Source organism: Pholis gunnellus (genome assembly GCF_910591455.1).
Source record: "Pholis gunnellus genome assembly, chromosome: 10".
Lineage (NCBI taxonomy): Eukaryota > Metazoa > Chordata > Actinopteri > Perciformes > Pholidae > Pholis > Pholis gunnellus.
In genome coordinates, this window is record NC_136537.1 from 19,556,786 (window position 1) to 19,628,874 (window position 72,089).

At 37.8% G+C, this 72,089-nt stretch overlaps 3 protein-coding genes across 3 annotated transcripts; all 3 read right to left on the reverse strand.

The window, feature by feature from the left end:
• Positions 1 to 5,583: 5,583 nt before the first annotated feature.
• LOC306702056 (uncharacterized protein) lies at positions 5,584 to 7,959 on the reverse strand (the record flags this gene model as incomplete). Its single annotated transcript, XM_079167549.1, has 5 exons — positions 5,584 to 5,987; positions 6,069 to 6,112; positions 6,273 to 6,407; positions 6,926 to 7,282; positions 7,917 to 7,959. The coding sequence occupies 5 exons, from the start codon at positions 7,957 to 7,959 to the stop codon at positions 5,853 to 5,855; spliced, it is 714 nt and encodes a 237-aa protein (XP_079023675.1). The 3' UTR covers positions 5,584 to 5,852.
• Positions 7,960 to 12,124: 4,165 nt separating this feature from the next.
• Positions 12,125 to 13,672, reverse strand: LOC306702057 (uncharacterized protein; the record flags this gene model as incomplete). Its single annotated transcript, XM_079167550.1, has 5 exons — positions 12,125 to 12,564; positions 12,643 to 12,686; positions 12,821 to 12,955; positions 13,472 to 13,613; positions 13,658 to 13,672. The coding sequence occupies 5 exons, from the start codon at positions 13,670 to 13,672 to the stop codon at positions 12,430 to 12,432; spliced, it is 471 nt and encodes a 156-aa protein (XP_079023676.1). The 3' UTR covers positions 12,125 to 12,429.
• An 8,798-nt stretch (positions 13,673 to 22,470) lies between these two features.
• On the reverse strand, positions 22,471 to 24,801 carry LOC306702058 (uncharacterized protein; the record flags this gene model as incomplete). Its single annotated transcript, XM_079167551.1, has 5 exons — positions 22,471 to 22,831; positions 22,913 to 22,956; positions 23,117 to 23,251; positions 23,770 to 24,126; positions 24,759 to 24,801. The coding sequence occupies 5 exons, from the start codon at positions 24,799 to 24,801 to the stop codon at positions 22,697 to 22,699; spliced, it is 714 nt and encodes a 237-aa protein (XP_079023677.1). The 3' UTR covers positions 22,471 to 22,696.
• Positions 24,802 to 72,089: the final 47,288 nt, after the last annotated feature.

The following is a 72,089-nucleotide window of genomic DNA, read 5'->3' on the forward strand; positions in this document are numbered from 1 at the left end:
CAGTTTTCCTCTTGGTGAAGGTTGGTGCAGAATAAACCAACATGCCCTCATTTCTCTGAATAAATATGAAAAGATATTATAAAACAGCATATTTTAATTTCTATATATGTAGAAAGGGAAATAAACTTTTCCATTGTGATCTTTTCTTGATAAATCTTACCTGCTGACCTTGGCGGTCACCGCTGGCTTTTGCAGCATTTGTTTGCCGAGCTGTATTATAAAATAAAAACAGAGATTTAGGATGAAAGACCCTGAAGGTTAACTTACACATATCAGTTGTGTTAATTCTGGAAAGTTAGCTTTTACAAGATACTGTTAGAAACTTATATTACCGTTGCAACGATCACACGTTTTCATCTTGATGGTATAAATCAGGAAGGCAATAACAATCAGACTCAGAGCCAGAGCTGCTAATAGCAGAATCAGAACTGTGTTGTTCTGCAAATCCAACATGTTGAGTGCTGAAAGTATATGAAAATGAGCAAATAATTGAAATTAACAACTATTTTGACAAGATGATATAAGGCATATGGTAGAATTGCTTTGTGATACATGATCTAAATTAATCTTTATTAATGATTTTATTGGAAATGTTCTGCCGTTACCTTCAATTTCCAGTTTTGATCCGTTTCCAAATAATATCTCTCCACATGTGGCCACAGCGCAGTAATACGTCCCGGCATCAGAGGAGCTGACGTTCTTAGAGAAGCTGTAGACACATTTCTGTGGAGAGTGAGCCTCAGGACTCTTCTCACATCCAGCACTGTTGTTTCTTTGTGCATAAATGACACTAGGATAAGACTCATCTGATCCGGCTCTGAACCAGAACACACTCTGTTCTTCTGGACATGTTTTCTTCTCAGAGTCAGAGAGGACTGAACACTGCAGAGTCACCGAGTCTCCTGGACGGACTGGATCAGATGAACGCTCTTGTATGACGGCAGTGATATCAGGTTCTGGTCCTGAGAAATACAAACATGATAATAATGCTTTAGTGAGCATTGACTGAAAATCTTTTTTTATATATAATGCACACACTTTCCTATTAATTATGGAAACGTGTACTATCTTTAAACATACATGTAGAATAATTAAATTATGTAAACTGCTTCTTATAAATGTTTACCTCCAATTCTCAGAAATGTTCCTTTCAAAAGTATCATATCAAGTGTGTTCACTCCTAAACAGTAGTAAACTCCAGTATCGCTGAGCTCTGCTTGATGAATATGCAGGAGAAATGTTTCAGGTCCTTGTTTTGTTGTAATGTGAGACTTCGTGTTAATACCCTCATAATCAAAAATGAATGTTCCTTTAAAGAATTCAGGTAAGTTTCCAGAAACAAGCCTGATCCAAAACAAGGTTGCTGTTTTCAGAGATGTATTGCGATCACAAGTCAAAATCACATCGTGTCCAACACTCTTTGTCTCAATGCTCAGATCATCTGTGCATCCTGAAAATATGAAGAGAAACATGGTTCAGTGATTATTGACAGAGAAAGAATCAGGTATGTCCTGCTAAACTACTGTAAGAACATGACAATGATATAAATATACATCTGAAGTAAATCTGACATTGCTACATGTACTTACGCCCCACTCTGAGAATCAGCAGTAAATAAAAGATGATCATCATTTTCTTGTTAATCCACTTGAGACTGCAGTTAAATTAGATCAAATTAGAAGATGATGTGTCTTAATGTAATCACATCAAGTGGGAGGGATCAGTTTCAGAGCAATCTGATTGGCCTGTCGTTATTTTCCAACCTAAAAATATGAAAAACCACCAACAGCGCACTTTTGTTTCATGGTGGGTTTCTACAACTGACACTGACTAAATATGACATGATTTGTGAACCACATTTATCCAGAAACAATCTGGTTAAAAAAATAATTTCTACCATATTTATGAGGGGTGTAGCCTGGTTTCCAGAAACCCTAAACTAGATTGCTGGTGCATTTCTTTTGTGATTTATGGGGTCAGATAATATCCCTGTCCACAATAAACTAAGCCATTTCCTCCCTGAAAGATTAAAGTGTGGTTAAAGGCAACAATAAAGACTTTAAGGTTAAGATCATTGAAATGGCAAATTAACAAGATTCAAGGGGAAATCCAGCAATTAAGTATTACACTTAATGCTAACAATTTGTCAGGATGCTGTCTAAGGAAGAGTGCCAATCTCTAAATGCTTTACAATCCAGCTTAACTGCCAATTTAAGCCTTTGTTTGTGTAATCTTCACACAAATGACTGCTTGTATTTGTGCATATATTCAGCATATTACATGTCCTCTCTTTTCTGCAGTAAGTGGCTCCTCTGTGTTAGACTGTTCCAGCTCCTCCCCTCTGGTAGGCGCTACAGAGCACTGTACCCAAAACCACCAGACACAGGAACAGCTTCTTTCCACTGGCCGTCACTCTCATGAACAATTAATCAGCCATACTGCACTATTACCTGCACTAATATCCCAAATCTATTGTCCATTGTCATTGTTGTTGTTCTTCATGTTCATAAATATTCTTGGATATATATTTATATTTATATTGTACATAGTAGTTAAATGTTAAAGCTTAGTTTCTCTGTTCTACTTTGTTGTCTTAATGTCCTTGTTTTTATATTCTTCTTGTTTATTTGTATATTCTATGTATGTACGTTGAGAGCAATGTGAAATCCGGAGTCAAATTCCATGTATTCGTACGCAAATTCTACATCATTGTCTGCAGCACTCAGTTAATCAGGAATGTATTGATCAGTTTGATTTGTGTGCAGAAAAGAAGCATTCATCCATTTGCCATCACGATACACAGAGATAGAGACATGTTAAATGTTATGTATGCTAGCCAATTCAGATGCTCCACATCATCAATGATGACCCGCCCACTCCTGCCTGTCAGTCATATCAGCAGGAAGAGCACAGCGTACAGAGGAGGGCGGTTAAACCATCCATCCTCTATACTCACATCACTTCTCTTCAGGGGGCTGGTGAGAGGCAGCAGCAGAGCGCCACTCTCACAGTATCACATTCACCTGGAGGCGATTTAAAGTTTCTGACCCGTATATATTTATCTGTCCAGTGTGAACCTGGGACAAAACCCCAAATAAAACAATATAATCAATAACAAGGTGATTATCAATAAACAATCCTGGGTCACTTCATTTACAGTGGTTGACATCCTCACACTAACATTAAAATGCAGCCCAGTAAACTCCACAAACTCCAGCGTTATAATAATTATCAAAACAGCGTTAAGGTTTCCTGACAACTTGAAGGTTGTATAGAGACAGTCATTAGAAAGACAACCTATCTATCTACAGTTTAGGACCGAAACTTCCGTCACATTTGTTAGACCAGCTCGTTGTGGTTTGTGGCCTTCATCAGGTTCAACGAGCCAAAACACGCTTTGTGCTTTCACACACAAACGGACAGAAATAGACACACATTCACAGTCACCACTGACAAACAAACGATGCATGGAAACTTAAGCTTTGCTGTAGCTGGGCCTCAAACTAAGGTGTCAATACAAACCAACCTTTCTCTATTTTAGCCTCAGGAAGCACGGCTTGAACGATGATTTACCTTTTAATAACACACTTGTTTTGATGGTTGTTATTAATATCACATCAACTTACAGGAGTAGGTTAAGGGTTCAGGAGGGTCAGACAAACGCACCCAGTCACGCTATGTCCTGACCATTTGTCATCACACTCCTCTGCAGTTTTGTGCTGTTTATTTGTAGTTGCTGTCAGAGGGGGAGGTGCTCATCCTTCACTGGACCCACTCTGGTCTATTTGTCTATGCAACATTTTTAACCTTTATTTAGTTAAGTTTGCCTGATTATCTGCAAATAGGTGAGCCAGCCTTGCTTAAGTCTGTGGTACAGTGATCGACTCAGGTGGTGAATAAATCTGCAGATTAAAACAAAACACACAAATATGCATCTGTGATATTTTAAGATTGCACGTGCATATGGTCGTAGATGGTTGCATGTTAAAAACATGAAGGATAGACAGCATCTATACTTTAAATGAGCACAGCAACAAGTAAATATAAAACTATAAGTTTGCCTGCTGAAGCTTATTGTAGCTCTTCCATCACTACACATCCTGTTGAATAGTCTGTTGTGAGTAAACAGCCTTGAAGGTTGGTCAAAGTGTGCAGAAATGGCCCACCACAGCTTCAGTCTGTCAGTGTAGCTGTTGCATGTGGCATTGCTTGCTCCTCTCGCTACATGCAGAAGAGATTTACAAAGTGCTGTGAGACCAGACAGATTGACGGGTTTATTCAATTGAGTAGTTGTCCCCTCACATTTTTTACATTGTATATGTTTTATAAAAAAGGAATTGATTTGTGTCTACAACATATAATGCTCAGTATGTGTGTGTAACTGCTACACAGCAGTTCGCTGGTGAAAACCACTGACAGTCTATTTGATCTCACTTTGTGTCTTAATGTGCGTGTGCATTTCAAAGCAGACATCTAGACTTGTGAAACACACAAGTGTAACATCGTTAAGGGCCTGTCCTTAATGTTATTGGTTTTACTCGTGCTTTTTGTGCTAAAACAAATCAAAGTATCTGTTATTAAAAAAGAGGAAATGATAAACAAACAAAACTATTGACGAGTGTTTGCAAGACCATCAAGATTTAGATCAAGATCAAAACTGCAATACTTTATCATAATGTTAAATTGTAGATTCACATGAGCCCTCTTTCTCCCACTTTAACCAGCGACATTTTCTTTGTGGCTTTGGCCACATTTTGTCTTCCCCACAACTGTCATTAAAACCTGCAGTTTATGCTGTAGCTAATGCTATTTCAAAAGTCCTCCTTTTCACCTCTTTGTGTTGATTGGACGTCCAAATTTAGACAATTATCAAAACATTTGGATCCAGCTCCAGGAGGAGTTTAGCCTAGCTTAGCACAAACACGGGAAGCAAAACATCTAGCCTACACTGAAAGAGGGAAATGCTGTCTCATTTACATGTCGGATGTCATTAGCAAACAAGCTAGCCAACAATACTTCCAAAAAATCATATATGATTAAGTTAGTTACAAAAGTGCGTGAAGCCGGCAGGATCACTGTAAAACTGGACTTCAGCCGTTGGGCCGAGCAGTTGTTGGTCAGTAAATGGCTCCAGTGTGTAAAAACTGCTCATTAAGCCACTGATTTTTTCAAGAATCCACCTTGTCAGGCTTCAAGTTATGCGTTGGCGTCCAAACCATTGTGGTTCGGACCAATCAGCATCCTGAGAGGAGCTAGTGGCAGCAACAGGTATGTTTTAGGTGTGTGTGACGCAGTGGTGGGCCGTCAGGGCCAGCAAAGCCTTCTCTGCTGGCCTCGACAGAATCACAAAGTTATAGCTATTTCATAATTCAATTATTTTTCACAAATACACTACATGTATTCTAAATATTTTTCCCCATTCGTTTTTGGGAAAATGACAGTTAGTGAGCAATTTCACAACTCATAGTTCACAGCAACAAAACAGGGACCACTCAGTGTTTGTGCCATGTTTTAATGTCATAGAAATTATTTACATTATGACTCCTTTTCATTTCTTTTTAACTGAATCATGCAGATCGTAATCAGTAGAAATCTTTCTTTGTGAAACAAAGTCTATGCTCATGTTTTATCACGGTAAAGACGACAGAGTAAAGGACTAGAAGTATCCCATTTGACAAAGTGTGTGTGACAGTAAAGTATCTGTGGGACGGTCTAAAACAAAACATTTAATCCAGATGTACATGAAATGCTACATATTGCATAATAGCCACATCGAACAGTCTTTAACTTTAAAAAGAATAGCATCAGCACACATACGGTACCAACTGATCTCATACAGTCCACTTAACATGCTAATTCAACCCAAAAGCCTTGACAGCAGCATAGATCTTCTCTCTCTCCGTTGTTTTTGCGTTCCTCGTTCCACCGCTGCCAGATTTCATCACGGTAAAGACGACAGTAGAATACATCCATGTGTCTTCATTTCTCTGAGGAAATACATTGCACATTATGTAAGATGACAAATACCAATAAAGATGCATCGTAAGTGTTTTTGGATAAGTTCTTACCTTTAAATTCCTTTTTGCAACATTTTCAAGCAGGGAAACAGCAGCTACAATATGAAATAAACAAGAAGAATATAAAGAGATTCAAATGGAAACGGATGCACGAGTTTGTTACAACACGAATGATAAAATAAAACTACATTTATTCATGTGTGTGTGTGTTTGTGTGTGTGTGTGTGAGAGATATAGAGAGGTAACTTTTATTACCTTCATTATTGCAATAATCACACTTGTTTTTCTTGGTGGCGTAAATGAGGACGGCTGCAACATTCACACTTATAGTAAAGACAGCACACAGCAGGACCAGAAATATAGCGTCAGCAAAGGACCACGGGCCGGTTTCTGAAACATGAAAACAAACAATGACTTTTAGTCAAACTAAATGAAAATGTTATTCCTCCAAAGAGGATTTTACTTGTCACAAGTTTTTCCCTACAATCAATCTGTATGGATTTTTATTTGACTTCTGATCAAGATTTATTAACACATAAATATGCAAATTTCCATATTAAACTAATTTACCACACAGACTTGCCAGTGGGTTGCTAATTAATAACTTATGATCTTTACAGCTAAATATTGTTAAAACCTACAGAGCCTTATTTTCTTTCATCTAGTCATTAAGATGTGAAGACACCAAAAATGACAGGATGAATTGCGAGAAACATGTTTCAAATGATGCCGAATAAATTAAGAATATCTCCATTTGATGGAATGGTGCAGCCATAAAAACACACTATTACAGAATATACAGTATATAGTGCTGTAAAACAGTGTGTAGAAAGATGATTTTCCAACAATAAAAGCAGGTAAGGTGACAATAAAAGGGGGAAAACAAGTTTAACAGAAGTTATAGTTACCTTCAAATTCCAGTTCCATTCCATTTCCAAATAATATCTCTCCACATGTGGCCACAGCGCAGTAATACGTCCCGGCATCAGAGGAGCCGACGTTCTTAGAGAAGCTGTAGACACATTTCTGTGGAGAGTGAGGCTCAGGACTCTTCTCACATCCAGCACTGTTGTTTCTTTGTGCATAAATGACACTAGGATAAGATTCATCTGATCCGGCTCTGAACCAGAACACACTCTGTTCTTCTGGACACGTTTTCTTCTCAGAGTCAGAGAGGACTGAACACTGCAGAGTCACTGAGTCTCCTGGACGGACTGGATCAGATGAACGCTCTTGTATGACGGCAGTGATATCAGGTTCTGGTCCTGAGAAATACAAACATGATAATAATGCTTTAGTGAGCATTAAAGTACTTAAAACAAGTTTTTATATATAATGGCACAAACTTTCCTATACATTATGGAAACATGTACTATCTTTATACATACATGTAGAATAATTAAATGATGTAAACTACTTTTTATAAATGTTTACCTCCAATTCTCAGAAATGTTCCTTTCAAAAGTATCACATCAAGTTGGTTCACTCTTAAACAGTAGTAAACTCCAGTATCGCTGAGCTCTGCTTGATGAATATGCAGGAGAAATTTTCCAGGTTCTTGTTTTGTAGTAATGCGAGGAGTCGTATTAACACCCTCATAATCAAAAGTGAATGTTCCTTTAAATAATTCAGGTAAGTTTCCAGAAACGAGCCTGATCCAAAACAAGCTTGCTGTTTTCAGAGATGTATTGCGAGGACAAGTCAAAGTCACATCTTGTCCAACACTCTTTGTCTCAATGATCAGATCATCTGTGCATCCTGAAAATATGAAGAGAAACATGGTTCAGTGATTATTGACAGAGAAAGAATCAGGTATGTCCTGCTAAACTACTGTAAGAACATGACAATGATATAAATATATATATCTGAAGTAAATCTGACATTGCTACATGTACTTACGCCCCACTCTGAGAATCAGCAGTAAATAAAAGATGATCATCATTTTCTTGTTAATCCACTTGAGACTGCAGTTAAATTAGATCAAATTAGAAGATGATGCGCCTTAATGTAATCACATCAAGTGGGAGGGATCAGTTTCAGAGCAATCTGATTGGCCTGTCGTCATTTTCCAATCTAAAAATATGAAACAACACCAACAGCGCACTTTTGTTTCATGGTGGGTTTCTACAACTGACACTGAGACTAAATATGACATGATTTGATTTGATACTAATGTGAACCACAGTTATACAAAAACAATCTGGTTAAATAAAAAAGTATTTTTTATTCACTCTTTTACTACCATACTTATGAAGGGTGCCTGGTCTCCAGAAACCCTGAACTAGATTGCTGGTGCATTCTTTTGTGATTCATGGGATCAGATATTATCCATGTCCAGGATAAACTAAGCTATTTCCTCCCTGAAAGATTAAGGTGCGGTTAAAGTTAGTCAACAATAAAGATTCAAGGGGGAATCCAGCAATTAAGTATTACACTGACAAGAGACGGATACAATTCTTAACAAAGAGTGACTTGACTCAAAGTTCATTGAGTCAAGCTCCAAAAACACTGGATACTTTAGTGCAACTCAAAAGATTCACTGACTAGTATAAGCCTCTTAAACTTAAACGCTCCCGTTTGTAGTGCAGCATTTCAGTTATACTTTTCTCTCCAAACCCACTGATGGATGTAAATGACAAATTGTAAACAAGTCCAAGATGAATGTATCTACAAAAGAGAACCAGACTGAATTACTGCCACTCATTATGTTTGTGTGTTAGCTTACACATCTAAGGATTGTAGCATTTATGCATCAGAGTGCCAAGCTCTAAATGCTTTACAATCCAGCGTCCCTGCCAATTTAAGCCTTTCTTTGTGTAATCTTCACACAATTGAGTGCTTGTATTTGTGCACATATTCAGTATATCACATGTCCTCTCTTTTCTGCAGTAAGTGGCTCCTCTGTGTTAGACTGTTCCAGCTCCTCCCCTCTGGTAGGCGCTACAGAGCACTGTACCCAAAACCACCAGACACAGGAACAGCTTCTTTCCACTGGCCGTCACTCTCATGAACAATTAATCAGACATACTGCACTATTATCTGCACTAATACACCAAATCCATTGTCAATTGTGATTGTTGTTGTTCCTTATGTTCATAAATATTCTTATATATATTTATATTGTACATAGTAGTTAAATGTTAAAGCTTAGTTTCTCTGTTCTACTTTGTTGTTTGAATGTCCTTGTTTTTATATTTTTCTTGTTTATTTGTATATTCTATGTATGTACGTTGAGAGCAATGTGATTCCATGTATTCGTACGCAAATTCTACACCATTGTCTGCAGCACTCAGTTAATCAGGAATGTATTGATCAGTTTGATTTGTGTGCAGAAAAGAAGCATTCATCCATTTGCCATCACGATACACAGAGACAGAGACATGTTACATGTTATGTATGCTAGCCAATTCAGATGCTCCACATCATCAATGATGACCCGCCCACTCCTGCCTGTCAGTCATATCAGCAGGAAGAGCAGAGCGTACAGAGGAGGGCGGTTAAACCATCCATCCTCTATACTCACATCACTTCTCTTCAGGGGGCTGGTGAGAGGCAGCAGCAGAGCGCCACTCTCACAGCATCACATTCACCTGGAGGCGATTTAAAGTTTCTGACCCGTATATATTTATCTGTCCAGTGTGAACCTGGGACAACACCCCAAATAAAACAATATAATCAATAACAAGGTGATTATCAATAAACAATCCTGGGTCACTTCATTTACAGTGGTTGACATCCTCACATTAACATTAAAATGCAGCCCAGTAAACTCCACAAACTCCAGCGTTATAATAATTATCAAAACAGCGTTAAGGTTTCCTGACAACTTGAAGGTTGTATAGAGACATTCATTAGAAAGACAACCTATCTATCTACAGTTTAGGACCGAAACTTCCGTCACATTTGTTAGACCAGCTCGTTGTGGTTTGTGGTCATCAGGTTCAACGAGCCAAAACACGCTTTGTGCTTTCACACACAAACGGACAGAAATAGACACACAGTCACCACTGACAAACAAACGATGCATGGAAACTTAAGCTTTGCTGTAGCCGGGCCTCAAACTAAGGTGTCAATACAAACCGACCTTTCTCCGTTTTAGCCTCAGGAAGCTCGGCTTGAACGATGTTTTACCTTTTAATAACACACTTGTTTTGATGATTGGTATTAATATCACATCAACTTACAGGAGTAGGTTAAGGGTTCAGGAGGGACAGACAAACACACCCAGTCACGCTATGTCCTGACCATTTGTCATCACACTCCTCTGCAGTTTTGTGCTGTTCATTTGTAGTTGCTGTCAGAGGGGGAGGTGCTCATCCTTCACTGGACCCACTCTGGTCTATTTGTCTATGCAGAATTTTTAACCTTGATCTTAAGGTAAGTTTGCCTGATTATCTGCAAATAGGTGAGCCAGCCTTGCTTAAGTCTGTCGTACAGTGATCGACTCAGGTGGTGAATAAATCTGCAGATTAAACCAAAACACACAAATATGCATCTGTGATATTTTAAGATTGCACATGCATATGGTCGTAGATGGTTGCATGTTAAAAACATGAAGGATAGACAGCATCTATACTTTAAATGAGCACAGTAACAAGTAAATATAAAACTATAAGTTTGCTTGCTGAAGCTTATTGTAGCTCTTCCATCACTACACATCCTGTTGAATAGTCTGTTGTGAGTAAACAGCCTTGAAGGTTGGTCAAAGGGTGCAGAAGTGGCCCACCACAGCTTCAGTCTGTCAGTGTAGCTGTTGCATGTGGCATTGCTTGCTCCTCTCACTACATGCAGAAGAGATTTACAAAGTGCTGTGAGACCAGACAGATTGACGGGTTCATTCAATTGAGTAGTTGTCCCCTCACATTTTTTACATTGAATATGTTTTATAAAAAAGGAATTGATTTGTGTCTACAACATATTATGCTCAGTATGTGTGTGTAACTGCTACACAGCAGTTCACTGGTGAAAACCACTGACAGTCTATTTGATCTCACTTTGTGTCTTAATGTGCGTGTGCATTTCAAAGCAGACATCTAGACTTGTGAAACACACAAGTGTAACATCATTAAGGGCCTGTCCTTAATGTTATTGGTTTTACTAGTGCTTTTTGTGCTAAAACAAATCAAAGTATCTGTTATTAAAAAAGAGGAAATGATAAACAAACAAAACTATTGACGAGTGTTTGCAAGACCATCAAGATTTAGATCAAGATCAAAACTGCAATGCTTTATAATAATGTAAAATTGTAGATTCACATGAGCCCTCTTTCTCCCACTTTAACCAGCGACATTTTCTTTGTGGCTTTGGCCACATTTTGTCTTCCCCACAACTGTCATTAAAACCTGCAGGCTATGCTGTAGCTAATGCTATTTCAAAAGTCCTCCTTTTCACCTCTTTGTGTTGATTGGACGTCCAAATTTAGACAATTATCAAAACATTTGGATCCAGCTCCAGGAGGAGTTTAGCCTAGCTTAGCACAAACACGGGAAGCAAAACATCTAGCCTACACTGAAAGAGGAAAATGCTGTCTCATTTACATGTCGGATGTCATTAGCAAACAAGATAGCCAACAATACTTCCAAAAAATCATATATGATTAAGTTAGTTACAAAAGTGCGTGAAGCCGGCAGGATCACTGTAAAACTGGACTTCAGCCGTTGGGCCGAGCAGTTGTTGGTCACTAAATGGCTCTAGTGTGTAAAAACTGCTCATTAAGCCACTGATTTTTTCAAGAATCCACCTTGTCAGGCTTCAAGTTATGCGTTGGTGTCCAAACCATTGTGGTTCGGACCAATCAGCATCCTGAGAGGATCTAGTGGCAGCAACAGGTATGTTTTAGGTGTGTGTGACGCAGTGGTGGGCCGTCAGGGCCAGCAAAGCCTTCTCTGCTGGCCTCGACAGAATCACAAAGTTATAGCTATTTCATAATTCAATTATTTTTCACAAATACACTACATGTATTCTAAATATTTTTCCCCATTCGTTTTTGGGAAAATGACAGTTAGTGAGCAATTTAACAACTCATAGTTCACAGCAACAAAAGAGGGACCACTCAGTGTTTGTGCCATGTTTTAATGTCATAGAAATTATTTACATTATGACTCCTTTTCATTTCTTTTTAACTGAATCATGCAGATCGTAATCAGTAGAAATCTTTCTTTGTGAAACAAAGTCTATGCTCATGTTTTATCACGGTAAAGACGACAGAGTAAAGGACTAGAAGTATCCCATTTGACAAAGTGTGTGTCACAGTAAAGTATCTGTGGGACGGTCTAAAACAAAACATTTAATCCAGATATACATGAAATGCTAAATAATACATAATAGCCACATAGAACAGTCTTTAACTTTAAAAAGAATAGCATCAGCACACATACGGTACCAACTGATCTCAAACATTCCACTTAACATGCTAATTCAACCCAAAAGCCTTAACAGCAGCATAGATCTTCTCTCTCTCCGTTGTTTTTGCGTTCCTCGTTCCACCGCTGCCAGATTTCATCACGGTAAAGACGACAGTAGAATACATCCATGTGTCTTCATTTCTCTGAGGAAATACATTGCACATTATGTAACATGACAAATACCAATAAAATACCAATCGTGTTTTTGGATAAGTTCTTACCTTTAAATTCCTTTTTGCAACATTTTCAAGCAGGGAAACAGCAGCTACAATATGAAATAAACAAGAAGAATATAAAAAGATTAAAACAGATACGGATGCACTAGTTTGTTACAACACTAATGATAAACTATAAATACACATATGCATGTGTGTGAGATAGAGAGGTAACTTTTATTACCTTCATTATTGCAATAATCACACTTGTTTTTCTTGATGGCGTAAATGAGGACGGCTGCAACATTCACACTTATAGTAAAGACAGCACACAGCAGGACCAGAAATATACCGTCACTAAAGGACCACGGGCCGGTTTCTGAAACATGAAAACAAACAATGACTTTTAGTCAAACTAAATGAAAATGTAATTCCTCCAAAGAGGATTTTACTTGTTTCAAGTATTTCCCTACAATCAATCTGTATGGATTTTTATTTGACTTCTGATCAAGACTTATTAACACTTAAATATGCAAATTTCCATATTAAACTAATTTACCACACAGACTTGCCAGTGGGTTGGTAATTATTAACTTATGATCTCGCGCTAAATATTGCTAAAAACTACAGAGCCTTATTTTCTTTCATCCAGTCATTAAGATGTGAAGATACCAAAAATGACAGGATGAATTGCGAGAAACATGTTTCAAATGATGCCGAATAAATTAAGAATATCTCCATTTGATGGAATGGTGCAGCCATAAAAACACACAATTACAGAATATACAGTCTAAAGTGCTGTAAAAAAGTGTGTAGAAAGATGATTTTCCAACAATCAAAGCATGTAAGGTGACAATAAAAGGGGGAAAACAAGTTTAACAGAAGTGATAGTTACCTTCAATTTCCAGTTCTGTTCCGTTTCCAAATAATATCTCTCCACATGTGGCCACAGCGCAGTAATACGTCCCGGCATCAGAGGAGCCGACGTTCTTAGAGAAGCTGTAGACACATTTCTGTGGAGAGTGAGGCTCAGGACTCTTCTCACATCCAGCACTGTTGTTTCTTTGTGCATAAATGACACTAGGATAAGATTCATCTGATCCGGCTCTGAACCAGAACACACTCTGTTCTTCTGGACACGTTTTCTTCTCAGAGTTAGAGAGGACTGAACACTGCAGAGTCACTGAGTCTCCTGGACGGACTGGATCAGATGAACGCTCTTGTATGACGGCAGTGATATCAGGTTCTGGTCCTGAGAAATACAAACATGATAATAATGCTTTAGTGAGCATTGAAGTACTTAAAACATGTTTTTATATATAATGGCACAAACATTCCTATAAATTATGGAAACATGTATTATCTTTATACATACATGTAGAATAATTAAATTATGTAAACTGCTTCTTTTAAATGTTTACCTCCAATTCTCAGAAATGTTGCTTTCAAAAGTATCACATCAAGTTGGTTCACTCTTAAACAGTAGTAAACTCCAGTATCGCTGAGCTCTGCTTGATGAATATGCAGGAGAAATGTTCCAGGTCCTTGTTTTGTTGTAATGCGAGACTTCGTGTTAATACCCTCATAATCAAAAATGTATGCTCCTTTTAAGAATTCAGGTAAGTTTCCAGAAACAAGCCTGATCCAAAACAAGGTTGTTTTTGCCAGAGATGTATTGCGAGCACAAGTCAAAGTCACATTTTGTCCAACACTCTTTGTCTCAATGATCAGATCATCTGTGCATCCTGAAAATATGAAGAGAAACACGGTTCAGTGATTATTGACAGAGAAAGAATCAGGTATGTCCTGCTAAACTACTGTAAGAACATGACAATGACATAAATATATATCTGAAGTAAATCTGACATTGCTACATGTACTTACGCCCCACTCTGAGAATCAGCAGTAAATAAAAGATGATCATCATTTTCTTGTTAATCCACTTGAGACTGCAGTTAAATTAGATCAAATTAGAAGATGAAGTGCCTTAATGTAATCATATCAAGTGGGAGGGATCAGTTTCAGAGCAATCTGATTGGCCTGTCGTTATTTTCCAACCTAAAAATATGAAAAAACACCAACAGCGCACTTTTTTTTCATGGTGGGTTTCTACAACTGACACTGACTAAATATAACATGATTTGATACTAATGTGAACCACAGTTATACAAAAACAATCTGGTTAAAAAAAAAAAGCATTCTTCTTTCACTCTTGTACCATATTTATGAGGGGTGTACCCTGGTTTCCAGAAACCCTAAACTAGATTGCATTCTATTGTGATTCATGGGATGAGATATTATCCCTGTCCAGGATGCACTTCTCCATTTCCTCCCGGAAAGATTAAGGTGCGGTTAAAGTTAGGCAACAATAAAGACTTTAAGGTTATGATCATTGAAATGGCAAATTAAAAAGATTCAAGGGGGAATCCAGCAATTAAGTATTACACTCCCAAAAACACTGGATCCTACGTTTCCCTTAGTGCAACTCAAAAGCGTCTTTCATTAGAGATTCACTGACTAGTATAAGTGTCTTCAACTTAAACGCTCCAGTTTGTAGTGCAGAATTTTAGTGATACATTTCTCTCCAAACCCACTGATGGATGTAAATGACAAATTGCAAACAAGTCCAAGATGAATGTATCTACAAAAGAGAACCAGACTGAATTACTGCCACTCATTATGTTTGTGTGTTAGCTTACACATTTAAGGATTGTAGCATTTATGCATAAAAACTGAGATCCAGTTGCTTTGTGGCTAACTCATGGCTCTAACATTTCCAGCTTTAGGATTCGATTCGTTTCCAAGTGTGTAAAACATGCAAAACACTTTAATTCAGAATACTAACAGTTTGTCGGGATGCTGTCTAAGGAAGAGTGCCAAGCTCTAAATGCTTTACAATCCAGCGTCCCTGCCAATCTAAGCCTTTGTTTAGTGCCCCACCCGTCGCATGTCGATGTGTCCTTGAGCAACACACTTAACTCCAACAATTGCTCCCATAGCTGTGCCTATGGTGATAGAATCTGAATTGTAAGTCGCTTTGGATAAAAGCGTCTGCTAAATGACTGTAATGTAATGTAATCTTCACACAATTGAGTGCTTGTATTTGTGCACGTAATATACAGTAATATAGCTCAATGTAACTTTTTCACAACAACCCTCAAGGTTAATAAATACCACCTGAACTTATAGGTACAATCCAAAAATCATTTTTATAGGAATGACAACACATTACTTATTCAATTACTGTCTTTATTTGCAAATAGATTTAGACATAGTTTAGTCTTGTTGAGAGACTTGATAGTGTGGAATGTAATTGTTTTTTCTTTTGCCCTGATTATTCAAAACACTTTTAATATTTAGATCTCAAGTTAATTTAGGGTTAGTGCTTTTCACTTGCAGGAATTATGAAAAATGTATGCAATCCTTATTTAATTTTTTTCATTATACGAGATGAACCCTGTGGATTTTATTCATGCAAATTCTATTTTCAAAGTAATCTGTACTTTGTTTTTTTCCAGGACTAAATGTGAGCACATTTCTCTGAGAAGTCTTCAAAACAATGACAATTGTGAAAATCAATGGATTTTAAGAGTGGTAGGAGATCAGCATGAGCTAAACAAGAAACATGAAGCAACAAAAAAGGATTCTGCTGTTTGAGCGTCCTGGGTTATTTCTGCAAACATTTAATCAGAACATCAATCAATCTCCCTGTCTTCTACAAGATCAACCAACTAAAGTTATTTAAAAAATAAACAAATTATGACTAAACACTTATTAATGAAATGATGCCATTATAAAATAAAAGAGAAAACTTTTGAAAAGACTGAAAACGGTAGACCTTAGCATTGATACATAGAGGAGAAGTTTACAGCCTTAAAACTGCACATCAGACGAGAGACACAGATGGAAACCTTCCTCAACCCTCTCAGTCTCTTAAGGTCGGTAGTAGAATATGGTCAAATGTTTGAAGAAACTTCGTCAAAGATGTAATAAAAAATCCATACAATTAAATAAGAATTAAGAGATATGAGATGCTGTAGAATATCAACAAAAGCCATTAAAACATGTCAAAATTAAACGTAAAACATTTTTCAAGGTTATCAAAGTAAAAGACTGTAACCGATATCAGATGTGAAGCAGCAGATTAACAACAGTTTGCCAGACAAAATGTATATTAGCTTTAATTAGCAAATCCAGTAGATTGTTAATCTTTCACTAAAGTCCTGACACCAGTGTAGACGGTCTCTTCCTCTGCTGTTTTTACATTCTTTCTCTCTGCTCTGCCAGTTTTCCTCTTGGTGAAGGTTGGTGCAGAATAAACCAACATGCCCTCATTTCTCTGAATAAATATGAAAAGATATTATAAAACAGCATATTTTAATTTCTATATATGTAGAAAGGGAAACAAACTTTTCCATTGTGATCTTTTCTTTATAAATCTTACCTGCTGACCTTGGCGGTCACCGCTGGTTGTTGCAGCATTTGTTTGCCGAGCTGTATTATAAAATATAAACAGAGATTTAGGATGAAAGACCCTGAAGGTTAATTTACACACATCAGTTGTGTTAATTCTGGAAAGTTAGCTTTTGCAAGATACTGTTAGAAACTTATATTACCGTTGCAACGATCACACGTTTTCATCTTGATGGTATAAATCAGGAAGGCAATAACAATCAGACTCAGAGCCAGAGCTGCTAATAGCAGAATCAGAACTGTGTTGTTCTGCAAATCCAACATGTTGAGTGCTGAAAGTATATGAAAATGAGCAAATAATTGAAATTAACAACTATTTTGACAAGATGATATAAGGCATATGGTAGAATTGCTTTGTGATACATGATCTAAATTAATCTTTATTAATGATTTCATTGGAAATGTTCTGCCGTTACCTTCAAATTCCAGTTTTGTTCCGTTTCCAAATAATATCTCTCCACATGTGGCCACAGCGCAGTAATACGTCCCGGCATCAGAGGAGCCGACGTTCTTAGAGAAGCTGTAGACACATTTCTGTGGAGAGTGAGCCTCAGGACTCTTCTCACATCCAGCACTGTTGTTTCTTTGTGCATAAATGACACTAGGATAAGATTCATCTGATCCGGCTCTGAACCAGAACACACTCTGTTCTTCTGGACACGTTTTCTTCTCAGAGTCAGAGAGGACTGAACACTGCAGAGTCACTGAGTCTCCTGGACGGACTGGATCAGATGAACGCTCTTGTATGACGGCAGTGATATCAGGTTCTGGTCCTGAGAAATACAAACATGATAATAATGCTTTAGTGAGCATTGACTGAAAATCTTTTTTTATATATAATGCACACACTTTCCTATTAATTATGGAAACATGTACTATCTTTAAACATACATGTAGAATAATTAAATTATGTAAACTGCTTCTTATAAATGTTTACCTCCAATTCTCAGAAATGTTCCTTTCAAAAGTATCACCTCAAGTGTGTCCACTCCTAAACAGTAGTAAACTCCAGTATCGCTGAGCTCTGCTTGATGAATATGCAGGAGAAATGTTTCAGGTCCTTGTTTTGTTGTAATGTGAGGAGTCGTATTAACACCCTCATAATCAAAAATGAATGTTCCTTTAAAGAATTCAGGTAAGTTTCCAGAAACAAGCCTGATCCAAAACAAGCTTGCTATGTCCAGAGTTTTAATGCGAGGACAAGTCAAAGTCACATTTTGTCCAACACTCTTTGTCTCAATGCTCAGATCATCTGTGCATCCTGAAAATATGAAGAGAAACATGGTTCAGTGATTATTGACAGAGAAAGAATCAGGTATGTCCTGCTAAACTACTGTAAGAACATGACAATGATATAAATATACATCTGAAGTAAATCTGACATTGCTACATGTACTTACGCCCCACTCTGAGAATCAGCAGTAAATAAAAGATGATCATCATTTTCTTGTTAATCCACTTGAGACTGCAGTTAAATTAGATCAAATTAGAAGATGATGTGTCTTAATGTAATCACATCAAGTGGGAGGGATCAGTTTCAGAGCAATCTGATTGGCCTGTCGTTATTTTCCAACCTAAAAATATGAAAAACCACCAACAGCGCACTTTTGTTTCATGGTGGGTTTCTACAACTGACACTGACTAAATATGACATGATTTGTGAACCACATTTATCCAGAAACAATCTGGTTAAAAAAATAATTTCTACCATATTTATGAGGGGTGTAGCCTGGTTTCCAGAAACCCTAAACTAGATTGCTGGTGCATTTCTTTTGTGATTCATGGGGTCAGATAATATCCCTGTCCAGAATAAACTAAGCCATTTCCTCCCTGAAAGATTAAAGTGTGGTTAAAGGCAACAATAAAGACTTTAAGGTTAAGATCATTGAAATGGCAAATTAACAAGATTCAAGGGGAAATCCAGCAATTAAGTATTACACTTAATGCTAACAGTTTGTCAGGATGCTGTCTAAGAAAGAGTGCCAATCTCTAAATGCTTTACAATCCAGCTTAACTGCCAATTTAAGCTTTTCTTTGTGTAACCTTCACACAATTGAGTGCTTGTATTTGTGCATATATTCAGCATATCACATGTCCTCTCTTTTCTGCAGTAAGTGGCTCCTCTGTGTTAGACTGTTCCAGCTCCTCCCCTCTGGTAGGCGCTACAGAGCACTGTACCCAAAACCACCAGACACAGGAACAGCTTCTTTCCACTGGCCGTCACTCTCATGAACAATTAATCAGACATACTGCACTATTATCTGCACTAATATCCCAAATCTATTGTTCATTGTCATTGTTGTTGTTCTTTATGTTCATATATATTCTTGGATATATATATATATTTATATTGTACATATTAGTTCAATGTTAAAGCTTAGTTTCTCTGATCTACTTTAATGTCCTTGTTTTTATATTCTTCTTGTTTATTTGTATATTCTATGTATGTACGTTGAGAGCAATGTGAAAACCGGTATCAAATTCCATGTATTCGTACGCAAATTCTACAACATTGTCTGCAGCACTCAGTTAATCAGGAATGTATTGATCAGTTTGATTTGTGTGCAGAAAAGAAGCATTCATCCATTTGCCATCACGATACACAGAGATAGAGACATGTTAAATGTTATGCACGCTAGCCAATTCAGATGCTCCACATCATCAATGATGACCCGCCCACTCCTGCCTGTCAGTCATATCAGCAGGAAGAGCAGAGCGTACAGAGGAGGGCGGTTAAACCATCCATCCTCTATACTCACATCACTTCTCTTCAGGGGGCTGGTGAGAGGCAGCAGCAGAGCGCCACTCTCACAGCATCACATTCACCTGGAGGCGATTTAAAGTTTCTGACCCGTATATATTTATCTGTCCAGTGTGAACCTGGGACAAAGCCCCAAATAAAACAATATAATCAATAACAAGGTGATTTCAATAAACAATCCTGGGTCACTTCATTTACAGTGGTTGACATCCTCACATTAACATTAAATGCAGCCCAGTAAACTCCACAAACTCCAGCGTTATAATAATTATCAAAACAGCGTTAAGGTTTCCTGACAACTTGAAGGTTGTATAGAGACAGTCATTAGAAAGACAACCTATCTATCTACAGTTTAGGACCGAAACTTCCCTCACATTTGTTAGACCAGCTCGTTGTGGTTTGTGGCCTTCATCAGGTTCAACGAGCCAAAACACGCTTTGTGCTTTCACACACAAACGGACAGAAATAGACACACAGTCACCACTGACAAACAAACGATGCATGGAAACTTAAGCTTTGCTGTAGCTGGGCCTCAAACTAAGGTGTCAATACAAACCAACCTTTCTCTATTTTAGCCTCAGGAAGCACGGCTTGAACGATGTTTTACCTTTTAATAACACACTTGTTTTGATGGTTGTTATTAATATCACATCAACTTACAGGAGGAGGTTAAGGGTTCAGGAGGGTCAGACAAACGCACCCAGTCACGCTATGTCCTGACCATTTGTCATCACACTCCTCTGCAGTTTTGTGCTGTTCATTTGTAGTTGCTGTCAGAGGGGGAGGTGCTCATCCTTCACTGGACCCACTCTGGTCTATTTGTCTATGCAACATTTTTAACCTTTATTTAGTTAAGTTTGCCTGATTATCTGCAAATAGGTGAGCCAGCCTTGCTTAAGTCTGTGGTACAGTGATCGACTCAGGTGGTGAATAAATCTGCAGATTAAAACAAAACACACAAATATGCATCTGTGATATTTTAAGATTGCACATGCATATGGTCGTAGATGGTTGCATCTTAAAAACATGAAGGATAGACAGCATCTATACTTTAAATGAGCACAGCAACAAGTAAATATAAAACTATAAGTTTGCCTGCTGAAGCTTATTGTAGCTCTTCCATCACTACACATCCTGTTGAATAGTCTGTTGTGAGTAAACAGCCTTGAAGGTTGGTCAAAGGGTGCAGAAATGGCCCACCACAGCTTCAGTGTGTCAGTGTAGCTGTTGCATGTGGCATTGCTTGCTCCTCTCACTACATGCAGAAGAGATTTACAAAGTGCTGTGAGACCAGACAGATTGACGGGTTTATTCAATAGAGTAGTTGTCCCCTCACATTTTTTACATTGTATATGTTTTATAAAAAAGGAATTGATTTGTGTCTACAACATATAATGCTCAGTATGTGTGTGTAACTGCTACACAGCAGTTCACTGGTGAAAACCACTGACAGTCTATTTGATCTCACTTTGTGTCTTAATGTGCGTGTGCATTTCAAAGCAGACATCTAGACTTGTGAAACACACAAGTGTAACATCATTAAGGGCCTGTCCTTAATGTTATTGGTTTTACTCGTGCTTTTTGTGCTAAAACAAATCAAAGTATCTGTTATTAAAAAAGAGGAAATGATAAACAAACAAAACTATTGACGAGTGTTTGCAAGACCATCAAGATTTAGATCAAGATCAAAACTGCAATACTTTATCATAATGTCAAATTGTAGATTCACATGAGCCCTCTTTCTCCCACTTCAACCAGCGACATTTTCTTTGTGGCTTTGGCCACATTTTGTCTTCCCCACAACTGTCATTAAAACCTGCAGTTTATGCTGTAGCTAATGCTATTTCAAAAGTCCTCCTTTTCACCTCTTTGTGTTGATTGGACGTCCAAATTTAGACAATTATCAAAACATTTGGATCCAGCTCCAGGAGGAGTTTAGCCTAGCTTAGCACAAACACGGGAAGCAAAACATCTAGCCTACACTGAAAGAGGAAAATGCTGTCTCATTTACATGTCGGATGTCATTAGCAAACAAGATAGCCAACAATACTTCCAAAAAATCATATATGATTAAGTTAGTTACAAAAGTGCATGAAGCCGGCAGGATCACTGTAAAACTGGACTTCAGCCGTTGGGCCGAGCAGTTGTTGGTCACTAAATGGCTCTAGTGCGTAAAAACTGCTCATTAAGCCACTGATTTTTTCAAGAATCCACCTTGTCAGGCTTCAAGTTATGCGTTGGTGTCCAAACCATTGTGGTTCGGACCAATCAGCATCCTGAGAGGATCTAGTGGCAGCAACAGGTATGTTTTAGGTGTGTGTGACGCAGTGGTGGGCCGTCAGGGCCAGCAAAGCCTTCTCTGCTGGCCTCGACAGAATCACAAAGTTATAGCTATTTCATAATTCAATTATTTTTCACAAATACACTACATGTATTCTAAATATTTTTCCCCATTCGTTTTTGGGAAAATGACAGTTAGTGAGCAATTTCACAACTCATAGTTCACAGCAACAAAACAGGGACCACTCAGTGTTTGTGCCATGTTTTAATGTCATAGAAATTATTTACATTATGACTCCTTTTCATTTCTTTTTAACTGAATCATGCAGATCGTAATCAGTAGAAATCTTTCTTTGTGAAACAAAGTCTATGCTCATGTTTTATCACGGTAAAGACGACAGAGTAAAGGACTAGAAGTATCCCATTTGACAAAGTGTGTGTGACAGTAAAGTATCTGTGGGACGGTCTAAAACAAAACATTTAATCCAGATGTACATGAAATGCTACATATTGCATAATAGCCACATCGAACAGTCTTTAACTTTAAAAATAATAGCATCAGCACACATACGGTACCAACTGATCTCAAACATTCCACTTAACATGCTAATCCAACCCAAAAGCCTTAACAGCAGCATAGATCTTCTCTCTCTCCGTTGTTTTTGCGTTCCTCGTTCCACCGCTGCCAGATTTCATCACGGTAAAGACGACAGTAGAATACATCCATGTGTCTTCATTTCTCTGAAGAAATACATTACACATTATGTAAGATGACAAATACCAATAAAGATGCATCGTAAGTGTTTTTGGATAAGTTCTTACCTTTAAATTCCTTTTTGCAACATTTTCAAGCAGGGAAACAGCAGCTACAATATGAAATAAACAAGAAGAATATAAAGAGATTCAAATGGAAACGGATGCACGAGTTTGTTACAACACGAATGATAAAATAAAACTACATTTATTCATGTGTGTGTGTGTTTGTGTGTGTGTGTGTGAGAGATATAGAGAGGTAACTTTTATTACCTTCATTATTGCAATAATCACACTTGTTTTTCTTGGTGGCGTAAATGAGGACGGCTGCAACATTCACACTTATAGTAAAGACAGCACACAGCAGGACCAGAAATATAGCGTCAGCAAAGGACCACGGGCCGGTTTCTGAAACATGAAAACAAACAATGACTTTTAGTCAAACTAAATGAAAATGTTATTCCTCCAAAGAGGATTTTACTTGTCACAAGTTTTTCCCTACAATCAATCTGTATGGATTTTTATTTGACTTCTGATCAAGATTTATTAACACATAAATATGCAAATTTCCATATTAAACTAATTTACCACACAGACTTGCCAGTGGGTTGCTAATTAATAACTTATGATCTTTACAGCTAAATATTGTTAAAACCTACAGAGCCTTATTTTCTTTCATCCAGTCATTAAGATGTGAAGACACCAAAAATGACAGGATGAATTGCGAGAAACATGTTTCAAATGATGCCGAATAAATTAAGAATATCTCCATTTGATGGAATGGTGCAGCCATAAAAACACACTATTACAGAATATACAGTATATAGTGCTGTAAAACAGTGTGGAGAAAGATGATTTTCCAACAGTAAAAGCATGTAAGGTGGCAATAAAAGGGGGAAAACAAGTTTAACAGAAGTTATAGTTACCTTCAAATTCCAGTTCCATTCCATTTCCAAATAATATCTCTCCACATGTGGCCACAGCGCAGTAATACGTCCCGGCATCAGAGGAGCCGACGTTCTTAGAGAAGCTGTAGACACATTTCTGTGGAGAGTGAGCCTCAGGACTCTTCTCACATCCAGCACTGTTGTTTCTTTGTGCATAAATGACACTAGGATAAGATTCATCTGATCCGGCTCTGAACCAGAACACACTCTGTTCTTCTGGACACGTTTTCTTCTCCGAGTCAGAGAGGACTGAACACTGCAGAGTCACTGAGTCTCCTGGACGGACTGGATCAGATGAACGCTCTTGTATGACGGCAGTGATATCAGGTTCTGGTCCTGAGAAATACAAACATGAAAATAATGCTTTAGTGAGCATTGAAGTACTAAAAACATGTTTTTATATATAATGGCACACACTTTCCTATTAATTATGGAAATATGTACTATCTTTATACATACATGAAGAATAATTTAATTATGTAAACTGCTTCTTATAAATGTTTACCTCCAATTCTCAGAAATGTTGCTTTCAAAAGTATCACATCAAGTTGGTTCACTCTTAAACAGTAGTAAACTCCAGTATCGCTGAGCTCTGCTTGATGAATATGCAGGAGAAATGTTCCAGGTCCTTGTTTTGTTGTAACGTGAGGAGTCGTATTAACCCTATCATCACCAAAACTATGTGTTCCTTTAAAGAATTCAGGTAAGTTTCCAGAAACGAGCCTGATCCAAAACAAGGTTGCTATGTCCAGAGTTTTAATGCGAGGACAAGTCAAAGTCACATCTTGTCCAACACTCTTTGTCTCAATGACCAGATCATCTGTGCATCCTGAAAATATGAAGAGAAACACGGTTCAGTGATTATTGACAGAGAAAGAATCAGGTATGTCCTGCTAAACTACTGTAAGATCATGACAATGATATAAATATATATCTGAAGTAAATCTGACATTGCTACATGTACTTACGCCCCACTCTGAGAATCAGCAGTAAATAAAAGATGATCATCATTTTCTTGTTCATCAACTTGAGACTGCAGTTAAATTAGATCAAATTAGAAGATGAAGTGCCTTAATGTAATCATATCAAGTGGGAGGGATCAGTTTCAGAGCAATCTGATTGGCCTGTCGTTATTTTCCAACCTACAAATATGAAAAAACACCAACAGCGCACTTTTTTTTCATGGTGGGTTTCTACAACTGACACTGACTAAATATAACATGATTTGATACTAATGTGAACCACAGTTATACAAAAACAATCTGGTTAAAAAAAAAAAGCATTCTTCTTTCACTCTTGTACCATATTTATGAGGGGTGTACCCTGGTTTCCAGAAACCCTAAACTAGATTGCATTCTATTGTGATTCATGGGATGAGATATTATCCCTGTCCAGGATGCACTTCTCCATTTCCTCCCGGAAAGATTAAGGTGCGGTTAAAGTTAGGCAACAATAAAGACTTTAAGGTTATGATCATTGAAATGGCAAATTAAAAAGATTCAAGGGGGAATCCAGCAATTAAGTATTACACTCCCAAAAACACTGGATCCTACGTTTCCCTTAGTGCAACTCAAAAGCGTCTTTCATTAGAGATTCACTGACTAGTATAAGTGTCTTCAACTTAAACGCTCCAGTTTGTAGTGCAGAATTTTAGTGATACATTTCTCTCCAAACCCACTGATGGATGTAAATGACAAATTGCAAACAAGTCCAAGATGAATGTATCTACAAAAGAGAACCAGACTGAATTACTGCCACTCATTATGTTTGTGTGTTAGCTTACACATTTAAGGATTGTAGCATTTATGCATAAAAACTGAGATCCAGTTGCTTTGTGGCTAACTCATGGCTCTAACATTTCCAGCTTTAGGATTCGATTCGTTTCCAAGTGTGTAAAACATGCAAAACACTTTAATTCAGAATACTAACAGTTTGTCGGGATGCTGTCTAAGGAAGAGTGCCAAGCTCTAAATGCTTTACAATCCAGCGTCCCTGCCAATCTAAGCCTTTGTTTAGTGCCCCACTCGTCGCATGTCGATGTGTCCTTGAGCAACACACTTAACTCCAACAATTGCTCCCATAGCTGTGCCTATGGTGATAGAATCTGAATTGTAAGTCGCTTTGGATAAAAGCGTCTGCTAAATGACTGTAATGTAATGTAATCTTCACACAATTGAGTGCTTGTATTTGTGCACGTAATATACAGTAATATAGCTCAATGTAACTTTTTCACAACAACCCTCAAGGTTATGATATACCACCTGAACTTATAGGTACAATCCAAAAATCATTTTTATAGGAATGACAACACATTACTTATTCAATTACTGTCTTTATTTGCAAATAGATTTAGACATAGTTTAGTCTTGTTGAGAGACTTGATAGTGTGGAATGTAATTGTTTTTTCTTTTGCCCTGATTATTCAAAACACTTTTAATATTTAGATCTCAAGTTAATTTAGGGTTAGTGCTTTTCACTTGCAGGAATTATGAAAAATGTATGCAATCCTTATTTAATTATTTTCATTATACGAGATGAACCCTGTGGATTTTATTCATGCAAATTCTATTTTCAAAGTAATCTGTACTTTGTTTTTTTCCAGGACTAAATGTGAGCACATTTCTCTGAGAAGTCTTCAAAACAATGACAATTGTGAAAATCAATGGATTTTAAGAGTGGTAGGAGATCAGCATGAGCAAAACAAGAAACATGAAGCAACAAAAAAGGATTCTGCTGTTTGAGCGTCCTGGGTTATTTCTGCAAACATTTAATCAGAACATCAATCAATCTCCCTGTCTTCTACAAGATCAACCAACTAAAGTTATTTAAAAAATAAACAAATTATGACTAAACACTTATTAATGAAATGATGCCATTATAAAATAAAAGAGAAAACTTTTGAAAAGACTGAAAACGGTAGACCTTAGCATTGATACATAGAGGAGAAGTTTACAGCCTTAAAACTGCACATCAGACGAGAGACACAGATGGAAACCTTCCTCAACCCTCTCAGTCTCTTAAGGTCGGTAGTAGAATATGGTCAAATGTTTGAAGAAACTTCGTCAAAGATGTAATAAACAATCCATACAATTAAATAAGAATTAAGAGATATGAGATGCTGTAGAATATCAACAAAAGCCATTAAAACATGTCAAAATTAAACGTAAAACATTTTTCAAGGTTATCAAAGTAAAAGACTGTAACCGATATCAGATGTGAAGCAGCAGATTAACAACAGTTTGCCAGACAAAATGTATATTAGCTTTAATTAGCAAATCCAGTAGATTGTTAATCTTTCACTAAAGTCCTGACACCAGTGTAGACGGTCTCTTCCTCTGCTGTTTTTACATTCTTTCTCTCTGCTCTGCCAGTTTTCCTCTTGGTGAAGGTTGGTGCAGAATAAACCAACATGCCCTCATTTCTCTGAATAAATATGAAAAGATATTATAAAACAGCATATTTTAATTTCTATATATGTAGAAAGGGAAACAAACTTTTCCATTGTGATCTTTTCTTTATAAATCTTACCTGCTGACCTTGGCGGTCACCGCTGGTTGTTGCAGCATTTGTTTGCCGAGCTGTATTATAAAATATAAACAGAGATTTAGGATGAAAGACCCTGAAGGTTAATTTACACACATCAGTTGTGTTAATTCTGGAAAGTTAGCTTTTGCAAGATACTGTTAGAAACTTATATTACCGTTGCAACGATCACACGTTTTCATCTTGATGGTATAAATCAGGAAGGCAATAACAATCAGACTCAGAGCCAGAGCTGCTAATAGCAGAATCAGAACTGTGTTGTTCTGCAAATCCAACATGTTGAGTGCTGAAAGTATATGAAAATGAGCAAATAATTGAAATTAACAACTATTTTGACAAGATGATATAAGGCATATGGTAGAATTGCTTTGTGATACATGATCTAAATTAATCTTTATTAATGATTTCATTGGAAATGTTCTGCCGTTACCTTCAAATTCCACTTTTGTTCCGTTTCCAAATAATATCTCTCCACATGTGGCCACAGCGCAGTAATACGTCCCGGCATCAGAGGAGCCGACGTTCTTAGAGAAGCTGTAGACACATTTCTGTGGAGAGTGAGCCTCAGGACTCTTCTCACGTCCAGCACTGTTGTTTCTTTGTGCATAAATGACACTAGGATAAGATTCATCTGATCCGGCTCTGAACCAGAACACACTCTGTTCTTCTGGACACGTTTTCTTCTCAGAGTCAGAGAGGACTGAACACTGCAGAGTCACTGAGTCTCCTGGACGGACTGGATCAGATGAACGCTCTTGTATGACGGCAGTGATATCAGGTTCTGGTCCTGAGAAATACAAACATGATAATAATGCTTTAGTGAGCATTGAAGTACTTAAAACATGTTTTTATATATAATGGCACAAACTTTCCTATAAATAATGGAAACATGTACTATCTTTATACATACATGAAGAATAATTAAATTATGTAAACTGCTTCTTATAAATGTTTACCTCCAATTCTCAGAAATGTTCCTTTCGAAAGTATCACATCAAGTTGGTTCACTCTTAAACAGTAGTAAACTCCAGTATCGCTGAGCTCTGCTTGATGAATATGCAGGAGAAATGTTCCAGGTCCTTGTTTTGTTGTAATGCGAGACTTCGTGTTAATACCCTCATAATCAAAAGTGTATGTTCCTTTTAAGAATTCAGGTAAGTTTCCAGAAACAAGCCTGATCCAAAACAAGGTTGTTTTTGCCAGAGATGTATTGCGAGCACAAGTCAAAGTCACATTTTGTCCAACACTCTTTGTCTCAATGATCAGATCATCTGTGCATCCTGAAAATATGAAGAGAAACACGGTTCAGTGATTATTGACAGAGAAAGAATCAGGTATGTCCTGCTAAACTACTGTAAGAACATGACAATGATATAAATATACATCTGAAGTAAATCTCACATTGATACATGTACTTACGCCCCACTCTGAGAATCAGCAGTAAATAAAAGATGATCATCATTTTCTTGTTAATCCACTTGAGACTGCAGTTAAATTAGATCAAATTAGAAGATGAAGCGCCTTAATGTAATCATATCAAGTGGGAGGGATCAGTCTCAGAGCAATCTGATTGGCCTGTCGTTATTTTCCAACCTACAAATATGAAACAACACCAACAGCGCACTGTTGTTTCATGGTGGGTTTCTACAACTGACACTGAGAGTAATGTGAGAATAATATGACATGATTTGATAATAACGTGAACCACGGTTGTACAAAAACAATCTGGTTGAAAAAAGAAAATTTTTCTATTTTCCATATGAGTAGCCTGGTTTCCAGAAACCCTAAACTAGATTGCTGGTGCATTGTTTTGTGATTCATGGGGTGAGATATTATCCCTGTCCAGAATTAACTAAGCCATTTCCTCCCTGAAAGATTAAGGTGTGGTTAAAGTTAGGCAACAATAAAGACTTTAAGGTTAAGATCATTGAAAAGTCAAATTGACAAGATTCAAGGGGGAATCCAGCAATTAAGTATTACACAACCAAAAAGTTGGAGAACTTACAAGAGACGGACAAAATTCTGAACAAAGAGTGACTTGACTCAAAGTTCATTGAGTTAAGCTCCAAAAACACTGGATCCTTTAGTGCAACTCAAAAGCGTCTTTCATTAGAGCTTCAGTGACTAGTATAAGTGTCTTAAACTTAAATGCTCCAGTTTGTAGTGCAGCATTTTTGTTATACATTTCTCTCCAAACCCACTGATGGATGTAAATGACAAATTGCAAACAAGTCCAATATGAATGTATCTCCAAAAGAGAACCAGACTGAATTACTGCCACTCATTATGTTTGTGTGTTAGCTTAAACATTTAAGGATTGTAGCATTTATGCATCAGAGTGCCAATCTCTAAATGCTTTACAATCCAGTTTAACTGCCAATTTAAGCCTTTTTTTGTGTAATCTTCACACATTTGAGTGCTTGTATTTGTGCACATATTCAGCATATCACATGTCCTCTCTTTTCTGCAGTAAGTGGCTTCTCTGTGTTAGACTGTTCCAGCTCCTCCCCTCTGGTAGGCGCTACAGAGCACTGTACCCAAAACCACCAGACACAGGAACAGCTTCTTTCCACTGGCCGTCACTCTCATGAACAATTAATCAGACATAATGCACTATTACCTCCCCTTAAATACCAAATCTATTGTCTATTGTCATTGTTGTTGTTCTTTATGTTCATATATATTCTTGGATATATATTTATATTGTACATAGTAGTTAAATGTTAAAGCTTAGTTTCTCTGATCTACTTTAATGTCCTTGTTTTTATATTTTTCTTGTTTATTTGTATATTCAATGTATATACATTGAGAGCAATGTGAAAACCGGTATCAAATTCCATGTATTCGTATGCAAATTCTAGAACATTGTCTGCAGCACTCAGTTAATCAGGAATGTATTGATCAGTTTTATTTGTGTGCAGAAAAGAAGCCTTCATCCATTTGCCATCACGATACACAGAGATAGAGACATGTTACATGTTATGCACGCTAGCCAATTCAGATGCTCCACATCATCAATGATGACCCGCCCACTCCTGCCTGTCAGTCATATCAGCAGGAAGAGCACAGCGTACAGAGGAGGGCGGTTAAACCATCCATCCTCTATACTCACATCACTCCTCTTCAGGGGGCTGGTGAGAGGCAGCAGCAGAGCGCCACTCTCACAGCATCACATTCACCTGGAGGCGATTTAAAGTTTCTGACCCGTATATATTTATCTGTCCAGTGTGAACCTGGGACAACACCCCAAATAAAACAATATAATCAATAACAAGGTGATTATCAATAAACAATCCTGGGTCACTTCATTTACAGTGGTTGACATCCTCACACTAACATTAAAATGCAGCCCAGAAAACTCCACAAACTCCAGCGTTATAATAATTATCAAAACAGCGTTAAGGTTTCCTGACAACTTGAAGGTTGTATAGAGACAGTCATTAGAAAGACAACCTATCTATCTACAGTTTAGGACCGAAACTTCCCTCACATTTGTTAGACCAGCTCGTTGTGGTTTGTGGTCATCAGGTTCAACGAGCCAAAACACGCTTTGTGCTTTCACACACAAACGGACAGAAATAGACACACATTCACAGTCACCACTGACAAACAAACGATGCATGGAAACTTAAGCTTTGCTGTAGCCGGGCCTCAAACTAAGGTGTCAATACAAACCTACATTTCTCTGTTTTAGCCTCAGGAAGCTCGGCTTGAACGATGTTTTACCTTTTAATAACACACTTGTTTTGATGATTGGTATTAATATCACATCAACTTACAGGAGGAGGTTAAGGGTTCAGGAGGGTCGGACAAACGCACCCAGTCACGCTATGTCCTGACCATTTGTCATCACACTCCTCTGCAGTTTTGTGCTGTTCATTTGTAATTGCTGTCAGAGGGGGAGGTGCTCATCCTTCACTGGACCCACTCTGGTCTATTTGTCTTTGCAGAATTCTTATTAACCTTGATCTTAAGGTAAGTTTGCCTGATTATCTGCAAATAGGTGAGCCAGCCATGCTTAAGTCTGTGGTGCAGTGATTGACTGAATAAATCTGCAGATTAAAACAAAACACACAAATATGCATCTGTGATATTTTAAGATTGCACATGCATATGGTCGTAGATGGTTGCATCTTAAAAACATGAAGGATAGACAGTATCTGTACTTTAAATGAGCACAGCAACAAGTAAATATAAAACTATAAGTTTGCCTGCTGAAGCTTATTGTAGCTCTTCCATCACTACACATCCTGTTGAATAGTCTGTTGAGAGTAAACAGCCTTGAAGGTTGGTCAAAGGGTGCAGAAGTGGCCCACCACAGCTTCAGTGTGTCAGTGTAGCTGTTGCATGTGGCATTGCTTGCTCCTCTCGCTACATGCAGAAGAGATTTACAAAGTGCTGTGAGACCAGACAGATTGACGGATTTATTCAATAGAGTAGTTGCCCCCTCACATTTTTTACATTGTATATGTTTTATAAAAAAGGAAACTAATCGTGTCTACAACATATAATGCTCAGTATGTGTGTGTAACTGCTACACAGCAGTTCACTGGTGAAAACCACTGACAGTCTATTTGATCTCACTTTGTGTCTTAATGTGCGTGTGCATTTAAAAGCAGACATTTAGACTTGTGAAACACACAAGTGTAACATCATTAAGGGCCTGTCCTTAATGTTATTGGTTTTACTCGTGCTTTTTGTGCTAAAACAAATCAAAGTATCTGTTATTAAAAATAGGAAATGATAAAGGATGAGTTTAGCCTAGCTTTGCGCAAACACAGGAAGTAAAACATCTAGCCTACGTTCAAAGAGGAAATATACTGTCTCATTTACATGTCGGATGTCATTAGCAAACAAGCTAGCTAACAATACATCCAAAAAGTCATTGAGGCTTAGTTCAGTTATGAAAGTGCGTGAGGCCAGCAGGATCACTGTAAACTGGACTTCAGCCTTTAGGCCGAGCAGTGTGTCAGTAAACGGCTCCAGTGTGAACTGTTTATGAAGCCACTGATTTTTTCGCAAGAATCCATCTGGTCAGGCTTCAAGTTATGCGTTTTGGACAAATGCTGCTACAGCATCAGTTATATTAATGTAATTCTGAATAGGGGCTTGGCCTCGTTACATCAGATCTGGAGACTATTTCTTCAGTGAAAGAACAAAGTACAGCACTGAAGGCTTTTCTTGAAGGAGAGGGTGTTTGTTCCTGACTGACGGTGACACACAGATGGTTCATCCAATCACCTGCTGAGTACTTTTTCTTTAGTTCTGTGTGACAAACCATCTGCCACTCCAAGTTAATTTGAAGTTATGGAATTGTCTTGCAAAAATAAATATAAAATGTGTATTGTGTCATCTGTGTGCATGTGCACGTGATTCAAATCAAAAATATTTCTCCACATTGTGACCTTTAAATACACACATGCAGCCAATAAGACCGATTTTGCTGTTGTTGAAAGACTTTCAGTACTTGCTCTTAAATAGGCCAAAACATATAAAATGGTTATCACAGAAACAATGCATTTAGTCATGCAGTCTGAATAAAGACACTGCTTTGAAAATACAACACATACTCAACGTGTAGATTTCCTATCAAATGAAAATAGATCAAAGGTTGAAAAAACGAAGGGGGACGGTCATTTTCTATGTTTCAGCCAATCATTCTACTTTGTAAACCTTGATCACCTCGTGACTACATCTTCCATTTGGTTGTGTGACATCAGTAGTGCAAGACAAGAAGCTGTACCACAATGATCGGAGGACTGGCTGCTTTGATTCTACTTTGTAGAGTGTGTAAGTGCAATTCTTAACTACCTTGAGCAAGACACGACCATGTTTTAATCTTTGGAAGGGTTCATACTTTACCTGTTTACTTATCTCGTGCTTTAACTTTGTTACATTCTGTCTCTTTTCTTCAGATCTGATTCAGACTGCAGAGGTTCCTCACCAGGTCTCTTTGACTTTGGCTGAACTTGGTGGAAATGTTACTTTGCAGTGTCCAGTTCCTGAAACGGAAAGCAAAGCATTTTACTGGTACAAGCAGCCTCTTGGATATCTGGTCCAACAGGTCGCTGCTGTTATTGCTGGCAAAATGACAGTTAGTGAAGAATTTAACAACTCACGTTTCAATGTCACAGAGTGGAACTCTCAGTATGTTCTAACCATCAGAAATATAAGCAAAGAGGACGAAGCGACATACTTCTGTGTCCATGGAGCAAGATTTTCACACAGTTTTGTTAATGGCACCTTCTTGGCTGTGAAAGGTAAAACATATTTTTCTCAATTCTTTTTGCCACGTTTAATAATTTTAATTATTCATTCATTTGTACCTGAATCATGCAGATCCTAATCAGCAGAAATCTTTCTACGTGAAACAAAGTCCGGAGACTGAGTCGGTCCAGCCGGGCGACTCAGTGACTCTCCAGTGTTCACTTCTCTCCAAGAACAAAGAAAACACAGTCCAGTGTCCAGGTGAACACAGTGTGCACTGGTTCAGATCTGGATCAGGAGAATCTCATCCAGGCATCATTTACACTCACAGTGATAAACAAGAAGAAAGAAGTTGTGTCTACAGTCTGTCCAAAACTATACAGAACTCCTCTGATGCTGGGACTTACTTCTGTGCTGTGGCCACATGTGGAGAGATCCTGTTTGGTGACGGAACCAAAGTTGCCTCTTTGCTGATGGAGACAAGTATGTATTTACAGTTGTTTTTAAATCATATTAATTTTGTTGAAAATCAATGTAATGATTATTAGTGGTAGTTTATTTTTAAGTTTGAGAGGATAACTAAGAGTTTATAAAAAAAATGAAGCATTAGTTATCAACTAAATTTTATAATTATTTCATAGAAAGTTGTTAAGTTATAACAGAAATGATAAATGAATGAGCCTATGAGGACCTATGAGCCTTAGTTTTTGAAGTTGCATTTATAAATCAGTGTTCATTACTTTCTGTGACGTCTTCAGCTCAAATAAAAGAGTATTTTTGACGAAACGCTTTATGAAACATAGACTTACCAATTGTGCCCGCTAATAGTTTTCTAAATGTTTCCAACAACATAAGATTACTCCCAAGAGTCCATAATTACATAACGCTTATTCTCTTTGTGATTCAGGATCAGAACTGTACCCAGTTGTCCTTGTGCTTGGAGTGCTGTTGGCCTGCTGTGTGATTGTGATAGTCGTCCTTATTTTCTTCAGAAATCAAAGGAAAGTTTGCCAAAATTGCAAAGGTAGGTTCATCGTATTTTACTTTAGTGTCTGTTCGCTTTTTGAGATTGTACCATAAAGCTCTGAATGAAGGAAAATACTTTGCAGTTAAAACAGAACATGTGGGTTTCAGTTTATATTATCTCCAAAAAAGATGGAATGATGGACAATCCATCAAATAAGTCTTCTATGGGTCAACATACTGTACATTTGTGTGTATATTCAACTGAATATGATGATTGTTCAAACCAGCGAGTCATTTTCATTGTCCCTCTAAGTTATGTGCGACTACAATATCCTGTTACAGCAGGAAAATATTCAACATCTAATTTCAGAAGTCAGTCATTACAAACTATCCATCCCAAATTACATCACCCTGACTGCAGAAAGCTTAGTGGAGCTCTTCAGTGTCTATCATTGGGCTTATTACAGAAGTAAATATGTTGAAGTGTGAAGCCAAATCTGAAAATGACATCTTTTGTTTGATTTCTTTGTCCTCAAAAGAGATAATGACAAAATTCACATCGATATGTGTGTACACGCATTATGAAGTCTTTGTTTTTATGTTAACAGGAGCAGAGAGTGCTTCCCATCATCTTGGACATGACAGGTCAACTGTGGATCAGTCAAATGATCTGGTAAATATGTGTCAGTGTGCTGTCTGATTTACACCGGCGAGCGATCTCGATGTGGATGTGTGATAAATATACTGCCACTAATCCTCTGGACAAAACACACATAATATTATACTCATAACATACAAGACAAATCTAATTAACTGTTGAGTAGCTACATACAACATAATATCTGTTACTATATGACAAATGAGGTATAAATCAAGAGGATTAATTATAGTACTGATGACTGAGAAATGACATTAAAAAAGTATGTTAAGATCAATGTAAAGTCGCTGTAAAATAATCTTTACTATAGATTTTGTGTTGAGCAGCCCAAATCTCTGAAATATTCGTCATTAACACAAATATTTCTTGCAGGATGCTGAAGCAAAGGGAATAAACTATGCAGCACTGGATTTCTCCAAACGGAGAGTGAAAAGAGGGAAGAGGAAGACGAGAGAGTCGCCACAAGAGTGTGAGTACTCTGTTGTTAGAGCAGATTACCACAACCAGCAACACCCTTCTTCATAGAAAGAGCAGGGCCCGTGCAGAGGCCCCAAAGTCTCCACAGAGCGCTTCAGCATTGGTGTGCTTGTACAGAACTTCTTATTCCCAAATGATATTCGATAGTGATAGAAGGAAGTTGTGTATCAGAATGTGTACATCTTCTAAAAAAATGTTTGCGTGCTGATTTTATGGGAGAGCACCAGATTTTCAGCTGTTTTGTGAATTCGTAGCCACAGAAAGTGTAGTTGTATAACATCAAGGTCATCATGTCTGTGGCCTTGTTTACTTTTGTTACTTTGTTGACATAAAGATGGATATTTATATTGTCTCCTCATATGAAATAACCGCATCTTCACTCATCACAAATAGTACAAAAAGGAACCTTTCAGTTTACTGGGGTAGATTTCGCCAAAGGTTTCTCCGTATGTCAGTTTTCCCTTCAGGTCTGCTTCCACTTCTATCCCTTTCAGATTTAAGAGGTAATTTTTTTTTGTATGAAAAAAGATGGTTGAAATGGCTGAAATATGTTACATCCTTTTACCACTGTAACAGGAACTACCACAGAAGCAATTTTTAGTACTTTGTATGTTTCCTTATTTTTTACTTCAACTTCACACGTCACTGTGAAGTTTCACAGAATCGGGCCAGGAGTGTGAGTGTTTGTGTGTGTGTGAGCTTCGCTGTCGGGGCTGGTAATGAAGTAATGAATAAAGATTAAAACAAACTTTCTCTACCTCCATCTAACTTTAACACACTCACATACCAGGCAAATAAACACCAACATCTCTCAGAAACTAACAGTTGATATACAGAGACAGTAAGCAACTCACTGTCACTCTCCATCACGTGATTATCAATCTCTAAAGCAGAAAATGTAACCACCATGAACCTCAAAGTGGTGTCAGCTGAACTTACAGGTTACACAGCATTCATAAATATTCACTCACATTGCACATATTTGTCTTTGCTCTTGTCATTGAATTAAATACGATACATTTTCTAAATTATTATTCAGATCTCCTGTTTGTTTGGGCACAATACATTTCCAGGCAAAATGAAAAATGCATATATACTTAAATGCAATTCTGACTTTATTTGCTTCAGTATTATTACTTTGTTTAAGCGCCGAGTTATTTGTTTAATTCAAATTCTCTTGGCGTAGTTGCACTTTTGTTGTTTTCCAGACGCAATGCTTGCATGTGGAGTACTGATGGCGATGAAGAAAGTTGATTTGTGGTGGATTCTGAAATTTGAATATAATGTGTTAACAGACTTTGTACATTAAGATGCATCCTGCAGTGATTACAAATAAAAGTATTTTCAAAATGAACACACTGTACACATATTGAACTTGAAGTAAACAGGTGTTCATTTTTATTTCAATTTCATTGATAGATGTATCTTTTGTCATAAGTTTGTTTACTAAGAAAGGAAACAACACATGCACACAAATATAATGATATATCATATATATTTTAGTACAATCATACACAAAAATAAAGTGAAAGAGAGACAACCCTTCTCACGCACTTTCAAAATGAATATTCCAAAAAACAAACTTGGGTAGATGCATCATTTGAGTAGAAACATTTAAAAATAAAACGCACAAAAATGTAACAAAATTACAAGAATGGAATGCACAATGCTGCATGTACATGCTATTACTAAACACTTTACTGTTAAATGTTCAGACTTTGGATCGTTTATGCATCACAAAAGCACTGACATCTGTGTAGATCGTCTCATCTCTTTGATTCCTTCTCTCTGCTTTGCCAGCTTTCCTCCTGGTAAAGTTTGGTGTACAATAAACCAAAGAGTCCTCATCTCTCTGAGTGAAAAAATGTAACATGAGAAAGCAGATTCCAATACATGTACATGCAGATACATAACCATTACAGGTATCTTTTATTTAGTAGCAACATCTTTATATACCTTACCTGCTGATTGTTACTGGCTGTTGCAGCATTTGTTTGAGGAGTGGCAGCAGCTGTTTTATAAAAATAAACTGTTAAAGATGGATTTAACTTTATGGAAGATGCATGATACTGTAAGTTGACTCACACACAGCACAAATGTAAATCAAATGTTAGCTTTTGGGGAAACACTATTAGGTCGAGTAACGTCTCTTACCTTTGCAACAATCACAGGATTTGTTCCTGATGGCATAAACAAGGACGGCTATAACAACCAGACTTATAGCCAGAGCAAAACACACCAGACAGAGAATTGTGTTGTCGTTCTTTGAATCACAGGTGCTGTCAACTGAAACATTAAATCAACATATAATTAACATTAAGAGTAATAAACATTTTAAATGATTAGATAACATGATCATATACATCCCTCCAATGTTCATAGTGACAAGATGTCATTGACATGATGATATAATGCATATGGTACAATTGCTTTGTGATGCATGATCTAAATGGATTAAAAGTGAATCTTCATTAATGATTTGTATGGAAATGTTCTGTCGTTACCTTCAATGTCCACTTTTGTTCCGTTTCCAAATAATATCTCTCCACATGTGGCCACAGCGCAGTAATACGTCCCGGCATCAGAGGAGCTGACGTTCTTAGAGAAGCTGTAGACACATTTCTGTGGAGAGTGAGCCTCAGGACTCTTCTCACATCCAGCACTGTTGTTTCTTTGTGCATAAATGACACTGGGATAAGATTCATCTGATCCGGCTTTAAACCAGTACACAGTGTGTTCTCCTGGACACGTTCTCTTCTCAGAGTCAGAGAGGACTGAACACTGCAGAGTCACGGAGTCTCCTGGACGGACTGGATCAGATGGAGAGTCTTGAGTGACGGCAGTGATATCAGGTTCTGGTCCTTAGAAATCAAAACAACAAATAGTTAACATGTCATACTCAATTCAATGCTGATACAATATTTAATTACATTTCAGAGGGCTTTACAATCTCTACAATATACAACATCCTCTGTCCTTGGACCCACGCATCGGATAAGTAGATAGATTATAGACGGGCTGCTTAGGTTACAATGATCTATTCTTTAACAAGAGTCTGGTGACTTCTACATTAATCCGGCAAACCAACTGAGTATGCAGTGTTACAAATCATTTAAATACGTAACATTGCTGTTATACAACATGAATAATTTGCTTTTACCTTTAATTCTCAGAAATATTCCTTTTGAAAATGTCATGGTGCTCTGTTTCACTTTTATACAGTAGTAGACTGCAGTATCGCTGAACTGTGTTTTGTTAATATTCAGGACAAATTTTCCAGGTTCTTGTTTTGCTGTAATGCGACGAGTCTCCTTAACAACGTCGTAATTATTGGCTAATGTTCCTCCTAATATTTCAGGGAAGGTTTCAGAAACAAGCCTGATCCAAAATAAGTGTGTTGAAAGCCAAGAATGCTGGCGGGCACATGTTAGAGTGACATTCTGTCCAACACCAACAGTCTTTGTCTCAAAGATCCCATCTTCGGTGCATCCTGAAAATATAATTAAAACAGAGTGATTAATAACAGCGAGCATTCATATATCTCCTCTATATTATTGCATGTAAATGTAATTTTCTAATATTTATCTGGAGTAAATGTGACTTGAATACTTACGTCCCATTTTCAGCACGAGCAGTATAACATATATGTTCATCATTTTCTTTTCTTTTCACATGAAGGACTGTAGTTAATTTAGATTGTATCCGAAGATGATTCACCTTAGTAGAATCATATAAAGTGGGAGGGAATAATGTCAGAGCAATCTGATTGGCCTCTCGTGATGTTGGCTCTTCTCTGTACTACCACAGCGGAAATATATCAACCTACACTTTCCAACAAGTGTTGCTTGTGTTGTGCCATGTGTTTGCCATCTTACGTTACACATATTTTGTGTATTTTTCTGCTGTGAAGAAAATCAACAACAACAAAGGCAAATTTCTCATGACCCTGATGCAATTTGACCTCAAAGGGAACTCATTTCCCACGCTCCACATTACCATTGATCAATGTCATTTAAAGATTTCCACCTGCAGATTGGTCCATAGCACTAAACCAACAATCTCAGGACGGAATTATTTATCTCACCAATATCTTTGCTTGGCAACTACAGTCTGATTAAGTAACTAAAACACATTGTTGATGTTTGGGAATATTGTGGTTAGGGTTACAAATAAAGGCCAAGAACATTTTTACACCATGACGAGATGTAAGCTTCATTTCATTTCAACATGAACGACACAATAATATGAACTCAACTCCTAAGACAATTCATGGGGTTCCAAACTGTTGCTTTTGGCAATAACAGCATGTTATCCCTAACTGAAACATGGAATAGCTTTGTAGCTAATCTGTAGCTGAGGAGTACCTCCTCCAAAATGTACGTGTTGTGGCGACGGCAGCAACACAGATGTACCACATCGTGACGTGTGATTGGTCAGCGTGGGCTGCTTAGCATAGACAACATTAAGGAAGTTACAAGTCCAAGTGAAACAGAAGTTGGAGCGTCTTTAGCTTCTGTACTGTGAAATATTCCTCAGTGAAACGCAAAACTTGAACCGTGTACAGTTACAAGAAGGATTTAAATCAAATCCTCCACGTTTGATTGGACTACAAAAAAGTGGGCGGGCTCAGAATGAAGCAAGTCACAGAGCTACAGAGGAGTGTGGCTTCACACACACACACACACACACACACACACACACACACACACACACACACACACACACACACACACACACACACACACACACACACACACACCTCCCTCGTCCCTCAACAGATGCAGTAGAGTTGCAGATTGAATGATAAATGGATGTAAAATGATTGGTTGGAATTGTTTGGTACTAGCATACGTAAGCAAACTTCACATTTTGTTTTACAGGAAGAAAAGATGATTGGTAAAAAAAATAGTGATTTATTTTTTTTAAAGATATTGAATTGGTGCACAATATAACTGGGATGCGATCTAAAAGGGTTAAAAAGGCATTTTTCATTTCATTTCAACTTTAAAGATGGTTTTCTATTCATGTTCTACTCACACACATTAATTAAAGCCATGACATGACAAACCTTCTGCATTATGGTAGTTTCCTACAAAGTAGTGAGAGCAGGTGTGAACTCTACCATTAACGTACACAGTTTCTGAGAGGAATATAGTTAAAACTCAACATGTGCGATACATCTATTGAATATTGTGGTGCTATGAATGGGTGAAATCCAGCTGAACTAACCTCAAACTCAGTGGTTGCATTAAGTTACATTTAAAACACTTAACCAGCCCTCGTCTGTTTTTTGTGGTCTTTCACATTTAGTGTTTGTCTGTTGAGACTTTACAGCAATGGATGGTGCTACAAATCATCTTCACATCACTGCCATCTGTTGGTAAAAACCACATGAGTCATCAAACAGCAGATAAAACTTACATAACTTTTTGTTCATTAGCTCAAGTTATATCAATACGATTCAATCAAAAATCACTTTACGTTTGTGGTATACATAAAGCTTTTAGATTCAAAATAGTCATAAAGGAGACTGGAAGACAGAAGAGACGTTTCAAATAACCCAGGACAAATTCAGATACTCCACTTCATCAGTAATGACCCGCTCACTCTTTCTGACATCTTTAGTGAAACGCATCAGCAGGAAGAGTTCAGCAGACAGAGAGCTGTTACACCATCCTCTATGTTGACACATGTTGTATAGTTTGGAGTTTCAGAGTCACCTGACACTCACGTGTGTTCCTGGGGTGATACAATAGTCGGGATACTTCACAATTGAACACAATCCCGTATAAATACATCTCAAACTCATCAAAGAAATGGCAGAGGAGTCTGTAGACACCGTCTTGTGTCTGTTCCTACATGCATTGCTGATGGTGCGCACGGTAGTGGGAATTTAGTGTTGTTCTTTTGTTGCTGAAAGAACAATACTAAATTCGAGGTGAACGGGGTGGTTATTTTTGGTGCATTATTGTGTCTGTTATCTTTTCACAGTATGTAAGGTTTTGATTTACCACAACTAATCTTTTATCTCTGTAACCTGTAATGTGCATTGTACCTGCTAAATAAACAATAAAAAATAAAAAAATACCAGAATACATTTGTATGCTGCCCTGTATGTTCTTGTGTGTGTGTGTGTGTGTGTGTGTGTGTGTGTGTGTGTGTGTAAAGATAGGCATTACCGATCACCACTGACAAACAAATGACGCGTGGAAAGTTGAGCATGGTTGTGGTTTGGCTGCCGAAATGAGGTGTGATTTCAAACCCCATTTACTTCCTTTCATTCTCACCATTTTAGTCTTAGTGAGGGGGGTTATGAAGCAAACAAAGCGCAGTAGACAAAGTACAGTTTCATGGTGCAGCAGGCTGTTATAAAACCACACCTGGTCAGTGATCCAGTATTTAAGTCGTGCATTGTCAGTGAGTGATTGTTCAGGTTTTTATTTTATTTGGTGGTTGTTGTTGAGGGACAGAGGAGTGCTGCACACTCACTGATCCAACCCAGATCTCAGTGAAGATCCATGTTTTCTTCTACTGCTGCAACATCTTACTCTCCATCAGCTATTCATGCCACAAACACTCCCAAATATACAACGCGTCTGTTTCGGACACACGGATGCATGCACGCACTGGCACACAGACACACAGACACGTTACACACACTCACAAGTGAAACATGCTGCTCAAAGAACTCATGAAACGTGACTGATCTTTAGTAAACATGTTCTCAGATGTACATGATGTGCCAACAGGGCAGATGGAAACAGTATTAACACATTATCACTGTGTAGTGAAAATGGTAAACTCAAAGGTTACTGCTTTTCCTTTTCATTTGCAGTGTGATGCACAGTGCATGTAGCAGACCTATGCGTCTTAAGAATAAAACAAATGTACTTTTAAGGGATTTAAAAATCCAATTGCAAATAAGTTACAAAAAGGCAGGCAAAATGTAAACGATCAGTTATAGTGGTTTAACTAAAATTAGCTTTCTGGTGCCTCTAGTAGCGTTTCCCCCTCTTGCACCACAAACCTCACTACATATCCTGTTGATACTCACAGGCTGTTCTCTTCCAAGTAAGCAGCTTCAGTGGTTGGTCAAAGGCAGAAACGGCTCGCCTGTCAGTGTAGCTGTTGCATGTGGCTTTGCTTGTTGTTTTCAACGTAAATCGCTGTGAGACTAGAAAGACAGTGGTTGTCCCCACTAAATGTTTACTAATACATTATTTTGCAAACATTCCTGAACTAAAATGCACTTACAACATAATCACTGCCCAACACTGCACCAGACTGAAATCATGTCCTGCAGAATCACTAATTCATAGAGATATTGTGCTGAAAGCCAAATAAATGGTCCTGACATGTCACTTTTGAATGAATAACCAACATACACTGATAAACTAATCCAAAAAGAATTGGACTTTACAGAAACTAATTTAGTGAGCCCATGTAGCAAAAAGTTTTAAACAATAAATTCCTACTAATTGGGTACACTATTGTGACAAGAGTTAGTTTTCTTTTGTGGTTTGCTGCCTGTACACATCAGTTGCATGATGTTTGGGCGTCTTGTGTTAGTCAGGTCAGACAGCTTTGTAACAACCAGTCTCTTACAGAGAAGTCAGACTTGTTAAGGCTGTAAACAGCCTGTTTAAAGGTGCAGATAGAAACTCAGAATACATGTTGAGCGTCACTTATGCAGGAAAGGTAAAAGTCATCAAATCAACAAATCAAGCTATTTGTCCTTTGCTCCCTGAGGCAGAGTAAGCTTATCTTACTTATGGTCCATTAAGAAGACGTTACTTTTTATACCTTTTGAAAAATGAAAATTATTTTATTTTTTATCCTCAGCTTCATTATTATTGCGGATTTGTTGTTTTGTGTATTTATCTTAAAACTAGCATTCTTCACCTGAAATGCAGTGTAGTTGGTTTAATAACAATAAAGTAAAACAAAAATCCATCTGGATTTCATTAAAAGGGGAAATGATCATGAGTTTTGTCAATTTACAGCGATGCGCATTGTCTTCCTTTCAGCCAATCACTGTGACTTCTACTTTGTATCACCTCGTGATCTCGTCTTCCATTTGGCAGGAAACACATCCACTGTGCAACAGAAGGTAATCTACCACAATGAACAGAAGACTGACCGTTTTGATTCTTCTTGGTACAGTGTGTAAGTATAACTTTAAACGTTATTATTGTTTCTATTAAACTGTTGTTAAAAGACAAGTCAAATAACGTTATGGTAGATACTTTACGTTTTTCCCGTTTTTTGTCTTGTTGTGTTGTCAATTTGTTTTTATTTGTTTTCTTTTCTTCAGATCTGATTCACACTGCAGAGGTTCCTCACCAGGTCTCTTTGACTTTGGCTGAACTTGGTGGAAATGTTACGTTGAAGTGTCCATTTTCTGGGAAGGAAAGCAAATACTTTTACTGGTACAAGCAGCCTCTTGGATATATGGTCCAAACGGTTGCTACAGGATCTTACACTCAACCAAAACTTAGTCCGCAATTTAACAAACCACGTTTCAAAGTCACAGAGAGGGAGACTCAGTATTTATTAACCATCAGAAATATCAGCAAAGAGGACGAAGCGACATACTTCTGTTTCAGTGGAACACCGTATTCACAGAGTTTTGGTAATAGCACCTATTTGGCTGTTAAAGGTAAAATATATTTTACTTGCAGTGTTTGTGCCACATTTGTATGTTCTACAAATAATTTGGATTATTAATTCCTTTTGATGTATTTTTACCTGAATCATGCAGATCGTAATCAGCAGAAATCTTTCTACGTGAAACAAAGTACGGAGACTGAGTCGGTCCAGCCGGGCGACTCAGTGACTCTCAAGTGTTCACTTCTCTCCAAGAACAAAGAAAACACAGTCCAGTGTCCAGGTGAACACAGTGTGTACTGGTTCAGATCTGGATCAGGAGAATCTCATCCAGGCATCATTTACACTCACAGTGATAAACAAGAAGAAAGAAGTTGTGTCTACAGTCTATCCAAAACTATACAGAACTCCTCTGATGCTGGGACTTACTACTGCGCTGTGGCCACATGTGGAGAGATCCTGTTTGGTGACGGAACTAAAGTGGAGACAAGTACGTATTTACAGTTGTACTAAAAGTGTTTTATTTTATATATTGTATTTAAATATTTAAAAAAAAACATAGTTTTGTCATTAAAACGTCTTATTACTTTTTCTAATTGAAGTTCTATCAGTTAGGACAACATGGTACTCAACATAGCAACTGCTGAGATATTAGGATCACAATGATCAGGTCAGATGATCCAGCAGGGTGAGACTAAACCACCAGGTTGGTCAAACTTAACAGCTCGCGAATGTGACAGCACGCACCTGTTACTCAAAGAGGCCATGCACTCAACCATGCAGAACTTTTAGCTTAAATAATATAAACCGCTAAGTTGTACAATGATTTAACAGACCTCCGCACAACCCTGCAGAAGTGCTGCGTTGCCAGATTTTTAATGAATGCTTTTAGTGTACGCTTCATCCTGTTGGCTCTGTGTGTTACTCCCTGCTGCTCTCAGTCATACACACAGATAACATCACTCTGCACACAGCAAGGAGAGAGAGAGGAGCAGGGGGAACACTGAAGCACATAAAAACACAGCGATGTAACAACCCGTTCTCATATCATACAGATGGTAAAGGGAGGCTTGTGCCTCTGTATCGTGACAAAGCGGTGGTTTTTGAATACCCGACATGGGGCTCAAAGGCTCTTTAATGACGCCCAACAACGTCGCAAACACAGCAAGATAAGAAGCAAAGAGGAAATCCAGGCAGAGGGCAGAGTCTCTGCAGAGACACCACCACACACTCCTACTGGGTCATAGTGATGATTGAAAGGGATCATTTTTTAACAGTCTACACATTGTTCTTTACGAAAATGGTGCAAATTATAACTTTAAATTCACAAATCATCTCACAACTTATTGTGCTCTTCACACGTTTACCTGAAAGGTGCCCAACATTTAGACTTGAAAACCAATAGAGGTCTTGACTCATATGACATCATCTCAACTATTTCATGAAATTCCACAATTCAAATAATTATTGTGAATTATGATAAATTACACATTTGACAAACTGAATAATACTAATCTGCAGTATTTAAGCTATTTACCAATGAGTCATCTAAAAGTCATGGATGACTTCATGGAAACAAGGAGTAAAGAGTTAAATGACATTTTTGTATTACTTTCAGGAACAATTCAGGAATTGGATCCAGTTAACATCATCCTTGGGACACTGTTGGCTCTCTGTGTGATTGTGATTGCCATCCTTGTTTTCTCAAGGAACTGAAGGTGAGTTTAGTAAACTGCAAAGACGAAGAACATAACTGGAATCTACAGATATTCGTCAGGACGTTACAGGAAGCCTCTCTGATAGCATTTACTCTTGGTCTTGTTGTCACAGCTCTGACTATTAAAACTATTATTTTTAGGATGGTGACACAGAGGCACTGAACTACTCGATCACTGGATCCTTCTACAAAGAAAAGGAAGAAGAAAGAGAAAAACAAGTCAAAGGAATCAACGATCGGCAACGATTTCTGTTTGGGTGAAATCCACTGATTGTCAAAAAAAGACAGTTCAGCTCTTTGTTAGATCTTGGAAAGCCAACATGTATTATATGGATAAAGTGTGTGTGAATGTTTTTATCTTTACATAACATTAGTTGTGCGTTGTTTATTTACATTTAAGTACAAAAGACAATATCTCAGAATAATTCCTGCTCATATTTGCCTCCGTACACTGAGTGTGTTCAGAGGTGTCTGCGTGGCCTGAGTAGCGTGCTCCAGCTTTAACTTGTGTTTGCTGATGTTGCTTTGTTGAAATAAGACTGAATATATATGTTGAGGCTTGGAATATTGACTGCATCATGAAACATTAATCAAAGTTTAAATAAAAAAGGATTATGTCAGAAATCTTCCACAGTCATTCTTGAGAAAATCCATGTTGCTAAAAATATCCTGTGTGCACAATAAAGTTAGCTGTTTGCATCATACAATGTGAGCAAGTGGGACGTATCCTGCTTTTAGCATTACACTTAACCATGTATTAAATTAGTTTAATATTGATCTGCTGCCGTATCAACATATGGGCGTTCTAATTTGACAACTGATATTTTGAAAGCTGCTTTTCTACATTTTCAACGAGGCAAGTTGAATGCTAATTATACATTTCACAATAAAAGCGTACAGGAGTACTGCAGATAAAGGTGCAGGAGGAGTTTGGACACAGAAAGGTGATACTGAGGTCATGGACTGTTGGTCACAGGTTGCTCTGACTGCACTTGTCTGGGGTTAGCAGCTTTTCTTTAGGGGTCGTTGGTGAGAGAGGGGAGTGCACCCAGATATCTGGAGCAAGAGAAGAACTTTTAGTTGTTAACTTTCCCATAAACGAGACTCTCTTGAAAAAGTGATTTTTAATCTCAATGGCACTATCCTGGATAATTAAAGGTTAAAAAGTACTCATGTGTACGTAGAACAGATAATTGATACAATTTGTAGAATTTGTGTAAAATTCATTCACTTTGGGCTTAATTAAGGTAAATTCAGGTTTTATAATCTCAGCGTGGCATACAAGGACAACTCGATTGTGAAATGAGAAGCAACAAGACAAATAATTGTTGCCTCCTAATTATTGTAAATAGATCCTTCAGTATTTGGTGACGTGTTGAATTTTCATTGATTTTGGCGAAATTAAAAAAGAACCTTCTGTTTTCGCAGCACGTTGGTATTTGACGATTCTAAAACGTCAGATTATTCAAAGATAACATTTTGATCATGGAGTGCGATAAAGGATGGTTAATACCCGGAAATTTTAATTTGTTTTAGGAAATATTATTGTCATTGTTACTAAAATATTTACATTAATCGTAGGTCTGAGATGATCTCTCTAGAATGGAAGTCAGATGCTGAGCACAGACATCGTGACTGATGTCTTGTTTCCATTGTGTTCCTTCAACATACACAATACTACAAAAACATAAAACCACAGCACTAGTTGATACAATACATACATAAAAGGGAGAAGAGCCACAGACCGCATGTTCCATGGACTCTTCGTCATAAAAGTCAGGTTACAAGTTACTGAGAAACTATCTTCTCCACCACCCCGACCTCACGTATGGACTTGGTAAATGAGCATCATGACACACTGCTTCCAGCAGAATAATCCAACTTCAATTATATTTTTCAGTAAATTAAACTGAACCCCACATGCCACTGACAGATAGATCACTTCCACTATAAATCAGTTTGAAAACCTTTTAGATAAACACCAACAGAATCTCAACGTCATTGCTTATTAGGCTGGAAAACATCAATTAATCTCTAGCTTGAAGCAACAAGAGAGGTGTGTGTGAAGCCACGGTCTGTAGCTCTCTTTTTAAAGGTTGAATCAAATGTGAAAGATTTGATTTAAATCCTTCTTGAAATTGAACGTCGCTCAAATACTTCATTTCACTGGGGGATAAGTCACAATACAGAAGCCAAAGATGCTCTAATTTATGTTTCATTGGCTTCATGAAGTCAGAAATCATGATATACCTTAGTTGTTGCATTAATTAACATATTATCCTTCAATTAATTTTTTGTATGCATAGATTCGTGATAATTCATGTACACATGTATAAAGTAAAAAACAAGAATAAACAGTACATGTGCATCTAAGAGTTGTTTAAATTGGATGATAGATTTGCTAAATTTAAGAGGAAGTGCATTTACTGCTTTTCAGCCAATCAGGACGATTTACACTTTGATGATCTTGTGACTGAACCTTCTTTTAGGTAGGAAGAGATCAGTTGTGCAAGAGAAGGGTGCTTTACCACAATGATCGGAAGACTGGCTGTTTTGGTCCTTCTAAGTACAGTGTGTAAGTGCAACTTTAAACATTATTGTTTCTATTAAACTGTGTTGTTAAAAGACAAGTCAAAGTAATAATCTGATGGTAGATACTTTACATTTTTCCCGGTCTTGTTGTGTTGTCAATTTGTTTTTATTTGTTTTCTTTTCTTCAGATCTGATTCACACTGCAGAGGTTCCTCACCAGCTCTCTTTGACTTTGGCTGAACTTGGTGGAAATGTTACGTTGAAGTGTCCAGTTCCTGAGAAGGAAAGCAAATACTTTTACTGGTACAAGCAGCCTCTTGGATATATGGTCCAAACGGTTGCTACAGGAGTTTACAAAGAACTAAAACTTAGTCCGGAATTTAACAAACCACGTTTCAAAGTCACAGAGGGGGAGACTCAGTATTTATTAACCATCAGAAATATCAGCAAAGAGGACGAAGCGACATACTTCTGTTTCAGTGGAACAGCGTACTCACAGAGTTTTGCTAATAGCACCTTCTTGGCTGTTAAATGTAAAATATATTTTACTTGCAGTGTTTGTGCCACATTTTTATGTTCTACAAATAATTTTGATCATTAATTCCTTTTGATGTATTTGTACCTGAATCATGCAGATCCTAATCAGCAGAAATCTTTCTACGTGAAACAAAGTCCGGAGACTGAGTCGGTCCAGCCGGGCGACTCAGTGACTCTCCAGTGTTCACTTCTCTCCAAGAACAAAGAAAACACAGTCCAGTGTCCAGGTGAACACAGTGTGCACTGGTTCAGATCTGGATCAGGAGAATCTCATCCAGGCATCATTTACACTCACAGTCATAAACAAGAAGAAAGAAGTTGTGTCTACAGTCTGTCCAAAACTATACAGACCTCTGATGCTGGGACTTACTACTGTGCTGTGGCCACATGTGGAGAGATCCTGTTTGGTGACGGAACTAAAGTGGAGACAAGTAAGTTTTAAAGTCTTTATTGTTGAATAGTGAATTCTTCAGTACATTTTAAACATTAAAGCTGGTAAGATTTGATTAGATACGTATGTATAAAATGCATTAAACATTTCATTTATTCATGGTTGCTTTTCGTAATATATATTTAGCATCTTTAAGTCAGAAAGAATCGCAACCCTTTGACATGTGAAATGGTATTTGAGGGAGAAACATTGTTTTTTGTGTGCCTGTCTTGTATGCGTCCATTTAGTCTCAAGAGTTTTGATGAATGAGGTGCAAGAAAATAAAAATGATTAAAACTCCATACTACAACAAATGGAAGAAGGCTAGTTTCGACCTAGATAATACATTCTCTTTGAGTTTCTCTTAATATTGCTCGAAGTAGTCAATGAAATAACTAACATGAATGAGGTGTTAAGTGTCTATTTTGACATTTCTCTAATTCCAGGCTCAAAACTGGTTGTCATTGTGCTGGGAGTCGTGTTGGCCTGCTGTGTGACTGTGATTGTCCTCCTTATTTTCTACATAAATCGAAGGAGAGTTTGTGAACATTGCAACGGTAGGTTCCTCAAATGCACACCGACTTAATTAAGCATTAATTTATGCGCATGTTCCAGAATGAAAAGAATACGCTTAATTTGTCAGTTCAGTTTCTCTGTTTTGTTAATAACTGTATTCTCTATCTTCTAGTCTTTTTCATCAATGTTTAGTACGTGTAGGTAGTAATTTATCAGTTTTAGCCTAAAGGATATAAACTGTGAGCTTCTGAATAAATGGTTGCCTCGTTAAGTCCAGGGTTATTTAAGTTTTACCACAATGTCACTACAGTAGCCCAGTATGGACAATCCAAACACTGGTTCTTGCAAGAAACCTTTGCGCTTTTATGTTACCTGAAGGCCACAGTAGTTCTCCAACACGCTTGTGAATCTGTGGTAACATGAGCCGCAGAATGCAAAACTGAGGTCCCGCGAGCCAGCTGTCTAACTTTTGTTGCTTCAAAACTAACGTTTCTATGGTGAGGATGGCCTCCGAGTTAGGCAAAAGATTTTACCACGGTTTTGCTTTCGGCGACTCACGTTACTATAGAAAAGAAAGGAGTTAGCTGAGGGGTATTCAGTCAGCTGCAATCTGCAACAGAAGCACTAGCTGCTACAACTCCTACACTGTCCCTTTAAAATTCAGTTGACATTTGTCACGACATTCTGTTTTTGACTACTTTTGTGATAATAAGTTTTTGTGTCCCAACTAAATCACAGAGAGCTTATTGTAGTACATCAGATGATACATTACTGCATTCTAGCAATGGATATTTCATGCTGAGGCTCATATAATTTAACACTTAAACCCCATATAACATTTTCCAACATATAGCACCGAATAACTGAATGCCTTAGTTGAGTTTTTTAGTGGCCGGCATTCGAAGAGTCGCATGAGATTCACAGGAGTGAACGTGTAACTGTAAAGCACAGAACTGAAAATGTGAGGTGTTGTGTGGTTGATTACACATTGATCACATTAATATAAGTTCCCAGTGTGTGAGCACTTTCTGAAGGATTTGCTTTCATCAGCAGAAGCGACAAGTGCCGCCCGTAATCCTGGACATGACAAGTCGACAGTGGATCATTCAACTGACCTGGTAAATATGTTTACAACCTTGATGCTAAGTGCCAAATTCAGAGAGTCAGAACTGTTACACTACTCTGACTCTGGTCTCCTGGTTTCTCTTTCTGGCTTTGTTTCACACTAGTTGACAGATTTATAAAAACATAAATATATTTTCTTTAGCCAATGTTTTAGGTTCTCAATAAAACCTACAGTGGAATGAAACGATGAAGTATATTGTATTAATAAGCATCAACTTTCACCCTGTAGTGTTTAGCTGTTGGTACTCAGTAATATATAATCAGATGCTGCACCATGCAGCCTGATGAGACCCTATATGTTCTAGGCTTGGTTGTGATTAACTGTCCTTTATATTACAGTCCTAATCTATAAAAGTGTATTATTAACAGACAGTTATTATTTGCAGGACGGTGACAGAGATGCAGTTAATTATGCAGCACTGAATTTCTCCACAAGAAAAGTGAGAGGAGTGAAGAAAAGAGAGTCTCCAAAAGAGTGTGTGTACTCTGCTGTGCGAGTAGACTACAACACACAGCACCACCTGTAGGCGGAGCAAGGCCTGCATGTGAACTGAACCCCATGCGTCTTCATAGGGTTGGACTTTGCTCAGCTTTGCATGTTTGTAACAAATGACGAGAAGTTGATATTCTTATTTTAGATAAAGTGCTTCCTATTGATCAAGTTCATCTTGTGATAAATGTCAGCGCGCTATAATGTGACTGCTTTTAGAGGCGTAAGTGGGTGACTGAGAAAAGCTTAAATTGAAATAAAACTTTTCGCACTTAAGTGCCTGAGGAAAGAATATGCGAGTTTGCCACATCCATTGAAAAATTGTATTACTTCCAATATTTTTCTTTCCAACAGACGTCCCATAATTTGCATAGAAAAGGATGTGAAGTGGCTGTGTCACCTTAACAAATGTCACCCGCAGCTTTTGGGGCTAAACCTGCGCACTCTTCATACCCACCCCACTTAATTACTGTTCACAGTGATTCCACTACAAACCACCACTGTCTGACTTATTGATTGACCAGTGTAAATGGTTGGTAAATCTCATTGAATGATAGTTAAATGTGGCTCTTACACATTGTGATGTATGGTGATCATATGGAAAAGACGTGGTCTTAGTCACGACGTGGTTTGGTAAAATTCTGAACATTTTTCACAAAAATGTCTTAAAGTTTGAGTAGACAAACAACAGACAATAAAAAAGAAGTCAAAATGCATAAACTTTTAATCGCATTATTATACCAACACACAAACTAAATATAAACTCTTCCTTATTCGTGGTCTCTGTTTGGAGACAAAAATAGCTGCATGACGACGCCACAGATTTAACTTTTCATATTCTTGTTAATGTCATGACTGTTTGTATATTAGCTGTTTGCCAAGTGAGTTCCCAAACTTAAATCACTGACAAGTAATTAGTAGATGATATTATTCAGATCCTTCACTGCAGTAAACGTACTAATACCATACTGATGAAACAATCCACTATGAGTAAAATACCTGCATTCAAAACCTTAGTCAAGTATGTTATTATGCATTATGAAATGCATGACGGGAAATGCTACTGCAGTGGTTCCTAACCTTGGCTCCGGATACTTGACCGGGCAATGACGGAGAAATCTGGCGGGGGGTGATTGGGAGGAACGGCTTACCCGATCTGAACCTGAGTGGTGTCTCGCTGTTGGACTTCTGTGCTAGCCACGGTTTGGCCAAAAAACGAACACCATATTCGAACATAAGGTGGCTCATAAGTGTACACGGTACCAGAACACCTTAGGCCGGAGATCAATGATCGACTTTGTAATCGTATCATCTGATCTGCAGCAGTATGTCTTGGACACTTGGGTGAAGAGAGGAGCAGAGCTGTCAACTGATCACCACGTGGTGGTGAGTTGGGTGAGATGGCGGGGGGGAGCCCAAACGTAGTGAGGGTGAACTGGGAAAGACTGGCGGAGGATTCTGCCGGGAGGTCTTTAACCCCCACCTCCAGAAGAACTTCTCACGCATCCCGAGGGAGGTTGGGGACATGGAATCCGGGTGGACCATGATCAAAGCCTCTATTGTGGACGCGGCCACAAGGAGTTGTGTTCGGAAGGTCATCGGTGCCTGTCGTGGCGGCACTTTGAGGAACTCCGAAACAATTGAACACAATCCCGTATAAATACATCTCAAACTCATCAAACAAATGGCAGAGGAGTCTGTAGACACCGTCTTGTGTCTGTTCCTACATGCATTGCTGATGGTGCGCACGGTAGTGGGAATTTAGTGTTGTTCTTTTGTTGCTGAAAGAACAATACTAAATTCGGGGTGAACGGGGTGGTTATTTTTGGTGCATTATTGTGTCTGTTATGTTTTCACAGTGTGTAAGGTTTGGATTTACAACGACTAATGTTTTATCTCTGTAACCTGTAATGTGCATTGTACCTGCTAAATAAACAATAAAATAAAAAAAATACCAGAATACATTTGTATGCTGCCCTGTATTTTCTTGTGTGTGTGTGTGTGTGTGTGTGTAAAGATAGGCATTACCGATCACCACTGACAAACAAATGACGCGTGGAAAGTTGGGCATGGTTGTGGTTTGGCTGCCGAAATGAGGTGTGGTTTCAAACCCCATTTACTTCCTTTCATTCTCACCATTTTAGTCTTAGTGAGGGGGGTTATGAAGGAAACAAAGTGCAGTAGACAAAGTACAGTTTCATGGTGCAGCAGGCTGTTATAAAACCACACCTGGTCAGTGATCCAGTATTTAAGTCGTGCATTGTCAGTGAGTGATTGTCCGGGTTTTTATTTTATTTGGTGGTTGTTGTTGAGGGACAGAGGAGTGCTGCATACTCACTGATCCAACCCAGATCTCAGTGAAGATCCATGTTTTCTTCTACTGCTGCAACATCTTACTCTCCATCAGTTATTCATGCCACAAACACTCCCAAATATACAACGCGTCTGTTTCGGACACACGCATGCATGCACGCACTGGCACACAGACACACAGACACGTTACACACACTCACAAGTGAAACATGCTGCTCAAAGAACTCATGAAACGTGACTGATCTTTAGTAAACATGTTCTCAGATGTACATGATGTGCTAACAGGGCAGATGGAAACAGTATTAACACATTATCACTGTGTAGTGAAAACGGTAAACTCAAAGGTTACTGCTTTTCCTTTTCATTTGCAGTGTGATGCACAGTGCATGTAGCAGACCTATACGTCTTAAGAATAAAACAAATGTACTTTTAAGGGATTTAAAAATCCAATTGCAAATAAGTTACAAAAAGGCAGGCAAAATGTAAACGATCAGTTATAGTGGTTTAACTAAAATGAGCTTTCTGGTGCCTCTAGTAGCGTTTCCCCCTCTTGCACCACAAACCTCACTACATATCCTGTTGATACTCACAGGCTGTTCTCTTCCAAGTAAGCAGCTTCAGTGGTTGGTCAAAGGCAGAAACGGCTCGCCTGTCAGTGTAGCTGTTGCATGTGGCTTTGCTTGTTGTTTTCAATGTAAATCGCTGTGAGACTAGAAAGACAGTGTTTGTCCCCACTAAATGTTTACTAATACATTATTTTGCAAGCATTTCTGAACAAAAATGCACTTACAACATAATCACTGCCCAACACTGCACCAGACTGAAATCATGTCCTGCAGAATCACTAATTCATAGAGATATTGTGCTGAAAGCCAAATAAATGGTCCTGACATGTCACTTTTGAATGAATACTCAACATACACTGATAAACTAATCCAAAAAGAATTGGACTTTACAGAAACAAATTTAGTGAGCCCATGTAGCAAAAAGTTTTAAACAATAAATTCCTACTAATTGGGTACACTGTTGTGACAAGAGTTAGTTTTCTTTTGTGGTTTGCTGCCTGTACACATCAGTTGCATGATGTTTGGTCGTCTTGTGTTAGTCAGGTCAGACAGCTTTGTAACAACCAGTCTCTTACAGAGAAGTCAGACTTGTTAAGGCTGTAAACAGCCTGTTTAAAGGTGCAGATAGAAACTCAGAATACATGTTGAGCGTCACTTATGCAGGAAAGGTAAAAGTCATCAAATCAACAAATCAAGCTATTTGTCCTTTGCTCCCTGAGGCAGAGTAAGCTTATCTTACTTATGGTCCATTAAGAAGACGTTACTTTTTATACCTTTTGAAAAATGAAAATTATTTTATTTTTTAACCTCAGCTTCATTATTATTGCGGATTTGTTGTTTTGTGTATTTATCTTTAAACTAGCATTTTTCACCTGAAATGCAGTGTAGTTGGTCTAACAATAAAGTAAAACAAAAATCCATCTGGATTTCATTAAAAGGGGAAATGATCATGAGTTTTGTCAATTTACAGCGATGTGCATTGTCTTGTTTTCAGCCAATCACTGTGACTTCTACTTTGTAAACCTTGATCACCTCGTGATCTCGTCTTCCATTTGGCAGGAAACACATCCACTGTGCAACAGAAGGTTATCTACCACAATGAACAGAAGACTGACCGTTTTGATTCTTCTTGGTACAGTGTGTAAGTATAACTTTAAACGTTATTATTGTTTCTATTAAACTGTTGTTAAAAGACAAGTCAAATAACGTTATGGTAGATACTTTACGTTTTTCCCGTTTTTTGTCTTGTTGTGTTGTCAATTTGTTTTTATTTGTTTTCTTTTCTTCAGATCTGATTCACACTGCAGAGGTTCCTCACCAGCTCTCTTTGACTTTGGCTGAACTTGGTGGAAATGTTACGTTGAAGTGTCCATTTTCTGGGAAGGAAAGCAAATACTTTTACTGGTACAAGCAGCCTCTTGGATATATGGTCCAAACGGTTGCTACAGGATCTTACACTCAACCAAAACTTAGTCCGCAATTTAACAAACCACGTTTCAAAGTCACAGAGAGGGAGACTCAGTATTTATTAACCATCAGAAATATCAGCAAAGAGGACGAAGCGACATACTTCTGTTTCAGTGGAACACCGTATTCACAGAGTTTTGGTAATAGCACCTATTTGGCTGTTAAAGGTAAAATATATTTTACTTGCAGTGTTTGTGCCACATTTGTATGTTCTACAAATAATTTGGATTATTAATTCCTTTTGATGTATTTTTACCTGAATCATGCAGATCGTAATCAGCAGAAATCTTTCTACGTGAAACAAAGTACGGAGACTGAGTCGGTCCAGCCGGGCGACTCAGTGACTCTCAAGTGTTCACTTCTCTCCAAGAACAAAGAAAACACAGTCCAGTGTCCAGGTGAACACAGTGTGTACTGGTTCAGATCTGGATCAGGAGAATCTCATCCAGGCATCATTTACTCTCACAGTCATAAAGAAGAAGAAAGAAGTTGTGACTACAGTCTGTCCAAAACTATACAGACCTCTGATGCTGGGACTTACTACTGCGCTGTGGCCACATGTGGAGAGATCCTGTTTGGTGAAGGAACCAAAGTGGAGACAAGTATGTTTTAAAGTCTTTAATGTTGAATAGTGAATTCTTCAGTACATGAATGAGGTGTTAAGTGTCTATTTTGACATTTCTCTAGTTCAAGGCTCAAAACAGGAACTGGTTGTCATTGTGCTGGGAGTCGTGTTGGCCTGCTGTGTGACTGTGATTGTCCTCCTTATTTTCTACATAAATCGAAGGAGAGTTTGTGAACATTGCAACGGTAGGTTCCCCAAATGTACACAGACTTAATTCAGCATTAATTATTGCGCATGTTCCAGAATGAAAAGAATACGCTTAATTTGTCATTTCAGTTTCTCTGTTTTGTTTATGAACTGTTGAATAACTGTATTCTCTATCTTCTAGTCTTTTTCACCACTGTTTAGTAAGTGTAGATAGTCATTTATCAGTTTTAGCCTAAAGGATATAAACTGTGAGCTTCTGAATAAATGGTTGCCTCGTTAAGTCCAGGGTTATTTAAAGTAACTAAAGTAAGTAGGTCGAATGTATTTATAATAGCACCAAGATCAAGTGATTCACAAGAATAAATTATAAAAATAAGACCGTAAAAACAGTAAAACAAAACAACAATAGACCTTAAAAAACACACAAACGTAATAAATAAGGTCAAATGTCAAGGAAAAGCCTTCCATAGTTTCAGAGCCACCACTTCAAAGGAAAGGTCACATTCTTTTATCCATCCAAGTCTTCTTTAGAACAACATAGATGTGTGTTACTTTACATAAACATCTGTCAAATGTGAAAATGCAACTTAAGTATTATTAATAAGAAAAACTCATCACCACACCCAAATATTTTATAAGAATAAATGTGTATGCAAATGTATCGTTTTGAAAGATACTTTGTCACACTAGAAGAATCTGACTTTTACATGCTTTAAATAAACACATTCTCAGCATACGTTTTGTAAATGTAAATCCATACTCTGACGAATAACAAAACTAACTCATTTCATACAGTTTAATGCTAAATTTGTGATAAAAAGGACATGATATTTTACTGCGTAGTCCAGCAAAAGAGAAAAACTTATGGGATAGACTAACAAATTCCTACCTTAAAGGAACAGTGTGTAGGGTTTAGGGAGATCTACTAGCAGAAATAAATACTCAACTTCGTTTTCACAAGTGTACAATTAGCGTAGAATGAGTTTGTTATATCTACATATGGAGCGGGTCCTCTTCATGGAGTCCGCCAAGTTTTACCACAATGTCTCTACTGTAGCCTAGTATGGACAATCCAAACGCTTTTATGTTACCTGAAGGCCACAGTAGTTCTCCAACACGCTTGTGAATCTGTGGTAACATGAGCAGCATAATGCAAAACTGAGGTCCCGCGAGTCAGACGTCTAACTTTTATTGTTCCAAAAGTAGCGTTTCTATGGTGAGGATGGCCTCCGAGTTAGGCAAAAGATTTGCTTTCGGCGACTCATGTTACTATAGAAAAGAAAGGAGTTAGCTGAGGTGTATTCAGTATATTAGAAGTAAAATGTAACACTTAAACCCCATATAACATTTTCCAACATATAGCACCGAACAACTGAATGCCTTAGTTGAGTTTTTTAGTGGCCGGCATTAGAAGAGTCACATGAGATTCACAGGAGTGAATGTGTAACTGTAAAGCACAGAACTGAAAATGTGAGGTGTTGTGTGGTTGATTACACATTGATCACATTAATAGAAGCTCCCAGTGTGTGAGCACTTTCTGAAGGCTTTGCTTTCATCAGCAGAAGCGACAAATGCCGCCCGTAATCCTGGACATGACAAGTCGACAGTGGATCAATCAACTGACCTGGTAAATATGTTTACAACCTTGATGCTAAGCGCCAAATTCAGAGAGTCAGAACTGTTACACTACTCTGACTCTGGTCTCCTGGTTTCTCTTTCTGGCTTTGTTTCACACTAGTTGACAGATTTATATAAACAGCAATATTTTCTTTAGCCAATGTTTTAGGTTCTCAAAAAAACTTACAGTGGAATGAAACGATGAAGTATATTGTATTAATAAGCATCAACTTTCACCCTGTAGTGTTTAGCTGTTGGTACTCAGTAATATATAATCAGATGCTGCACCATGCAGCCTGATGAGACCCTATATATTCTAGGCTTGGTTGTGATTAACCGTCCTTTGTATTACAGTCCTAATCTATAAAAGTGTATTATTAACAGACAGTTATTATTTGCAGGACGGTGACAGAGATGCAGTTAATTATGCAGCACTGAATTTCTCCGCAAGAAAAGTGAGAGGAGTGAAGAAAAGAGAGTCTCCAAAAGAGTGTGTGTACTCTGCTGTGCGAGTAGACTACAACACACAGCACCACCTGTAGGCGGAGCAAGGCCTGCATGTGAACTGAACCCCATGCATCTTCATAGGGTTGGACTTTGCTCAGCTTTGCATGTTTGTAACAAATGACGAGAAGTTGATGTTTTCATTTTAAATGAAGTGCTTCCTTGTGGTCAAAAAAGGATATGAAGTGGCAGCAAATGACTCAGAATGTGTCACCTTAATAAACGTCACCCGCAGCTTTTGGGGCAAAACAGAGAGAAAGGGTTATTTCTTCCTCACAAGTCAGCCCTTCAGAGACTTGGTTTTATGTTTCCTCACAACACTTTTTGAAGGAATCATAATCATTGTGAGCACATATTATAAGGAAAATTAATCCACTCAGCAGTAAGAGGAAAGCTGGTCCTCATATGAAGTGCTACAGGCAGATTTTCTTTCAGACATAATGCCATGTGTGATAACAGTCACATTCCTCTTGACACCGTTGACTCAGAAGCAGATAAGGAAACCTTTTGTTGTGACTAATATCAGCCTGTAGAATACATTCAAGTAATTACTAGGTTTGCTATGCTTTGACGCAAATTGCTGCTTTTATCGTCTTCTAAGATGATTAACTAACCGTAATTCTACTTTTTGAGATCTACGTTGCATTTTAACAACTGAATCATCTGAAAATAAAATGTTATTGTATGGAAATGTGGTTGTATGGTGCACTAAATTATTTTAAGAGTATAAGGGGAATAAATACATTTGCAATTATCGTACTAGTTTCCTCAAGCTGCCTTTTCTAGATAAGTCTTGTAGATACATGAATAAATCGAAATCTACTTTACTTTTTTTCACCACAATGAAAGCAATGCAGATCTTTCTTTCGTCCCTTTAGTGCCCTCTACAGGCCATCCTGCTCTTCACACCCACCCCACTGAATCACTGTGAACTGAATTAGTTCACAGTGATTCCACTACAAACTACTACTGTGTGACTTATTGACTGACCAGTATAAATGGTTGGTAAACCCCATTGAATGATGATAGTCAAATGTGGCTCTTACACATTGGTGTATCATATAGGAAAAGACCAAGCATGTTTTAGTCACGAGGTGGTTTGCTAAAATTCTGAAAAATGTTCACAACAATTTCTTAAAGTTTGAGTGGACAAACAATAGATTAGTCAAAATGCATAAACTTTTAATAGCGTTATTATACCTAAACACAAACTGAAATATAAACTCTTCCTTATTCGTGGTCCCTGTTTGGAGACAAAAATAGCTGCATGACGACGCCACAGATTTACCTTTTGATATTCTTGTTAATGTCATTATGACTGCAGTAGCATTTCCCGTCATGCATTTCATTAACCAGCACCACGACAGTAATGATGAAAACGAACATTCCAGTTGGGACTTCACATGGCCACACTACTACACATTCAATTTCACCCACATCATAGTTACAATTAAATACCACTTTTGGTAGAACTCTTATTTTAGAAATGTTTAATCACGGTAAAGACGACTACAAATAACCCAGTTGGCAAAGACAGAAAGTGTGTGTGACAGTAAAGTATCAGTGTGAAGGCAGCCTTCGACCACCGCTGTTCTTATCACCGTCAACTAGTTTTACATGTAAGCACAAAAACAAAACATTAAAGCAAGACACATATGCACAAACAGCCTTTAACTTTAAAAAGAATAACATCAGCTATCACATACGGTACACACTGATCTCAAACATTCCACTTAACATGTTAATCCAACCCAAAAGCCTTAACAGCAGCATAGATCTTCTCTCTCTCCGTTGTTTTTGCGTTCCTCGTTCCACCGCTGCCAGATTCCATCACGGTAAAGACGACAGTAGAATACATCCATGTGTCTTCATTTCTCTGAAGAAATACATTACACATTATGTAAGATGACAAATACCAATAAAATACCAATTGTGTTTTGGATAAGTTGATCTTACCTTTAAATTCCTTTTTGCAACATTTTCAAGCAGGGAAACAGCAGCTACAATATGAAATAAACAAGAAGAATATAAAGAGATTAAAACAGATACGGATGCACTACTTTGTTACAACACTAATGATAAACTATAAATACACATATGCATGTGTGTGAGATATAGAGGGGTAACTTTTATTACCTTCATTATTGCAAAAATCACACTTGTTTTTCTTGGTGGCGTAAATGAGGACGGCTGCAACATTCACACTTATAGTCAAGACAGCACACAGCAGGACCAGAAATATACCGTCACCAAAGGACCACGGGCCGGTTTCTGAAACATGAAAACAAACAATGACTTTTAGTAAAACTAAATGAAAATGTTATTCCTCCAAAGAGGATTTTACTTGTTTCAAGTATTTCCCTACAATCAATCTGTTTGGATTTTTATTTGACTTCTGATCAAGACTAATCAACACTTAAATATGCAGATTTCCATATTAAACTCATTTACCACACAGACTTGCCAGTGGGTTGGTAATTATTAACTTATGTGCAGAAAAACCTTGTTAAACCCCACAGAACTGTATTTCCTTCATCCTGTCATTAAGATAGGAAGACACCAAATATGACAGAGTGTAAAATGATGCCGAAGATATCTAGAATATTTCCATTCGATGGAATGTTGCTGCCATAAAAACTAATATACTATATACAGTATATCATGCTGTCATAGAGTGTATATTTTTCGACTTTAAAAACACTTATGGTGGCACTAAAAGGAAGACAACAACAAAAAAATGATAGTTACCTTCTATGTCCAGTTTTGTTCCATTTCCAAATAATATCTCCCCGCATGTGGCCACAGCACAGTAGTAAGTTCCTGCATCAGAGGAGCTGACGTTCTTAGAGAAGCTATAAACACAACTCTTCCGAGTGTCGGTTCTCGTCTCACATTCATCATGTCCATTTCCTCCAGTGTACATGATGTTTGGATAAGATTTATCTGATCTGACTCCAAACCAGTGCACACTGTATTCACCCGGACAGGACTTATTGTGAGAGTCAGAGAGGACTGAACACTGGAGAGTCACGGAGTCTCCGAGATGAACTGGATCAGATACTGTCGGCCACTGAACAACAGTAGAGTCTTTCATCTTCTGAGTGTTCCCTACAAAATACCAAAGTGGAAAACGTGAAAAGTCGTCTGTATCACCGTAAGCAGAGTTGGACCATCAAAATGGAAATGTCAAAATAGATATTGAAGTTGTAAATTAACAAAGTGTTACGACGCCAAACATCTGATATTTGTGATTCTACACATTACTGACAGTTCAGAGACATGTATTACCTTTTAAAGACAAATATGTGCCACTCCACTGATCCTTACTCCAGGTAGTGACTGCACAGTGATACAGTGCCTCGTCTTCTTCGGCTGCCTTCAAAATGGTCAGCGAGCTCATGGTTTCTGTATGGTTTGCATGAAGTCGTGAGGGGTGAAACCCTTGCTCAAACGTAGGTTGTGCAGTGCCTTTCATCAGTGTCGTGATTAATGTAAGAGTATCACCAATTCTCTGTCTGTACCACTTGACTCGTGTATTGCTATAATGCGAATCAGAGAAAACACACGTGAAGGTTGCAGGTTCGCCAAGTTGAACTGTGGTCACTGAGATCACTGCATCTGTATTAAAAGACAACGGAGAGTATATATTTGAAATAATAATCTTGATTTATATGAATAATGTCTTAGAACAAACTATGTATTACATGCATATTATATACACACATTGACTTCTGAATCTACGCCAAGAAATAATAAGTTGGTTTGAGTTTGTATTACAGATCAACTGTTAAGAGAAAGGTGGCCATAATTAGCTTACTACTAATAAGTAATGAATCCCCTTGCGGGATTAATAAAGTAACTATCTATCTATCTGAACTTTTTTCCGACAAAACACTCATAGTAAATTGTTGGAACGGAGTAGGATAGCACTTACATCCTTGATGGAGAAGAAGCAGAGTAATGCATACAACGATCATCCTGATGTCTCTTGCTACGACCTCCGTTGAGTTTTCAAAAAGTAAAGGCGATGATAAAGGACGGTGGTAACGGGTCAGACCGTCACAGGAGGGAGGGTTCAAAACTATGTTTCCTGTCACAATGTTCTTATGCAACTTCAAGACTTTTCTGGTTTGTGGTCTGTTCGAATAGAGGACAGGAATGCCAAAATGCAGTACAACCATTTTTATATATATATATATATATATATATATATATATTTTAGGATATTTCCGTCCTACATTGGTTTCTATAACGTTTCTGTAAAAAGTAAAGACGTCGACCTGCTGACTCGATGAAAAGTCAAGGTATCACCAACATTAGGACAATAAATATCTGAAACACATTTTATGTAGTATGTGAATAGTTGTCAAAACAGCCAAATAAGACAAAAATGTCAACCTCATGGTGATGCAAGAAAAAGATAGCAAGAGAAATCTAAAGTCACGGAGGTCTCTTTCACAAGCCAGCATTTAGTCCGTTATAATAGAACTCTGGTGCGGTTAGTTTGGGCTGTTGTGATGTAGTGCTCTGGTGCAGACCACAACAACTGGTTTAAGACAGCTTGCTAGAGATGGTCTTGAGCATTTCCAAATGAACCCTATTGCAGTTTAATTACTGTGAGAACATAATCCGACCAAGGAAGTTAACCAAAACACAGGCTGCCTGCGCGAACATTTGTTTAAATGGACACAGGTCAACTCTGATGACATGAGTGGGAGCAGAGTAACTTGGACTTCTGCAGACGACCGATGGACATCTGGGCCAAAGATTATGCAGAATGTGCTCTCAAGACCAAAGAAATTCACTCCTTCATACACTGTTCTCATCAAAACTATTTTTTATTTGGTCTGCTATAATTTGGGCACATTGAAACTGAAAATGGAATAAAAATATATATATATACAAAAAGTATCAATTTGACCCTGAGGCTAAGGTCTGTGAAAGCCTGAAGAGTAACCCTCGAGGATAGTTGTTGAGATACTTCAGTCTGGACAAAGCTTTATGCATCTCAGTATGATGGTGAAATAGCAGCACTAAAATGCAAAGTGTGGTTGCTTCTTAACCCACTTTCAGTAAGGAAATGGCTGCATGTATGACATGGGAAACAAGCCAAACAAACTGTTTTAAGCCATTTTCGTTTTCTGAGAATTGGGGGAAACACCCACACTCGACCTGATAAATGTTAACTTGGTTACCAAATGATCCTAAATAATCAGACAAATCACATCAATGTATCAACACTGTGAGAGTGGATGTGTGTCAATCCTGGGGTTGAACCATTTTGCCTTTTCAACACACAAAACACATTCGACTTAAACTTCTTTTCTCTCAGATAATTTGGAAAGGAAGGTTTCAGTCCATTTCTTAGTGCAGTTGTTTCGTCTGTGCCAGAGTTGAAATGACTGTCCTCAGCAGCCTGGATGAACCGGACCACAAGGGACACAGCAACAGTGCTTTGTTCTCTTTTACAATAACTTCTCTGACATCGACATCTTGTGGTTGCGCAAAGGATGACTGCCATCTCTCAGGGGCAGAGGCATCATGTTGTAGTTGTAGCAGATGCAATAGTCACCTATCACAGTAGGTGGTTGGCCACACAAAGTGACTTTGACACACAAAAGAAAGCTTTAATATAAACTTTCCAAATAAGAACTTAAAATTTACACTTAGACAACTTACAGAAATAAAACAAATTTAAAGAGAAAAGGATCTCATCTATATATAGACAGAAACTGACATATTTTTCTTATAACATCACATATTATTTTGCTAAATATCTGCCACTTAGTATAGCACTCAAGCATGAAAGAAACATTATTTATCTTCGGTGTACATGTTGCTGTTCCTATCCCAAAACCCTGACATCAGAGTAGATGCTCTCTTCCTCGACTTCAGCTCTCCTTAAACTCCTGTCAGCTTTCTTTCTGGTGAAGTTTGTTACAGAATAAACCAACGAGTCTTCATCTGCCTGCAGAAATGTATGGCAAAACATTAGGTCAACATAAATGTACCAACTAAACTATCTTATCTTTAGAATGACTCACCTGCTGATCAGCAGTTGTTGTTGCAGCGGTTGTTTGCAGGGCAGCAGCTGGATAATAAATGATAAATCATGAATAATCAGTATGTACAGTACTAAAGCATGGGATTTCATTTTATTTTGAAAATGAATGATAGAAACACTAAAGAAACACAGCACTAATGTTTATCGAGTGAAATTTATTTAATTGTTGAGTTAAGTTAGTTTTATTACCATTACAACAATCGCACTTTTTCTTCTTGATGGCGTATATCAGTAAGGCAATAACAATCAAACTTATAGCCAACGCAGCACAAGACAGACACAGAATTGAATTGGCCCGATGACAATCCCCAAACGACATGTTGGAGGCTGAAATATTAAGAACAAACGATACAAGTTAACAAGGTGTAAAAGTACATCAGTAATCCTTAATTTTGTAAAGACCCATTTTGCCTCTTTGGCAAGATTATAAATATTCAATTGAAGCTGATTTAGTAGATTAAATATGCAAAATGATGGTTACCTTCAATGTCCAGTTTGGTTCCGTTTCCAAATAATATCTCTCCACATGTGGCCACAGCGCAGTAATACGTCCCGGCATCAGAGGAGCTGACGTTCTTTGAGAAGCTGTAGACACATTTCTGTAGAGAGTGAGCCTCAGGACTCTTCTCACATCCAGCACTGTTGTTTCTTTGTGCATAAATGACACTAGGATGAGATTCATCTGATCCGGCTCTGAACCAGAACACACACTGTTCTTCTGGACACGTTTTCTTCTCAGAGTCTGAGAGGACTGAACACTGCAGAGTCACTGAGTCTCCTGGACGGACTGGATCAGATGAACGCTCTTGTATGACGGCAGTGATATCAAGTTCTGGTCCTGGATAAATAGGAAAACAATATTTATGCATTTCCATGATGTAAAAAGAATGTGTTGCAAGTACTCAGGTAGTTTTTCAAAGATATGAATTAAACCAAATGATAGCACAAACCTTCCCTTAATGGATTATTAGATGATAAACCCTATATAGCAATGAGTATGAACAGTAAAGACACACAGGATGTTAAAGATTGACTAAAGAAACCCGGCACTAATGTTTAGCGTGTACAATTTACTAAATCAACCTAAATGAAGCCACAAACTTCCCCCTTAAGATCTATTTTTGTTTGCAAAAGACACTTCTGCATTTTCGGAATAACTTGTGAATTAAATAAACATTTTTTAGTAATGAATGAAAGAACAGCACATAGTTCAAAGTTGCAGTTGGAAATAAAATGTTGGGTATGAACAAGGTAAATATTCTTTACCTTTGACTCTCAGGAAGGTTTTATTCAAAAACGATGTCTGTAGTTCAATCGCTTGTTGACAGTAGTAAAATGCAGTATCACTGAGTTCTGTTTTGGTAATATGTAGTATGTATGTTCCGGGCTCTTGTTTTGCTGTAATGCGACGAGTTTTAAAAACGCTGTCATTATCAAAAGTATAAGTGGATGCTAAAATTTCAGGGAAGTTTCCAACAACAAGTCTGATCCAAAATAAGTATCCTGCCGATGAAGAGCGGCGGCTGCATGTTAGAGTCACATCTTCTCCAACACTAACCGTCTTTGTCACAAAGCTTTGGTGGTCTGTGCATCCTGAAAAACAAAGTGCATGCGATACAATTACGCCAAAGTTACCCCAAGAAGGTGACAATAGTTGAAACATAACAGAAGTGAAACTGAATTTTGGACACATACTTACGCCCAATTGGGAACACGAAAGCTACGCAAAATATGATCAGCATTTTCTGGTTAATCCACTTGAAACGGCTCTTAATTTAGATCATACTGCAGGATGATTAGTCTTAATGTGACTATCAAATAGGAGGGAACAATTTCAGAACAATCTGATTGGTCTGTCATCACGTTGGTTTGTATTTCTCCACCTAAGTGGAAATGCTCACAACCAAGTCTTTACAATCTGCACACATGACGTCACCAGCAGTGTGGTTTCGACGTTGCATGTCAGGAAAACACGCAGATGTGTGGTTTGAAAACCGTTCGTATCCTAAATATAACCTTAACCGAAAGAATATTCATTTCAAACACTGCATTAGATTTCCAAAACATTCAGAGACCAACTTCTGCTCTCTTCTGTGGGGTCATAAAAAAAGTGTTGGAAACCTTTGAAGAGGCAGATAAATCATTAAAAAACATTACAATATATTTTCTATCAATTAAATATTTTCCTGTGTGGTGTCATTTTTGTTGTCACAGTGTAAAAGTAGGAGTGACAATATTCATGGGATGTTGGACACACTTACACCTAAGGCCTTTTACACAATAATAGCCTTTCTTTTGTCACAAGATTCACTTTAACACAAAAGAAAACTGAAACACTGCAGAGAACCCATTCTGATTCACAGAAAATGAGCTTTTTATTCATCATGAGTCAGGCTAAACTATCCTCTTGTTAGCCGTGTATTGAAGGTCAAAGTATCAACTTGAGAGTGCAGCGATAGGGTGAAAAGATGAGGCTGAAAAAAATGTGCCGACAAAATCTGACTGCGATCGAAACTTTGTGGTTTGGAGTGAGTTAGTGTATGAGTGTCAACTGTCCACGGACTAAAGCAAAGAGGATCCTAACAAGCGAAAAGCAGGTTCCATGTATCAAACCCTGAATTATTCCCTTTAGTTTGGACTACAGGTAAAATAGTGAAAACTCAAGATGCAACTACAAGGTGTGTGTATATACTTACTTTTGAGTGAAGGAACTTCCTGTGTTTTCTTTAGTATTTGTGTTTCTCTATAGTTGCACAATGCATTGCATTAATATGTGCTAAATGCATCTCCCATGTTGACTTTGGTTGTTACTTTCTGGCCTTCCAACGAGGGAATCTGTTCTGTTAACACACTATTAAACACAAATAGTCCCCGCCCCCCCTCTCTCTCGCTTGACTCTGCTGCCATCTTCTGGTACAGGTTCATTCAAACTTACCACAATGTTTCTTGACTGGTTCAATTTCTGAATTGTGGACTGCAAACATTCATGTAATCTCAGTATCATTAGACATCTATGCTCAAACAATGGGGGGTTTTAGTTGAGGTATCTGTTCAGCCCCTGGTCCCCCACATCACATTTGTGCTGGTGAATTGTTTAACAGAGGATACAGGCAACCTGAGTCAGTTTGTAAAATCAGTAGGTGTATAGCATGTCATGTTTACTACGTTGTCTAACTCAGATGATATAATATTGTGATTGTATCAGTGATGTAAGGGTTTGTGTTTAGAACGTTTAGTTTTCCTTTCAGTGTCAGTAAGTTGCATGCTGCTTCGCTGTGGAGGCGGAACAATTCAGAGTCGGTTTTAGTAAAAGTTGGGATGAAACACGACAAGTAAGTCTCTTGGCATACCTCTGTTGAATCTGGCAGTTCCTTTCTGGACTTTGAAGTATTTATACGAAACACAACTGGTTCTATCATTTCATGGTGCTTGTCAAGATCAAAATGTTTTTTGATCATAGTTCAGTTTCAAATGTGGGGAAGCTTTGAACCCAGTGGAGTGTAAACATTCTTCTAATCGCAGTATGATCGGGGAACAAATAATCCAGCACTTTAGCTGTGTAACAGTTCAGGGTCTGGTCTAAAGGGAAGAGGGGGAAACATTCAGTCGAGAACTGGCAGAGCAGGTAGAATTAAAAAGGCTTTAACTAGCAACGGACGGTCCTTTGTTGTTTTTGTCTTGTACTCCCCAAGTCTATTATATTTCAGTCTTCCCTTAGAAGAGTTATTATACAAAAAGATGATCAAGAAGTTGCAACACAAAGTCTTTTATGTGCTCAACAGGTCATAAAGGTGTATTTCACCTGCCAAGGATCATTCTAGTCTCTGTATCAGGTCTTTATTTTTGTTCTTTACAGTCAAACCAATAGCTAATGTCCATTTGTAAAAACACGATACACGTGTACATCTTATTATTGCTAATGGAACTTCTCTTATAAAGAGCACATTCTTTTTTCACTAGCTTTAACAGTTGCCCCTATTTCAAAAGGTCAATGACCAATGTAAACATTGTGAGTGATCTTGTTTCCAATATTATTCACATCTACACTGTGAATTAAAAACAGACAACAGTATGCGGTCAAATGTATTTTATTTAACAAGAGACTGAAGAACACGGTCACTGTTGAGTCAGTTTTCAAAGTGAGCGATGTCTCCGTTCAAGTGCACAGGAAAGCCGTTCTCACATTCGATTGAAATCATCCTGGTGTAAGCTTTACCGCGGTACTGACAATGTGGAGGGGCTTTCCCGTGATTTTTCAGTTCACAGACAATAATGTGGAAGGGTTGGAGGCTTTTGGTCATCTGACCAGATGGCTCTCCTGCCTGCCCACAGATGGCTTTGACACGTTTGGTGGTGGATAGGATGAAGGTATTGGTCTCCTTACACTCATTATCGTTGGTTCTGATGTTACGTTCTCCTATCACCTGGTCACATCTGTCAGGACTCATCTGGTTTTTAATATGCTGGTTTATAAATTTCCTGTAACGCTCATTTGGCTGAGCGAGCACAGTAGCAGAAAGCAGCAGCATACAAGCAAATAGGATCTTCATGATTCCCTGGTGGAGAAAATATGGGGAAAATGTCCTGTTAAGATTCAGCAGCATAGAGGAATACACGCAATATCATTATTATTTATATGTTCCATATGCAAATACATTTTGTGAGAGAATTGGTGTAGTAGCATCACCACTGTTATCAAATTATATTAAGAGCAGAAAACAATGAAAGCTATTAACCTCTTCAGACCTATACTTTATTTATTTGAAATATTATGCAAAATAAGAAAATTTGTGCATTTAAAAAAGTATTTATTAGACTAAGCTCTGTAAAAATCCATAGAAATATTGTGAAAAAAATACTGAAATACTAGTAAAAACAAGTCATGAATTTAGTTTTTATTCTCTGCAGACCTGCATATCAATCCTTGAAGCTAAAATGCAATACAGCCACTGAATAAAAGCCCTGCATGAACTCTTGTCAGCTGGATAATAAAGTAAGAGTAAGATGAAAAACAAACCTTTTAGGTGGGGTAAAAAGTGTAACAGTTCTTTTGTTCTTCCTTATTTCTTCCTTAGTCCTTGCAGCAGAAAAAAACTAAAAACAAAATAATTTATGACATGAAATATATTTTCTTTTTGTCAACAAGTTTGTCTTGCACATTTTTAACTGTGGAATAAAAAATATATTTACCTTTATCAGCAACAGAGTGACCGGTGTCCATGAAGTGTGGTGGAAATTATTATAACCGCTAAACCGTGAGTCTTTTAAAAAGGTGCTGAAACAAAGAATACTATGAAACAGAAGTTGTCTTTGTGAATTGTATTCTCTGCGCAGAGGAGGCTCAATGATCATACAGAGTGCAAGCAGTCTGCATGAGCAAGAACAACTTATTACAAGAAGACTTGTATATTTAAGCAGACATACAACCGGGGGGGGGGCTGAGGGAACTTCCACTTGACATCGAGGTTCCATCGGTTAGACAGGTCAAGAGGAGGTGAGAAGGTGGGGGGCTTAATCTTCCACCTGTTGAAGTGTCCAATACACTTCCTACGCAAAACAGGAGGGTGCTTCAAATAGAGAAGTGACTGTGGCTTGGACAAAGGTTACCACACGTACCGCTTTTTGGAAACTTAGCGTAGGTGACAAAAGGGTCTCAACACCAAAACTGTCCAGCAGTATCACAACAACTATAAGATCTGATTATGAACATTTAATAAGTATAAAAGACATTTTTCCCATTAGAGAAGTCTGTATGGTCTGGACTGCGATCAAAACTGTGTATTTCAATTTTGTGGTTTGGAGTGAGTTAGTGTATGAGTGCCAACTGTCCACGGACTAAAGCAAAGAGGATCTAACAAGCGAAAAGCAGGTTCCATGTATCAAACACTGAATTATTCCCTATAATTTAGACTACAGGTAAAATAGTGAAAACTCAAGATGCAACTACAAGGTGTGTGTATATACTAACTTTTGAGTTAAGGAACTTCCTGTGTTTTCTTTAGTATTTGTGTTTCTCTATAGTTGCACAATGCATTGCATTAATATGTTCTAAATGCATCTCCCATGTTGACTTTGGTTGTTACTTTCTGGCCTTCCAACGAGGGAATCTGTTCTGTTAACACACTATTAAACACAAATAGTCTCTCTCTCTCTCTCTCTCTCTTTACTCTGCTGCCATCTTCTGGTACAGGTTCATTCAAACTTACCACAATGTTTGTTGACTGGTTCAATTTCTGAATTGTGGACTGCAAACATTCATGTAATCTCAGTATCATTAGACATCTATGCTCAAACAATGGGGGGTTTTAGTTGAGGTATCTGTTCAGCCCCTGGTCCCCCACATCACATTTGTGCTGGTGAATTGTTTAACGGAGGATACAGGCAACCTGAGTCAGTTTGTAAAATCAGTACGTGTATAGCATGTCATGTTTACTACGTTGTCTAACTCAGATGATATAATATTGTGATTGTATCAGTGATGTAAGGGTTTGTGTTTAGAACGTTTAGTTTTCCTTTCAGTGTCAGTAAGTTGCATGCTGCTTCGCTGTGGAGGCGGAACAATTCAGAGTCGGTTTTAGTAAAAGTTGGGATGAAACACGACAAGTAAGTCTCTTGGCATACCTCTGTTGAATCTGGCAGTTCCTTTCTGGACTTTGAAGTATTTATACGAAACACAACTGGTTCTATCATTTCATGGTGCTTGTCAAGATCAAAATGTTTTTTGATCATAGTTCAGTTTCAAATGTGGGGAAGCTTTGAACCCAGTGGAGTGTAAACATTCTTCTAATCGCAGTATGATCGGGGAACAAATAATCCAGCACTTTAGCTGTGTAACAGTTCAGGGTCTGGTCTAAAGGGAAGAGGGGGAAACATTCAGTCGAGAACTGGCAGAGCAGGTAGAATTAAAAAGGCTTTAACTAGCAAGACTTTTGTCTTGTACTCCCCAAGTCTATTATATTTTAGCCTTCCCTTAGAAGAGTTATTATATTTCTATATAAATCAACACGATACACGTGTACATCTTATTATTGCTAATGGAACATCTCTAATAAAGAGCACCTTCTTTTTTCACTAGCTTTAACAGTTGCCCCTATTTCAAAAGGTCAATGACCAATGTAAACATTGTTGACATTATTATTCAGATCTACACAGGCAATTATTGTACATGACTGAAAAATAAAGACAACTGCA